Source organism: Rana temporaria, chromosome 1 (genome assembly GCF_905171775.1).
Source record: "Rana temporaria chromosome 1, aRanTem1.1, whole genome shotgun sequence".
Classification (NCBI taxonomy): Eukaryota; Metazoa; Chordata; class Amphibia; order Anura; family Ranidae; genus Rana; species Rana temporaria.
Genome location: NC_053489.1, coordinates 179768849 through 179826233, shown reverse-complemented (window position 1 = coordinate 179826233; position 57385 = coordinate 179768849). Strand labels below are relative to the sequence as shown.

At 44.9% G+C, this 57385-nt stretch overlaps 1 protein-coding gene across 1 annotated transcript; it reads left to right on the top strand.

The window, feature by feature from the left end:
- The first annotated feature begins 908 nt into the window (after positions 1–908).
- Positions 909–55896, top strand: ANAPC5 (anaphase promoting complex subunit 5). The gene is made up of 17 exons (XM_040346856.1): positions 909–1219; positions 7445–7524; positions 7817–7926; positions 8792–9017; positions 12732–12798; positions 14157–14258; positions 14452–14642; positions 15882–15963; positions 18338–18430; positions 21309–21490; positions 27711–27846; positions 30849–30923; positions 33848–33969; positions 35759–35866; positions 46593–46740; positions 48742–48904; positions 54592–55896. Exons 1-17 carry the CDS (start codon positions 1019–1021, stop codon positions 54801–54803), a joined length of 2298 nt encoding a protein of 765 aa, XP_040202790.1. The 5' UTR covers positions 909–1018; the 3' UTR covers positions 54804–55896.
- Positions 55897–57385: the final 1489 nt, after the last annotated feature.

The following is a 57385-nucleotide window of genomic DNA, read 5'->3' as shown; positions in this document are numbered from 1 at the left end:
TTTTCACCTTAATGCATAGGATGCATTAAAGCGGAGGTTCACTCTAAAAAAAAAAAAATCTTGGTCTACCATCCATTCCAGCATACTAGCGTCAGCTACAGTATGCCTTTATTTTTTTGCGCTGTACTTACAGTTTAATCATTTAGTTTAGGCGTTCCTATGAAGAGGGGAACATGATTGACGGCCGGCTATGGCGCGTCACGCGTTCCGAAAATAGACGAAATAAGACTCGGATCTATACGGCGCCTGCGCAGTCAGCTCCTAGTCTGTGCGCAGGCGCCGTATAGCGCCATGAAGAGCCGAGTCCTACTCCGGCTATTTTCGGAACGCGTGACGCGCCATAGCCGGCCATTAATCATGTTCCCCTCTTCATAGGAATGCCTACTCCTCGCGGGAGTCTGAAACAAAACTAAAGGATTAAACTGTAAGTACAGCGCAAAAAAATATAATAAAGGCATATTGTAGCTGACGCTAGTATGCTGGATGGCATGGTACACACCATAGTTGTTTTTTAGGGTGAACCTCTGCTTTAAGGTAAAAAAACATGAACCTTTAGTGTCCCTTCAAGGCTTTCACCAAAAAAAACCTGGAAGTAGTTTGGTTTCTAGCTGCACCAGATTTCTCACCCTCCAGTTTAAGTAACTGAACCCCACCATGTCTTCTTCTGCACTCTATATTGCATTCACTATCCTCTCCTGCACCAGATACACATTGCTGCAACTGCTATACGTAACACGTTCTTTTCCTGTCTGCTCTCCTCAACTGCAGAACAAGCACAGCAAATCACAGCACACTGCATTGCAACACGCTTCCGGGTCTAGAACACGCCCTCATACACTTGCCCCACCCCTCCATGTAACCTATCATGTGACAGCTGAAGCCCAGCCCCTTTTCTGAACGATGCAGTTCCGACTTCCGCCGTGTTCCTATTGGTCGGTGGGATGACGCGGGATGTTGTAAAGCTATACCGCTGTGTAAGATAAGGAGGCGACAGGCTGTGTGTGTCTCTGGCGGAAACATGGCCAGCGTACATGAGAGCCTTTACTTCAACCCCATGATGACCAATGGAGTGGTGCACGCCAATGTGTTCGGTATTAAGGACTGGGTGACGCCGTACAAGATCGCAGTGCTGGTCCTGCTGAGTGAGATGACCAAGAACATGGGGATCAGTGCGCTGGAGAAGAGGAGGCTCAATAAGCACATCCTGCCCCTTCTCCAGGTGAGCACACAGCATCCGATACTTCCTTCCAACCTACATACTATAAAGAACTGCTGTCAGCCATGTCTGTATGTACCTGGGAGGAATAAGTGCCCCCCCCACCGTCGCTGGTGCCAGTGGGAGGAATAAGGGCTGCCTCCACCCCAGTTACTGATGCCAGTGGGAGGAATAAGTACCAATGGTCGCTGGTACCAGTGGGAGGAATAAGTGAAGCCCCCCCCTCGTCGCTGGGCCAGTGGGAGGAATAAGTGCCCTCCCCCTGGTCACTGGTGCCAGTGGGACTAATAAATGCCCCCCCGTCGCTGGTGTCAGTGGGAGGAATAAGTGCCCCCCTCGTCGCTGGTGCCAGTGGGAGGAATAAGTGCCCCCCATCGCTGGTGGGAGGAATAAGTGCCCCTCCCCCATCGCTGGTGCCAGTGGGAGGAATAAGTTCCCCCCCCCCATCGCTGGTGCCAGTGGGAGGAATAAGTGCCCCCCCATCTCTGGTGCCAGTGGGAGGAATAAGTACCAATGGTCGCTGGTGCCAGTGAGAGGAATAAGTGCCCCCCGTCGCTGGGCCAGTGGGAGGAATAAGTGCCCTCCCCCTGGTCACTGGTGCCAGTGGGACTAATAAGTGCCCCCGTCGCTGGTGCCAGTGTGAGGAATAAGTGCCCCCCCCCATCGCTGGTGGGAGGAATAAGTGCCCTTCCCCCATCGCTGGTGCCAGTGGGAGGAATAAGTGCCCCCCCCCCCATCGCTGGTGCCAGTGGGAGGAATAAGTGCCCCCCCATCTCTGGTGCCAGTGGGAGGAATAATTGCCCCCCCCATCGCTGGGGCCAGTGGGAGAAATAAGTGCTCCCCCCCATCGCTGGTGCCAGTGGGAGGAATAAGTTCCCTCCCCCCCTTGGTGCCAGTGGGAGGAATAAGTGCCGCCTCCCCCCCGGTCGCTGGTGCCAGTGGGAGGAATAAGGGCCGCCTCCCCCCCCCCAGTCGCTGGTGCCAGTGGGAGGAATAAGTGCCGCCTCCCCCCCCCTGGTCGCTGGTGCCAGTGGGAGGAATAAGTGCCGCCTGGTCGCTGGTGCCAGTGGGAGGAATAAGTGCCCCCCCCGTCGCTGGTGCCAGTGGGAGGAATAAGTGCCCCCCCCCCCCGTCGCTGGTGCCAGTGGGAGGAATAAGTGCCCCCCCCCCCTAGTTGGTGCCAGTGGGGAGGAATAAGTGCCCCCCCTCGCTGGTGTCAGTGAGAGGAATAAGTGCCCCCTGTCACTGGTGCCAGTGGGAGGAATGAGTGCCCCCCGTCACTGGTGCCAGTGGGAGGAATGAGTGCCCCACCCCCGTCACTGGTGCCAGTGGGAGGAATGAGTGCACCCACCCCCCCTCGCTGGTGCCAGTGGGAGGAATAAGTGCCCGACCCGTCGCTGGTGCCAGTGGGAGGAATAAATGCTCCCCCCCCCCGTTGCTGGTGCCAGTGGGAGGAATAAGTGCCCCACCCATCGCTGGTGCCAGTGGGAGGAATAAGTGCCCCCCCCACCCAGTCGCTGGTGCCAGTGAGAGGAATAGGTGTATGTGCTCCGTCATTGGTTTTAGTGGGGAAAAAATTGTCCTCAATGTTTGTTTCAGGAGGATGACTAGTGCACCATTGTTGGTGTCTGTGGTAGGAATAGTGCTCAATCATTGCTATCAAGTGGAGTAATAATGCCCCTTCATTGAAGAAAATTGCTCCTGGGAGCAATAGTGCCCCATAAAGGGTGTTAAAGGAATAGTGCCGCAAGGACCAATTTAAAGGCATGCAAAGGACTTCATGCTTTCTGCAGCCCACGTTTGTGGATTGCTTTTCTAGACTGCCACCCTGTCTGCCAGTGCAGTCTGGCTCCTTGATGCATTTGTACTTCATATATGTAGCGGTCTCCCCAACCTCCAGAGGCCTAAGCTGAATGCAGCGATCTGTATCTTGTAGCAGCTGCTGTCTGCTATGGCAACGACTTCACTCACAGTAACCCACTTTATATCCTCAAGCTTAGCTCCCAGCTACCTGCTGGACTTCTCAAGCTCCACCCACAGCCACCCGCTGTGGACCTTCTCCATGCTTAATTTACAGCCACCCGCTGGACCTTCTCCAAGCTTTACTTACAGCCACCCGCTGGACCTTCTCCAAGCTTTACTTACAGCTACCCGCTGGACCTTCTCCAAGCTTTACTTACAGCTACCCGCTGGACCTTCTCCAAGCTTTACTTGCAGCTACCCGCTGGACCTTCTCCAAGCTTGACTTGCAGCTACCCGCTGGACCTTCTCCAAGCTTTACTTACAGCCACCCGCTGGACCTTCAACAAGCTTTACTTACAGCCACCCGCTGGACCTTCTCCAAGCTTGACTTGCAGCTACCCGCTGGACCTTCTCCAAGCTTGACTTGCAGCCACCCGCTGGACCTTCTCCAAGCTTTACTTACAGCCACCCGCTGGACCTTCAACAAGCTTTACTTACAGCCACCCGCTGGACCTTCTCCAAGCTTGACTTGCAGCTACCCGCTGGACCTTCTCCAAGCTTGACTTGCAGCCACCCGCTGGACCTTCTCCAAGCTTTACTTACAGCCACCCGCTGGACCTTCTCCAAGCTTTACTTACAGCTAACCGCTTGACCTTCTCCAAGCTTTACTTACAGCTACCCGCTGGACCTTCTCCAAGCTTTACTTACAGCTACTCGCTGGACCTTCTCCAAGCTTTACTTACAGCCACCCGCTGGACCTTCTCCAAGCTTTACTTACAGCCACCCGCTGGACCTTCTCCAAGCTTTACTTACAGCTACCCGCTGGACCTTCTCCAAGCTTGACTTGCAGCTACCCGCTGGACCTTCTCCAAGCTTGACTTGCAGCTACCCGCTGGATCTTCTCCAAGCTTTACTTGCAGCCACCCGCTGGACCTTCAACAAGCTTTACTTACAGCCACCCGCTGGACCTTCTCCAAGCTTGACTTGCAGCTACCCGCTGGACCTTCTCCAAGCTTGACTTGCAGCTACCCGCTGGACCTTCTCCAAGCTTGACTTGCAGCTACCCGCTGGACCTTCTCCAAGCTTTACTTACAGCCACCCGCTGGACCTTCTCCAAGCTTTACTTACAGCCACCCGCTGGACCTTCTCCAAGCTTGACTTGCAGCTACCCGCTGGACCTTCTCCAAGCTTGACTTGCAGCTACCCGCTGGACCTTCTCCAAGCTTGACTTGCAGCCACCCGCTGGACCTTCTCCAAGCTTTACTTACAGCCACCCGCTGGACCTTCTCCAAGCTTTACTTACAGCTACCCGCTTGACCTTCTCCAAGCTTTACTTACAGCTACCCGCTGGACCTTCTCCAAGCTTTACTTACAGATACTCGCTGGACCTTCTCCAAGCTTTAGTTACAGCCACCCGCTGGACCTTCTCCAAGCTTTAGTTACAGCCACCCGCTGGACCTTCTCCAAGCTTTACTTACAGCTACCCGCTGGACCTTCTCCAAGCTTTACTTACAGCTACCCGCTTGACCTTCTCCAAGCTTTACTTACAGCTACCCGCTGGACCTTCTCCAAGCTTTACTTACAGCTACCCGCTTGACCTTCTCCAAGCTTTACTTACAGCTACCCGCTGGACCTTCTCCAAGCTTTACTTACAGATACTCGCTGGACCTTCTCCAAGCTTTAGTTACAGCCACCCGCTGGACCTTCTCCAAGCTTTAGTTACAGCCACCCGCTGGACCTTCTCCAAGCTTTACTTACAGCTACCCGCTGGACCTTCTCCAAGCTTTACTTACAGCTACCCGCTTGACCTTCTCCAAGCTTTACTTACAGCTACCCGCTGGACCTTCTCCAAGCTTTACTTACAGATACTCGCTGGACCTTCTCCAAGCTTTAGTTACAGCCACCCGCTGGACCTTCTCCAAGCTTTAGTTACAGCCACCCGCTGGACCTTCTCCAAGCTTTACTTACAGCTACCCGCTGGACCTTCTCCAAGCTTTACTTACAGCTACCCGCTGTATGTTTGGATACGTTCTCTCCTGAAGCTTTCCCAACACTTCACAGTCCCCGGCTGATGAAGAGTCTGCTCTGGTACTCCTTCAAAACTCCCCTCCGGCAACAAGAGTGGTTGACCCTCTAGAAACTTCTCCTATTCTTCCTGGCAACGATCAGGCTCCCCTCGGGGTGATCCCCTTTACACGTGGCTAGGCTTCAGGCCTACACCTCTGCTGCTGACACACACAGGCTGCAGCCCAGGTGGAAAAGAGCCCCGATCACCCAACTCTCTCTAAATAAATATACTATCCCAGCAGCCTCAGTGGCCAAATAAACTCCTGCTGATTGGCTGTGAAAAGCACATTCACTCATTACCTGAATTCACTGTAATCTATCATTCTAATGCTAAAGGCAACAGTGCCACCCATTGACAGTTCATCTCAAGCTTAGGAGACCATTTGATCAAACTACAAATTAGCCAGGCTAGTTACCACCTAGCACAACTAAAATTTACTAGCAGCCCTGTTTAGGACAAGACTTCCAGTGCAATATTCCAACGCACACATTCCTGTATAGATGGTTGTATTTGTAAATGGGTGCTGAAGCAACCACTGGCTGGAACCGTGTATAGTCAAAGAAAGTAATGTCACCAGGATCCCCAAAAATGGGTCCAAAACCTTAATCAGCAATCACATAATTATAGCAGAATGCGACATTTCGGATGCCTGATGAAGGGGTCCTGTGTGGCTCAGAAACGTCGATTTCTGCTGTAAACATGTGATCGCTGATTCGTTTTGGATACATTTTTGGGGATCCTGGTGTGCTGGTGACATTACTTTTTCTGTTTAGGACAAGGGTGTTACATATACTTAGAGTTTACCAATCCTCGTTCTTTACACCTAGACCAGAACTGCTAGCAGAGAAGGGTGACCGTTTGAAGTGCTCTAATCATCAGCCCAAGGTGTATGAAAAGTGCAGAACCTCTAAAATACTGTGCTCTTCAAGGCACAACAGGTGTGCTGTGTTGTGCAGTTCTTTTATTTGAAATAGAATTTGAATACATGAAAATATAGTTCCCGCTCTAGCTGTTGAAGTGCAGCCCACCACAACACGGATTATTTGCAGCTGTGCACTAAAAAATGTTAACTTGGGTGCAATTAAAGTGGTTGTAAACCTTTAACCTACAGGTAAGCCTAGATTAATTCTTACCTGTAGGTGCAAGAAATATCTTCTAAACCTCCATGGTTTAGGAGATATTTACAAAAGTGGAGGGCGCCAATGTCTATGGCGCATGCGCCGTAGACAACGACACAGGTGCACTTTAGCAATGGCGATCGTGCCGTTCCTAAAGGAGGCCGTGGCGTGACTGGCAGCTCCCGTCATCGTGGCTCTGGCCAATCACAGTAACAAAGCCGCGATACCCGGAATTAACCCCCGCGAGAGATGTTGGCCGCCCGAGCGGTGTACGAGAATGGCTGCAGGGGCTTCGATCTGAGGTGAGTATTACATAATGAGCTAGTATGCTATGCATACTAGCTCACTTTGCCTGGCAGGTGTTTTTTTTTTCCTAAAGTGGCTTTACTTCCTCTTTTTAATGATATAATGCATTGTAATGTGTGTTGTGGTGTAAACAAGCCCTAACACAGAGAGGGAAATATGTCTTTAAATGCCTTGCCCCAGCCTGCCAATCAATTTAAGATGCTTCTGAGATCTTTCAGAGTTCCTTTCCAGGTGCATATGATCTGTAGTTTTTTTCCTTCTGTACTGTATTTGACTCCCTTTGAAGCCGCATCAACCTGCTTTTGCATTAAGAAACAATAGTAAAGTAGCACAAATGGTTAATTTCTACAACCCCATCATAGACAAGAGTCCAAGAGGTATATTTAGTCCATTAGGGTAGAAAACTAGACCCTGATCTTTCCAGAAGCTGAGCAGGTCCAGCATGCCAGGATCGACTTTTGATCTGACAGCATGCTGGCAGACTTTAAATCCTGATTGTTCCAAATTAGGGACCTAAATTGGGAGTCAATACGTTGGAACCAGTACTTTGGAATCCAAACCCGGGCATTATGTAAGACATACAACCGTTGTGGGGCCCAAATCATCTTAGTCAAATTCACTCGTCCCGTGTGACAAGGGTAATTTACACCAGGCAGAGCATTTAATTTTATAAACTTGTCTTTGATCATATATAAATGTTCCCTACTAATTGAAAAATACATTTATATTTAAAAAAACGTTTTCACAAAACGTAAAACCTTTTTCTCTTTGCAGGGTCCTGATATGTCGCTGTCTAAACTGCTGAAAATTATTGAAGACTGCTGTCCAAATATGGCAAGTTCAGTGCAAATCAGGTACACTATTACAAAGCAACACTTCTAACCATTTCTTTGTGGATATAAATGGTATAGAGCAGTGATGGTGAACCGTGGCACCCCAGTTGTTTTAGAACTACATTTCCCATGATGTAGAGTGCATGCGCATCATGGGAAATGTAGTTTCAAAACATCTGGGGTGCCAAGGTTCACCATCACTGGTATAGAGGTTTAAGAGATAGTCTTGACGTGTACATTTTGTTGTGTTGAACAATATGACCGGTATTATAGCATGGTTTCTTAAATGCCTCTATTTACATGTTCCCTACAGGATAAAGCTGATGGCTGAAGGAGAGTTAAAAGACATGGAACAGTTCTTTGATGTACTCTCTGATTCATTCTCAGGAACAGAGCCTGATGTGCACAAAACAAGTGTTGTTGGTAGGTCCAATGGCATGAAAGTGATTGCAAACAAAACTAAATTGGGGGCACGTGTTTTATAAGCAAGCTGGCACAATCATAATCACTTACCACAAAAAGCATACACAACAAGGTACCTGGACACCATCTGTACTGTCATAGTACCCTTCTACCTTTGAAACCTGGTGGTCAGCGTATCTTTAAAGTAGACCTCCAGAACGTGTTTTTGTTTTTTTAATGTTGGGTACCAAAAGTTGACAGTAATGAGGTGTATTTTGCCTCCAGAATCGCTACCTTCAGTTTCACTGATGCTATACCTCCAGCATTGTGACGGAAGAGCTGGAGCTTTCCTACCCAGAAATCGCACTCGCCACCCCTCTATTTACAGAACGTTTTGGAGATTTATTAAAACTGGTGCAGCTGTGGGGAGTAACCAATCCAGCATATTTCAACTTGTTTTAATTAAGCTTTGAAAATAAGCCCCCTTTCAAATCGGCATGATTTGTCATGTCAAATCACAGCCTGTTGCCGGCAATGGCACTGTCCCATTCGGTGCAACGCTGACCGATTTCCAAAAGTAGTTCCTGCACTACTTTTGCCAACTTCAGGGGCGATTTTTAATAGACATCTGTGCATGAACCCGCACAATTTCAAATTGGTCTGCATAGCTGTCATCCCAGAAGGAAGCCTCTTCTAAAGATGATGCACAAGAAAGCCAGAAAACAGTTTGCTGAAGACAAGCAGACTAAGGACATGGATTACTGGAACCATGTTCTGTGGTCTGATGAGATCAAGATAAACTTATTTGGTTACTATTGTGTGTGTATATATAAGTTTGAGTTTCATCTTCAAACCCATTTTGATATATATAATTCCTGCTTTATAGGGCTGTTTCTTCGTCACATGATCTTGGCCTACAACAAACTTTCCTTCAGTCAGGTATACAAGCTTCATACCTCATTGCATCGTTACTACCACAGTGATAAGGCCAAGACTTTACCAAAGCCAGAAAATGAGGAGGCGGAAATGGATCTCTGTAACAGTGATGAAGAGGGTGAAGAAGTAGATGAAGGTGGAAAGATGTCAAAAGAAGACCTTGATTTTGCTATTGGGTAATCCTTTTTAAATATATATATATATATATATAATATATATATATACACACACACACACAGGGGCGGACTGGCAACTCATGGGGCTCCCGGGCAATAGGAAATTATGGGGCCCCCGGGCAATGGGAGATTATGGGGCCCCTAGGCAATAGATTATGGGGCCACACAGTATACACACATACAGTATACATATACAGTATGCACACAGAGAATACACATACACACACTGAAAAGGTACTGGAGAGGTGGGGAAGCTATAATCTTGGGATTTTTTTTAAAAACACAGATTTTTACATACTGTCCCTGGTTTTAATGAAGCTGCCAACCCTGATGGGGCCCCCTAGTGGCATGGGGCCCTCGGGCAGTGCCCGAGTGTGCGAATGGTCAGTCCGCCCCTGTATATATATATCTCATTTGTATTTTCTATATGTATGTGTGCGGTGTCATTTTTCAGTGGGGGGGGGGATATTTTACATTGCATCACATTGTGTGTCTGCCCATTACATGACCAAATCAAGACCCAGCAATCAAAAATAAACAAATAAAAAATAATCGTCAAATGTCCGGCTGTAGAATTAAACACATCAATGTTATAATAGACGCGTTCTTTCCTCAGTACTAGAAAGTAATCTTGTGCGAGTGTATCCATACAAGATCGAAAGTCCCATGATAGAAGAATATAATTGAGGCAGTAAAGGGTCCATGGTACAATTCCAACAAAAATGCCTAATGATGATAATTTACTGACAGGATAGAATTTGAAAGCTAGCGCACTCCTTTGAATGTCCTGAAAACATTAGGAGGGAAGTGGTTCTTTGCAGATTTGTGTATAAACCAAAGCAGACTTGCCTTTCCTATATTGGGATAAACCTTCAGGAAGTGAGCGATCAAATCTTTTACAGGGTGGGCAATTAAACACTACTATTCCGCAATTGCACATCGGGCATAAATAATAATTCTAGTTCGCTTTTGGTCCTAGGCATAGTTATGCTTTTCTCTAATTCACGCAGCGGTCTAATTAAAAAAATAAGACAACAGTAAAGTTAGGCCAATTTTCTTTTTTTTTTATATTGTGAAAGATGATGTTGCGCCAAGTAAATGTCGAGCTTCAAAATTGCGGCCACTCGTGGAATGGCGAAAAACGTTTACCCTAAAATGTTTTACAGATTGCATGTATTAAGTTGAAGGAGGTCTAGTGCTAGAATTAATGCTCTCGCTCTACCGATCGCGGCGGTACCTCACATGTGTGGTTTGAACACCGTTTTCATATGTGGCCACTACTCACGTATGCGTTCGCTTCTGCATGCAAGCTGGGCAGGATGGGGCGCGTCTTAAAGAAGACGGGAGCAGACTCGTTTGCCTCCGGCGCTGGTAAGAAGTGGTACACTTATCTGAAAGTGGACCGCCCGCTGAAAAAGAAGATACCAGGGTTATGGCAGCTAGCTGCTGCCATAACAATATCCCTCTTCAAACAGTCAACGTATATCGATGGCGGGCTGTCCTTAAGTGGTTAAAGTGGTTGTAAACCCAACCATACGACTTTCACATACAGGTATGCCTAGATTAAGGCTTACCTGTAGGTGCAAGAAATATCTCCTTAATCTATACGGTTAAGGAGATATTTAGCCAAAAACGGGCACCGATGTCTATGGCGCATTCGCACCGTAGACAACGGCGCAGGCGCACTAGCGGGCCGGCTCCATGAATGGAAAAATGCCGGGATTATCGCCGCTCCGGCCAGTCACATCGCCGGAGCGGCGATACACAGAAGGGACATCGAGGGTGGCGGAGGGGAACGAGGAGCAGTTCGATCTCAGGTAAGTCATTCATAATGAGCTAGCTCATTATGCCTTTCCCATGCAGGGTTTATAAAATAAAACACCGGGTTTACTTCCTCTTTAAAGTGCCCAACTCCCCAATGCTCACGTGCAAAGGTGAACACACTCCTTTCGGTCCCGTACGCATATGTAAACAGCGATCGCACCCCCTACTTTGTGTGAATGAGCCCTAAGGGTGCTGCTGCCAAATGCAACTAAGGGCTCTTTCACAAGTGCAACAGGCACTGCTGCTCCTGTGAAAAGTGATCTGAGTGTGTGTTGAGAGGTGGTGAGGAGGCAATATGTTGCTTACTCACCACCTGATTTAAAACCATGATTGTCATGCAATTCTTGTGACATGGTAATACAGCAATTAGAGGTTTAAATTGGGTCTGAGGGGTTGACACTGTGCTTTGACTTCTCCCGTGTTGTTCAGGTGGATATCTTCCAACTCTTTAAGGTTTCCTATTCCTGTTCTATAATACTAGTGCTTTACTGATACTCCTTATTTTACTGCAAGTCCTCTAGACATGTTCTTGTCTAAAAGCAATAGAGGCTCTGCAGTATAATAACCTGGACACCCATACATAATTCTTCTGATAGGCAGAACCTTATGATCCTACACTGTCCAGGTGGTCTTCTCCCCCTTTTTTTTTTTTTTTCCAATCCATTATATATCTTATTACACTTACAAAACAAGGGAGACATTTGACTATAAGGTGTTTAATTGCAAAGTTTCTCAAATATATAAACTTCAGGCACAGCATTTTAGGCTTGGAATAAAAAATAAAATATAAATCCATGGCATATAAAGTCATTGCAGTTGAATATCAGGGTTAGAGTAAGAGTTATGTGCAGTAATTTTGTTTAATGTTTTTCTATCATTTTTTATCCATGTTTTCACCAAAGCTTTACATACTTTTTTATCTATGAGTCAAATATAAAAATATGTAAAGCTTTGGTAAAAGTTGTGTGGATTGGCTGAAAAACGGATATCTAGACTAATATGCGCTTTTCAACATAGGCGTGTGTACAATTGCATTGCAACATGGGAGCATTGCATTGGTACACTCCCATCTATTCACTGGTCTTGAGGCAGCCATACATGGATCGCAATGTGACTTGTTTAGCAGTAATGGGCCAAATTTTGATCCACATATGGGCAGTCTGATTGTGCAAAAGTTGATCTACTTGTCGACTTTTGTGCGACCAGCCTGTCGGGTTTTTTCCAAACTATTTGTGCTACCGGCTATAGCCAGCAACACTGATCAGTGTGTTCTGATACCAAAACAACTTCCTGCACTTGAGTGTGGTGCTTAAGAGCTCAATACACTGGCCACTTACCCAGCTTCCAAATATAGTGCCGACCTGCCTTGCTGCCCCTATCAGGCTTGTGTGTATCCTTTCTTGCAACACTACAAAATGACAAATGGAGGCCACACTGGCCTAGTGCATTGCCGTCAAACAGTTTTATTCATAAATAAAACCAATGATATACTCCAACCCATATGAAAAACGAGCATATCTTAACAGATGAGACTGCTTCCAGATCATCACTGCTCCACACATAGCATGGGAAGACCCTTCAGCATCCTGCGTGGCTTGAGGGTAAACCCTTTTTCTTTCTTCATGCTCTTGCCGTGCGCTTGCATGAATATCCACAGAAGTACATGTGCTCAAAAGTGAGAAATTGGCTTGTGTGTATCCTTTGCCTGTGAACATTAAGAAGGTAATACTGGTTGGTAATCTGGCAGGTTTCTGTGTGGTGCTATACATCCCTCTGCTCTATATCTGTGTCTATATAATATTAGCATTGTTTTAACTAAAAAAAAACAAAAAAAAATGTAAATGACTAAATTATTAATGGCTGAGATAATTGTTTCTTTGTACACAACAGAGAAGAAGATCTGGCGTGCAGCGGGCCTTTGTCTCAAAAACAGGCAGAATATTTCCTTTCTCAGCAGGTATGGCGTAAAAGAAATTACATTTAAAAATGAATGCCTGTCAAAATGAGTCTCTGTGTGTGCATGTTTTTTTTATTTTTTTCCTATTGTCTTTAGGTTTCTTCATATCTGAATTCCAGGTATGGCTATTTTTGCAAAGTTACATTGCTCTAGATTGGAACATTGTAGCTAGCCATATGCCATACCTGGCCAATCCCTGCATAAGCTGGAAATCACTGTAGTAGTCACCACTAGAGGTCGCTTGCTTGGTGCAGAAAACACTTTGAATTTTGTCAACTTCTTGAACATTCTCTGATTGAATGAGATGGGAAAAATGAGTCAGTGACTTCATGATCTCCACTTCATCCAATCGGAGAACGCTTCGCATTTATTGAGACAATTCAAAGTGTTCTGTGACTGGCACCTGTGCCAAGAAAGCAAACGTCCAACACTGAGACTCGCAAATCCAGCTGGAGTACACCGATCAAAGCTGGTTGCTCGCTTGGCACCTTGTCCTTTGAGAAAACATCTTGCATTCCTTTGGCAGTATGCAATGTGTTCTGTGACTGGAAGAATGTGAAAGGATGCAATACGTTTTCTCAACGGGCAAAGTGACCAGTGTGTGAACTGCTATGGTAACTGTACTCCAGCTGGAACTGTGGGCCTCAGCATTGGCTGTTTGTAGCTTTACTGTACAAGGTGAATTAGTTACAGAATGTAAGGAATCAGGCAATCTTCTCTCAGAAGCATAAAGTCACCATGTCACAAACAGGTTGCTGATGGTCATAATGTGAATATACCTACATGAATGCTGGGCAGTTCTGATTTGGACATAGCTCAGGCACCCCCCCCCCCCCCCCCACCCCACAATACATTCCCTTATTAAAATAATTTCTGTTCAGTGTGATTACAAACTAAAACAATTTTTCTGATCCCAGCAAATAAATCCCCCCCCCCCCCCCAATATGTTGTTATTGGCATATCACCATGTTGGGCAACCTGACTGGCCAATAGGAACATGTGGTAGATGGGAGAGGCGGAAGCTTATGCACTGCCAGGAAGGGCAGGAGCTTTTTCCAATCAGACCAGCTTGGAATTTAGCAGAGGGGAGGAACTGAAAGCCATTGTGGGTCTGTGCACTTTAGCACAGACCCACAGACACCAGCACTTTATACTCATCAACATCCCTTCTTTTTTGTTGTTGTTGTTGTTTAAAGTGACAGTTTTATTGAGCAGGGCGCTTGGAAAAGTGAATCGCTCAGAAACCTTTTACTGTAGTCTTGAAATAACAAAATTAATTGGTATATGCATGGCCACGCTTCCCAACAATCACTGATCATTCCTTGCAATATCCACTCACCAGTATATTTGTTTTCTAGGCCTCATTTCTGAAGAATGATGAAAGTAAGGCTCTCTCACCAGTCTTGCTACAGAAAGAGCTAAATAACTTGTTGAAGTTCAATCCAGACTTTGCAGAAGCTGTAAGTCCTGTATTTTTTGTGTGTGTTTTGATTATTTAAATGACACGCTAAGTATAGAGTGTTGCTCATGTGAAGCTGTTGGCTCCTGGAGCTACAGGTTATATTTTCAGATGGGAAAATCCACGAAAATATTTTATACTTGAAGCATTTTTCTGTCTTCCAATTTATTTATTTTTTTTATCTTATCTTTCAGCATTATTTAAGCTATTTAAATAGCTTGCGCGTCCAGGATGTATTCAGTTCAACACACAGCTTGCTGCATTACTTTGACCGCTTGATTCTCACTGGTGCAGAGAGTAAAAGTAATGGGGATGAAGGTTATGGGAGGAGCCTGCGGTATGCAGCACTCAACCTGGCTTCCCTTCATTGTCGCTTCGGGCACTAGTATGTATTCTTTATATTTTATTATTTATAAAATATACATTGGTTAGACAGATTTATTTTAAAATCTAGCTTTTGAGCTTATTGCATTCACGGAAAGCCCTTAAATACTTCTAGGAAAAATGATTGGGACCTGTATGGCCTTATGCACATAGACACTTACCAGCCCTTGTGTGCTGAGGCATAAAATGCCTGACACTTGGAGAGTCGCATACAGCCACCAATGCAAGTGAAAGCTGTTGTGATTGGGTATACACTGATACTTCCTACACTAGTGTTTGAATGTTTGAAAGTGTAGAAATTTAAGAAAAAAGCCTTTTTATTTAACTTTTAAATGATTGAACAATGGTTATTGCCAGAATCAATGTTAATGTGTGTGTGTGTGTGTATATATGTATATATATATATATATACACATTAACATTAAAGCGGATGTGCCACTAAAAAAATATATTAAAAGCCAGCAGCTACAAATACTGCAGCTGCTGACTTTTAATATAAGGACACTTACCTGTCCTGGAGTCCAGCGCCGATCGCAGCAGATGACGAGCGATCGCTCGTTACCCTGCTGCTCCCCCCTCCATCCACGGTGAGGGAACCAGGAAGTGAAGCGCTCCGGCTTCACTGCCCGGTTCCCTACGGCGCATGCGCGAGTCGCGCTGCGCCCGCCGATTGGCTCCCGCTGTGTGCTGGGAGCCGAGTGTTCCCAGCATACAACGGGGGACGGACGGGAAGCGGAGAAAAAACCCGTCCTTTGCCCGTATCGTAGGGCCGGAAGTGGGTGCAGATACCTGTCTGTAGACAGGTATCTGCACCCCCCTCCCCCCTGAAAGGTGTCAAATGTGACACCGGAGGGGGGGAGGGTGCCGATCAGCGGGACTCCACTTTAGAGTGGAGATCCGCTTTAACATTGATTCTGGCACTAACCACTGCACAATCATTTAAAAATTAAATTAAAAGGCTTTTTTCTTAATTTTCTACACTTTCAAACATTGTGGGTCAAACGTGTGTGTGTGAGATATATATATATATATATATATATATATATTTATATATAATACTCCTAAAAAAAAAATCATCTTCTGTATACATATCCTACTCTCGGTTAAATTATTCCTGGCAATTCTACTAGCAAAGTGTATCCACAGGCAGACCATTTAATAGGGTCACTATGCAGGGTATAGAATTGTGCTGTGCATATTGTAGTATTTGTCATATTCCTGCTTTTTTCATTTCATTTAGTCATCAAGCAGAGCTTGCTCTCCAGGAAGCTATAAGGATAGCACAAGAATCAAGTGACCATGTCTGCCTGCAGCACTGCCTGGTAATTTTTAAGATTCATATTTTCAATAATGTTGGTGCTTATTTTGTGCTTAAAGTCCACAAGAGGCAGAAGAAGGCAGTCAAATATGCAGACCAGACCTCATGGGGTAATTGGGTGTCTAAACGTTTATTCACATGAAGAGCAAGATATATCACCCAAAAGATGTCTCCCCCCCCCAGAAATACCCGAGTATATCACAATAACACCATTCACATTTTAATGGTAAAAGAAGGTGTGCTACATGTTAAGTGGTCTTTTCAATGGGAAAACAAAATAAATTTTGAGATTTGCCCCCTCCCCTCATGGCCTCTGCATGTGATGTCTACTGTTGGCTTATAGATGTACACCCAATAATGAAAACGTATACTCAAATGGCAACTTAAAATTTGTAACTTTTCATGCAGAAAACCCTAATGTATGCAGCTTCCTTTGGTCATGTGACTAATGGTTTAGCGAGAAAGTAGGTAACCGCTCAAAGAGAACCAGGTGATCTATTTCCTATGATCCGAGTCTAGGGTGCAGGCAGTGCAATCAAAATGCAGGTTGGGATGAAAGAAAAGAAGCTGGGATAGCCGCACTCCAAAAAAACTTCTCCTTTAATTAAAAATCACAAAACGCATGCCACAGCAAAAAACAGCACAACAAAAGAAAAGCTGACGTTTCGCACTATGCCTTAGTGCTTGTTCATAGCTATGAATAAGCACTAAGGCATAGTGCGAAACATCAGCTTTTCTTTTGTTGTGCTGTTTTTTGCTGTGGCATGCTTTTTGTGATTTTTAATTAAAGGAGGAGTTTTTTTGGAGTGCGGCTATCCCAGCTTCTTTTCTTTCATCCCAACCTGACTAATGGTTTAAGCACTTGATCATGTGCCGATAGAAATTTAGAAAATATAGTTGTGTGTGTTTTCTGTTTTTTTATTCTCTATGAGACAGAGTTCATGTAGTACTTTGTCCCATGTTACTAGGCATTCCCTAACCTTAACTATGAGGTCCCATCTACCCCCACTTGCTGCGGATGATCTGACCACAGCTAGGAAGGACACAAACACTTATCTCAACTCTGGGCGCTTTCCCTAGACCAGCTGCAGCAAGAGGAATACAGAGGCTGACACATCTTCCCTCCAAAGCAGCTGGGGAAAGAAGCTAACGGAGTGCAATATGTGCTTCTCTGGCTTCAGTGGAGTGCAGGGGAGACATCAGGGCACCAGCAGACCTCATTAAAGGTAATGGGGTTGATTTTTTAACTAAAGGCAAATATACGGTGCACTGCAAGTGCACTTGCTCCAGAGCTTAATAAATGAGGTAAAGCTTCACAAAGAATACTCCATCACATGCAAGGAAAATAAACATTTTTACTTTACATGATTGGATGATCGAGATCAGCAGAGCTTCCCCTTATTGCACAGCTTCCTCTCAGATCTAGAGCAAATGCATTTGCAGTGCACAACCGTATATATTTGCCTTTAGTACATTAATCTCAGTGCATCACAGTAAACATGCTATCGCATAGGGGTAAGTTTAAAAAAAAAAAAGAAAACGTTTTTTGAGCCACCAGCCTTATGTTCTCACATTTATGTACATTGAGGCCCTGTACACACGAGGAGACATGTCCGATGAAAACGGTCCGCGGACCGTTTTCATCGGACATGTCTCCTGGGAGCTTTTGGTCTGATGTGTGTACACACCATCAGACCAAAATCCCCGCGGACAGAGAACGCAGTGACGTAGAAGACACCGACGTTCTCAAACACGGAAGTGCAATGCTTCCACGCATGCGTCAAATCAATTCGACGCATGCACGGGATTTCGGGACACTGGTTACACGTCATAACCAGCGGACATGTCCGATTAGATGTACTAACCATCGGACATGTCCGACGGACATGTTTCCAGCGGACAAGTTTCTTAGCTTGCTAAGAAACTTTTGTCCGCTGCAAACCTGTCCACTAGGCCCGTACACGCGGTCGGACATGTCCGCGGAAACTGGTCCACGGACCAGTTTCAGCGGACATGTTCGACCGTGTGTACACGACCTAAGACGTGTGTTGAGGGAGTCTATGCATGAAAATAATTACGCTACGCATAGCACTAAACACGCCAGAGTTAGAGCAGTAATTCTTGGGTCATGATTTACTCTAAACTGATGATCTGTAATGTTCACCTGTGGAAAATTTGGGGTACTGAAGTTTGTCATCGTCTCACAGGCACATGTGATTTATAAGGCTTGACATGTTGGGAGTTTTTTTGTTTTTTTACAGACAATCTGCTCTAGATAGATCTATTAAAAAAAATAGTAATCCTCAACTTGTTTCACTGAGGAAGTTAGACTTTATCAAACCTTTAGGAGTGTCTTATGTATGATGTGTTTTCTTCAGATTTGGCTGTATATCCTGAAGATCAGAAAGGGGGAAGACAGCAGTGTCTTATTGGAGCACTCTATAAAGAAAGCGGTTCACTTTGCACTGCCGGTAAGCTGCCTAATGTGGTTGGTGGCCATGTTGGTAAATGCAGGTATAAGTAAATCCATATTGTGAATAATCTTTTACACCCAGCACTATTCAACTATGTTTAAAAGAGAAAATGGGACCTTGTCAAACCATGCTGAACACTGGTCACCACAGTCCCGCTTTTTATTTTCAGGATGGTAACATGACAGGTCCTAATACTCGTACATTTTCTGGCATTGGGCGGTGCTTCAGTTGCAGAGATCAGCACTGACCCTATAAAATAATATTGTCCCGCTGTTGTGTTTTTAAAAATAAGTAGTCAAATATAAGGAAAATAAGGAAAATGAATTTAACAAACACATTTTTTTCAGTGTAACGTGCTTTAACACACTGCAAACGTGTGAAGCCCAACTTCACAATAATTATACTAATAATTTTATGTCCACTATAAAAAAATTAAAATGTCACACCCATCAAAACGTATGTTTTCTTTTTGGGCAAGAGTTCCCAAGAGTTAGAATATCTATTGGGTTGTTATTTCTGTCTGGAATAGTATTGAAGATTTACCTAAAGCATAGTGCATTGTAGTGACATGGCAGCCTATACTAAACTATTAGGCTGCATAATTCCTTGCATGGGCATTACCACTAAGTACTCCTGTGAATGGGCCCTAAGGGAAACAAAACAATAAAATGCTGTGGAACATTCTAAGAGCTGGTTCACACTGGGGCGACCCGTCAGGCGACTCAGCCGCCTGACAAGTCACGTCCTGTTCTATTCAATAGAACCGTTCTAATAGGAGCGACGCAAGTCACTCCGACTTAGAAAAAGGTTCTTGTATGACTTTGGGGGCGACTCGGGGCGACTTGCATTGACTTCTATACAGAAGTAATTTTGAAAGTCGCCTCTGGAGTTGTCTTCACGTCGCCTTGCCGAGTCGCCCCCAAAGTCGTGCCGCCCATGTGTGAACCGGGTCTAACCTTTCTCCATGATAACAAAAAATGTTCTATTGCCGCTTGGTTGGAAAGATGCAGTAAACTTCATGTTCTGGTGATCACACTGAAATTCCTACTATAACAGCAATAAAAACCTGATGGATCATGGAGATTCGTATCTCAATTTTACACATTAGCTGCTTTGCTACATCCAGGCAACTTAGGTTTCCAAAAAAAAATTATTTTGTCATTTAAGCTGGCCAGATTATATCAGGTATTGGGAAGTTGTTGGTTGTATCTCCTTGCTTAAGCTGGCTACACATTGTACAGTTTCCTTGTACAATTTTCCTTTTAGATTTACCAAAACCATATACGGTAATTTGAGGTCAAACCTAAACTATTTTAAATCATATCCAATCAGGAAGGCCCTTGCACTACATAGTTGTAGGTAAATCTAAAGCAAATTGAACAACAAAAAATGGTATAATGTGTAACCATTTTAATCTTTTTGGCTAGTAGAAATCACAAGGTATGAGGTCTCTGCAGATTCCTCTTTCTGCAGCTTCACTGTTTGTTCTTTACATCCCTACTTTGCTTCCACAATGATTGAAGTCTGCAGAGCTTTACCTCACTAAAGCTGGCCATGGACTTTGAATCCATGGCCGGTTCAGTAGGAACCAGCCGAGATTCGAAACCATGTATGGGCAGGCTGAATGTACCCAAGTTGATTGATCAATCAACTTGGGTACAACCAGTCTGCCAGATTTTACTTGAAATTATTGCTATCGGCAATGTACTAATGATCGCTGTGTTCTCCTGGCAGGGACATCTTCTGTGCATGAAGGTAAAAATCATTCTGTGTTCAGCAGCCCTCCCTCATACTTGCCCACCTTGTTCCAGTGATGTGCATGAGAGCCTTGGCTCTCTGGGGACTCTTAATCTGTATTGCCTGAGGCCGCAGTGTTTGGTTCCTGCTGCTGTCAATCACATCCAGTGAGCCAGCTTGGGAGGGAGTGGGGTCGAGCCGCAGCTCTGTGTGTGAATGGACACGCCGAGACGTGACTCAGGGGCAAGCCTGATTGGGTGTTCCCAGAGCATGCTGCTTGCTCTGGGGGCACTTTGCAGGAGGGAGGGGCCAGCTGTGCTGGCAGGGGACTTAAAAGGAGAATCCAGGCTGCTCTGTGCAAAACCATTGCACAGAGCATGTAAGTATAACATGACTGTTACATTTTTAGTTATTTTTTTAACACTTGAATCTTGGGTAGAGGAAGCAAAATATTTTAATTACTGTGTTAATCACGGTATAACGCACTCCCGCGTATACCGCGCACCCCTAAAGTTGCCCCCAATCCTGTGGAAAAAAAGTTTTTTTTGTACTTACAGTTTTGGTGTCTTACGCGGCGTCCATCGGCGGCCTCGTCGGGTCCGGTGTCCTTCTGCGGCTTCGGGTGTCCTCTACGTCGGGTCCGGCGTCCTTCTGCGGCTTCGGGTGTCCTCTTCGTCGGGTCCGGCGTCCTTCTGCGGCTTCGGGTGTCCTCTTCTCCGGGTCCGGCGTCCTCGCGTCCTCCCCGCTCGTTTCCCACGCCGAGTTTTGAATACTGCGCCGACATATACCGAGCGCAGTACACTCGTGTATTGTCGGCAATGCTCGGCTACCCGCGCTGACGTCCTGTACGTCCAGGACGTGAGCGCGGAAGGAGTCGAGACTGCCCGACTATACCCGAGTGTACGGCGCTCGGTATAAGTCGGCGCAGTATTCAAAACTCAGCGCGGTATCGGCGTATACCGCGCACCCACGATTTTGCCCTGATTTTCAGGGCAAAAAAGTGTGCGGTATACGCCGATAAATACGGTATGTGAGCTTTTCCTTTAAATCAGTTTTCTTGAAGGCTCTAAACTTTTTGGTCATTCTCCTATGTGTATATTCTCTGCTCTGAACAAGTACGTATTCTCTGTTTTTGCAGTATTTGGCCTCTCTTGGCATTCAGTCTTTAGTTCAGCAAAGAGCTATAGCTGGCAAGACTGCAGATAAATTGATGGATGCTTTGAAAGATGCTGACCTCCTTCACTGGAAGCACAGTTTATCAGATCTGATTGACATTAGCCTTGCTCAGAAGACTGCGATATGGAGACTGTATGGCCAGAGGTATGACTGCCCTATAGAATATTTATGATACTTGTATGTAAGCAAAGTGGCAAGGCTGAACAGATTAGCAGTTCAAGCATATGGAAAATCAAGCTGTGCCATAACTGAATCTACACACAGTCCTCTGATGACCGTTTGTCTTGTCTGCTATAGTCCTGACATTAGCTGGAATGTAAGTGGATTCAAATTTGGCCAGCATGAAAGCTGAATGTGTGGCCTTCCAGTGCCAGTCACATGGCCATGTTAAAGGAAATCTGTACAGAAATGAAAGCTGATATCCCAGCAAAACAGCCTAAATACATACTGTAGACGAGTATTCCTACTTGCATTTTGGTGTCCTTTTGTATTTCAGACAGATCTGTACAGTAATCCAAAAAAAGGCAACTCCTGCATTTTTGTCTCCATTCTGGCGTTTCTGGTCACTACTGCTCAGTGCTGACACAAGGTCATTTAGCACCCAGGGTAAAGATGCCAAAGTGCCCCCCCCCCCCCCACCCCAATTTCTATCATTTAAGTCACACAATGATAGGTTTCAACTGCCTAGTGCAGGTGATCATGCTATTTAACTCGTGTTTTAGTTGGGTAGGTAGGTAATAATCATAATGGGTTTAAAGTGACTTTATCAGGGTAAAAAAATATTTTGGACTAGCTGTCCTCAAACTTAAAAAAAAAAAAAAAAAAGATGATGCACTATACTCTTTACGGCCTGTAGAATGAGGGGGAATGTCTGAGCCATGCCAGATAGGTGATCATAAAAACTCTTCTGTTGCAATCCAGTTACATTTTTAACCTGACAGGGTTGCTTTAAAATCTCTGGCGGTATTTGAAGTAATAAATCTGCCTCTTGAAATGATAGAAAAATTTGCAACTAGTCTATAAGTAGCTAGATTAAAATACTGCACAGCCGTGACTTTATATAAGTTAAACTTTTTCTGCAAGTGTATGCACTTTCTGATTTCCAATTTCATCCTTGCCCAGACATATGCTACTGCTCAGTTCTACTAGGTATATTGTCAGATGAGATTGCTGTAGCAAACACAGAGTGAAAAGGTCATCTATAAAATCATTACATTTTATTGTATAACAAAAGTTAAAGCTCATACAAAATGTATGTACTGTATCTTAATGATTAAAAACAATTTTATACAGCAGTGTTTGTAAGATTCACTGTATATGTTATGATGGTGGGACTCTGTGCTACGTGAAAGGTTGCTTGTTTACGCCATATTTTGGAGAGAAAGACACATTAATTGCACAGCTGTGTCTTTGGGCATTTTAGTTCTGACCTGACATGGCTCAGAGCCCCACGCCACAGACAGGAAGTCTGGTCCTGGGAGCCAGGTGAACTCCCATCTCTCTGAGAGGAGTCAGAGATGCTGCATGGGTGCAGCTAGAGTATGCATGTCTGCAGGAGGCAGAACAGCAAGGTGCTGACCAGGAGAAAGCTAGGAGTGAGCTTATCTCTAGGAAACTGTGTTTGTTCTGAGGATCAGAACTTAGGCCTAGGCTACAGGCCTGAAAAAGCTGGATGGCAAGAATGAAAGCCAGGAAGCTAAAGTGTTGAGTATATGCAGGATATAGTAATGGTGGAACCCCCTGCGAGGGCTGCTGATGTATTTGTGAACTTTTGTGCTTTTAAATAAAAGTGGGCTACCAGGCCCTTAAAAACTCAGTTCTGGACTGGCGTACTCACTAAAAACGCACCTACCTCTGGAGTCTGATCAATCCAATCTTACAATGTTCATACACCGTTGGATGTTACTTTGCTTTACAAATTTCAATGCTGAAAAATGTCTTCACGTGTCAACACGTTTCACCAGAATTGGCTTCATCAGAACTCATGAAAACAATTCAGCAATCATTTCCGCACCAATATACAGAACAGTCCTCTGGGTGGGCACCGGAGCATCAAGTGGAACCCAATAAGATACGGGATCACCCAAGGTGAGTCATTAGGGCTCATACATATAGGCACCCATGTACATCCAGATAGAAAAAAGTCCAAGGGCATATAGTGGGATCTATATCTCAAAGGAGCCAGCTAGTAGTTCAAAGGATCAAATCCTTTCACAAGCTATTAATGATCAAATTCTGGCGAGATGTCACTAAAGGGTCAAAGGACCAACAGACCAAAAAGTAAGGCAGTAGCGGGTCACCTGGACACCTACAATACCGAATGCATTGCAGATATTACATGGACTCCCCTTGGTTTATCTGGGTATGAATAGCTCTGTCCAACCTGGAATCTAGAAGGTGCCTCACTTTTTAGTTTGTTGGTCCTTTGACCCTTTAGCGATATCTGGCCTGATTTTGGTCTTTAACATCTTATGAATGGATTTGATCCTTCAAACAACTAGCTGGCTCTTTTGAGATATAGATCCCACTATCTGCCTTTGGACTCTTCTGGTACAATAAATGTTATTGCACATGAAAGTAACAAGACAGCTGATTACCCACGCAGGGGTTATACAACAATGAACCGGAAACAAGTCCTGTAGGCACGGGTAATATCTTGTGTAACCAAATATTTTTAGCAGAGAAAAATGTTAACTAACCAACCTCATGGATAGAGTTGTAAGTCCACAGCCCTAAGGCCTAGAGGCATACCATGAGGCAGGAGGGGCAAGCCGGTCACAGATGAAAAGAAGGGGGGTGGAAAGCATGTGAGTAATTCCCAAAGAGGAGGCGGGATTGGAGGAAAGGGGGACCTGCAGGCTTGGGTGGTGGTATCCATTCTAGGATACCCAGACTGGTTAGTTGCAGGGTGGGAAGGGTATACGACCACCAGGAAGCCCACACTTTCAGAAATTTAGCATGAGTCCGCTTCTTTACAGGAGCCCGAAGACTCCATTAGACTTTGGCAGGATCACCAGATGTGGAGTACATCACTGCATTGGCAGCAGCCCCTGAAGCACCTGTCGCTGTATGATGGGTTCAAACCTGCAATATGGGCCGGGACCCAGTACCACCTCTAAAGGACCTTGTAGGCTGCCTTCAGCATAGTCGTGTTGAAAGAAAATTTTATCTCAGGAAGACCAGGCCTTGTTCCATTTTTCTCATTTGATGGAGGTTCCTTGTTCTCGATCCCAATTGGATCTGTCTGAGGTTGAGGAGGGGGGTCATTGGCATTCCGGAGTGAATAGTTTAGAGAGGAAGTGCCTGGGACACCAGGAGAGTGGCAGGTATGTTTGAAGGCATTAACAGGGATAGGAGGAATTGTGTCTCAAAGAGAACACTCAGTGACAGAGTTGAACCTGGCAAACAGATTCAGCAGGCGGTGTCTCGTGAGTTTTCTGAATGGAGATGTGAGACGTGAAAAAGTGTAAGACTTGTGTGAAGCCATGAGGAAGGGGGACATGAGGTTACCCGACTAAGTCCCAGTTTCTTAAACTATGGAGCATAAGGGGGCTAAGAGAAGAGGGGGGCCGAGCCTGTGGGGAGCCACAGAAGTCTGCCCTTGAACTTTTGTTAAATGGGGTGCCTATATGTATGAGCCCTAATGACTTTGTATATTGGTGCTTCTAATGCTGAGATTATTGCTGTATTGTTTTCATGAGTCCTGATGAAGCTAGTTCTGGTGAAACACGTTGACACATGAAGACTTATTTTTCAGCTTTGAAATTTGTAAAGCATATCAACATCTATTTGTGTATGGACATATACAGTGAATCTTACAAGCACTGCTTTATAATTGGTTTTTAATCAGTAAGATTATCATACATTTTGTATGAGCTTTTTTAACTTTTTATTATACAACAAATGATGATTTTATAGATAACTTTTTTTTACTCGTGTTTGGTCTATATAGTCCGAATCGCCCCCCCTTTTTTTTTTCTTATTCTGTACAATACGGATGATGGCAATGAGTGTTGCAATGTCTGCTGTAGCAAATTTACACACATACAGAAAACTGCTCAGACATGGTCATTCTAGCAGCACTTCAGCATTGATACACTGGGGGTTTTACCAGTGCTACTGCCCAGCTAGTCGGCCACAAAGGGAGAATGGCTTGTATGAAAGCAGCATCTTTCAACAAGGGTGCCTTCTGAAAACTTTAGTGGTGCCAAAATGCCTAAAAATTTCCATAAAATAGTATACAAGCCAGCGGGTGGATGAAGCCTGCCTTTTCATTACAGAGCCACGGGTTTTCATTGTGCACCATTACAACCTTCAAGCCACCAGCATCCTAACAACCGATGATGTCATCAGTTGATAAGGTGGGCATCAGGCTCCTGCACAGCATCCTTGTTTGCCCCTCTTTGTCTGGGGCCATGTTAGCTGAGCGAGGCAAAAAAAATGAGAAAAGAAACCTTTACATACTAGTACAGTACTAGTGTGTGAAGGTGTGTTTGCTTTAGATTTATTTTTTAACTCCCACCATTGCCAAAGCATTTTCTACTCCTGTTGGCCACAGTGTGTCCCCCCTGATATTTGAAGGGCAGTAAAATGGCCCTTTGTTTCGAACGTTTCGAGACCCCTGCTTTAGAAGAATAAGTCACCTCTAATGTTGGGTGTCCTCCATGTGTAGATGTTTCTGCGTTATGTAAACGTATTAGTTTTTAGTCCTTTTACATTTTAGCTCACTCACTGCAGTGGATAATCTACAACCTGCATTTGTCTTGGGATCCATTAGAGTTTCAGCTCAGCGCTTCGATTAACTACCGTATTTATCGGCGTATAACTCGCACTTTTCCCCCTGAAAATAGGGGGAAAATCACGGGGGCGCGCTATACGCCGATAGCATACCTCGGAGGGGAAGGAGGGGGACGAGCGCACACGGAAATCACTGAGCCGTCATCTCCTCTCGGCTGTTACGTCACACACGCACAGTCCCGCCTCCGCCACCAGCATTGGACCAGTGTTCTGTCTGTCACAGGAGATGGTCCAATGCCGATGGCGGAGGCGGGACTGTGCGTGTGTGATGTGAGAGCCGAGATAATGGCTCAGTGATTTCCGGCGGGTGCTCTTCCCCTCCGAGGTAAGCTACCGCGCTGCCCGCGTTTAAGGGTAGGTTCAATCCTTTTACCTTTACTTAACTAAGCTGTACCAAAACAACTTGTAACATGAGACCGATGAAACACATTCTGCTGTAGGTTCCTCCACAACCTACTCTGCCTGCATATCTGCCTCAATTGACTCACAAACAAGGTCATCCTTTGCTCTGCCATGCATTTTGGACTGCCTTGCATGGAACCTATTCATTGGATAATCTATACTCAGTCTCTTGTATTCTGCTAGACCAGGCTTGATTGCAAAATAAATGATAGTATTCGTTTTTCCAGAAAATTCCCTCTTAAAATTGGGGTGCGCGTTATACACCGATAAATACGGTATTTAGATCCCATTTGACTGACTTGCACTAGTTGCTGAAGGGTTATTTATTAATTTTTTTTTTTTTTTACTTCACCTATCCGCATAAATACCATCCAACCCTTACATCCCATATATATACAGCCGGGGAGCACCGATTTTTCAAAGCCGGGCACCCCTTCCATAGACTCCCATGTTAAACGGTAATTTCTCCGGTGATTTTGGGGACCTGGTACTGGCCAGTCGTAGGTCCCCTGGACCTGGAACTTGGCACACATGTAGCCCCATTTCTCCTCTACAAGTGTGCAACGTTTTTTTTGTCTGGGGGACCTACCGCTGGGAAGCACCGATTTTATTATTTATTTATTTTTTCTTCAAAGCCAGGCACCCCTTCCATAGACTCCCATTTTAAATGTCAGTCTAGTAATGGACACAGTGAGGCATGCAGATGGACACCCTAGGCTTATACTCGAGTCAATAAGTTTTCCCATTTTTTTTTTGTAGTAAAATAAAATTAGGTGCCTTGGCTTATTCGGGTCGGCTTATACTCGAGTGTATATATAGAATATAATTTTTTTTTATTTTTTTTTGAATAGTCAAAACATATTTTTTGGACCACTATGTAAACTCCAGAATAGGGGACTAAATTGTGGAATTCATTTACTGAATTTCAGTCAGACTTTGTCCATTACATCCACATTCTTCCCTTTTATCCTCTTGGTTGCTAGTTGCCTGGCTGTATCTGACTTCAATACTTATTGACCTGGTGTAAGCATGGAGAAGGTAAAGTCAAACCACTTGATCTGCATACTTAATCAAGGCAAGTGATCCATGGTATAGAACTATTGGATAGCAATGGCAGGCAGAGTACAATAAGCCTTGAAGGTGATATTATCTCTCTGTGTTACAGCACCATGGCATTGCAGCAGGCACAGATGCTCCTTACTATGAACAGCCTGGATGCTGTTAATGTGACTGTCCAGCAGAACAATACTGAGCCCTTTGCTGTAGTTTTGTGTCATCTTGCAGAACTCCATGCTGAGCAGGTGAGTTTCATACTTGAACCTATCATCTTTCTTTGACTCTTGGGGTCTCCGTAAAATTTGGACTTCTGAAGCCAATCGAAAAGTACATGTATTTATTATACACGCATGCAGGGAGAGCAACACAACACAAGATAAAAGCATGCTCTGATCAGCTGAGGGCTTCTAATACAATTTCATATTTCTTAAGACAGAGCTCGACAAAACCCAGGCGCCAGGTCGCAATGGCGACTGGAAATTGCATCCTGGCACCTGGATTACACTGCAGCAGTTGCGCGGACTAGCGTAGGGCTAGCCAATTAATTGAGGCCGTGGCTTTTGCGGCCTGCTGGAGCGGGATACACGTTCCATCTTCGAACTGGTGCCCTCTGGTGGACAGTGCTGTGATGAGCGGCTTGCTCTCACTGCCCGCCCATACTGCCTTCCCTCAGTGCTAATCCCCACCCCGCCGAGTTCGATCACATGACCGCTGCTGTGGTCAGCTGGTTTCGGGCATCCTATGCGGCTTTGTGTGGAGATGCCAGAAGTGTATAGCGGTTGTAGATGAAGGGACAACAGGGATAGGATGGTGCTGGAGGATGGAGAGCATGAAGCGTGCAGCCATCACCCTCTCCCCATGCAAAGGTATCTACACACTGACGGCTTCTTATACGGAGGGCTCATTAAAGCAGTGTGTTATATTAGATCACCATAGATCTCTATACAACATGCCAGCAGCGGGATGTCCTCCTTCCAGCCTGGATCTTGATGGAAGGTCTCCCTACAATCACTAAGTAAACATTAGAAGTATAATTTAGCTTTTGCAAAACATATCTGTGCCTATATTTACATAAAAATGTATATGTATTATTATTTTATATTGTGTTCCAGCAATCGGCATTGGAAACTGACGGCTATTACTAGCAACACCATACACCACCCCCCCAATCTACATCATTATTATTATACAGGGTTTATATAGCACCAGCACTTTGCAATGTAGACGGGGGACAGTACAATTTCAATACAGGAGGGCTGTGCTCATGGAGCTTACAATCTAAAAGAAGTGGGAGGTGATAGAAAAGGTAATAGCTGTGGCGGGGGGGGGGGAGGGTGGCTGATGGAGGTGGTTCAGGTACAGTTTTTAGGTGGAGGTAGGGTAGGCTTCCCTGAATAAGTGAGTTTTTAGGGATCGCCTAAAGGCAGGCTGGGTAGGGAGTTCAGAGGATGGGAGAGGCTCTGGAGAAGTCCTGGAGGTAAGCATGGAAGGTGGTAATAAAGGAGCTAGAGAGCAAGAGGTCTTGGGAGGAGTGGAGATCTACATCTTGTGATAAGGCTGCGCTGATGGGCACTGATGAGGTGGCACTGATATGGGCACTGAGGTGGAACGGACAGGCAGCACTGACAGGCGGCACTAATGGGCACTGACAGGTGACACTGATGAGGCTGCGCTGATAAGCATTGATAGGCTGCACTGACTAGGTGGCACTTATGGGCACCGATAGGATACATCAGCGCAGCCTCATCAATATCGCCTATCAGTGCCGCCTATCAGTACCTATCGTTGCTATCTAATCAGTGCAGCCTATCAGTGCCCATCAGAGCAGCCTCATCAGTGCCACCTTATTTTTTTTTACTTTTTGGTCTTTTTTCGCTTGGCACCAGACCCGAGCAATTCTTATTGCCTGACGCACCGGACATGCAGTTCTGGGCGCTGAACAGCCGATTTAAAAACTGTCTCCTAACTTTTTTAGCTGGCTCCTAGATTCTCTAAGCAAATTTGTCAAGCCCTGTCTTAAGATGGGTGGGACCTGGCTATCTAACTGCTTTGAAGTTTCATCCTTGTTTGACTTCTTTGAATAAATGAATGATAATTTATAGGGACTTGTTAAGCTTGGTGTGTGTGTGTGTGTGTATACAATCAGCAGATTGCATGAAAAAACCCCATGCAAATGAGGCGTGACCCCATGCAAATGATGGGCCGAGCGCCAGACAGGTACGTATCACGAACTGTGACGTGGACGCATGCACAGCACACCCCCCTGGGCCTGCTCATAACCACGCCGACACAACTGCCTAAGCTACGCCGGATCCCTGCGTACGCCGTGAACATAACGTATGCCCAGCCAGACACACGTCCAACGCACAATACGCCGGCTTGTGTTCCCTGGTGCAGACCTGAGCATGTCTGTTGCTGGGTTGCATCTCCTTTATGGGGAATAACTTTACGCCGGACGTACAACTTGCGCGCATCTCGCGTAGCAAGCTACGTCGGCGCGGTGTAGCCTGTTTTTAGGTGCATATTAGTTTGTGGGTCTGGCGCACTTATGTCTGCGTAACTTGTTATACATCGGCGTAAGTGCTTTGTGAATCTGGGTTATTAAGTTCACACTGCTGCAAATTCTATTGCGAATTTGAGCTGTTGCGATCGCAGTTAAAGCCCACCCCACTAAAGTAGTGAGTGCTTTTTGCGCCTTTTGTCATTAGGCACGTGTGTCTCTTATCTGTAAGGCTGCAACATGGTTTTCTATTTGTATGTTCTCCAAGTTTTTCTAGGTTAATGTATTGGTCTCTGCATATTCTAGTTTTGGCGAAAAAGCTCTGCAAACAATGATTAACTTTTGGACATCCCTTGGTTACTTAAGGCCATAAACCCGTGTCCCTCATTGGTTGATTGAGAAAAGGATTTTACAGCGATGTTCATTCTATTTTCTCTGAATCCATTGGGGGGCTCGGCACCCCCTCCCTCCCTTTTTTTGGACGCTTGCTACAACTAGGTATGAAATGGGAGGACTTATAACCTCTAGGGTGCTGGCCCTCAATTTTGATGTGCCTAGTGTCCGTTCTCCTATAGGATTGGTTGGTTGCTTATTACCATAAAGCTCTGTCCCTCAATGGAATCAAAGAAAATGTTTAAAGTTCTATATTTTGCACTTGGTGAAAAAACATAACCAAACACTTTTGGCATATTTCACAGACAAGTTCAATGCTAATGTATAACTAAGTATAGTTGCTTACATTTACAGGGCTGTTTTTCTGCTGCTTCTGAAATCTTGAAACATTTAAAGGAGAGATTTCCCCCTGGCTGCCAGCATGCAAAGGTAAGCACAGTGATTGTTTATTTTAGTCTGTTCATCACTGTTAGCTGATTATTGGAGAAACTTCAATTGACTGATCTAAAATAAAATGTTGTATATCTAAAAATATCTGTACCTTCGAAAACTGCATTTAAGTTGTATGTACAGTCGTGGCCGAAATTGTTGGCACCCCCAGAAATTTTTCCAGCAAATCAAGTATTTCTCACAGAAAAGTATTGCAATAACACGTTTTGCTATACACATGTTTATTCCCTTTGTGTGTATAACAAAAAAAGGAGCAAAAAAAGCAAATTGGACATAATGTCACACAAAACTCCAAAAATGGGCTGGTCAAAATTCTTGGCACCCTTAACTTAATATTTGGTTGCACACCCTTTGGAAAAAATAACTGAAATCAGTCGCTTCCTATAACCATCAATGAGCTTCTTACACCTCTCACCTGGAATTTTGGACCACTCTTCCTTTGAAAACTGCTCCAGGTCTCTCTTATTGGAAGGGCGCCTTTTCCCAACAGCAATTTTAAGATCTCTCCACAGGTGTTCAATGGCATTTAGATCTGGACTCATTGCTGGCCACTTTAGAACTCTCCAGCTCTTTGTTGCCATTAATTTCTGGGTGCTCTTTGACGTATATTTGTGGTCATTGTCCTGCTGGAAGACCCAAGATCTCGGACGCAAACCCAGCTTTCTGACACTGGGCTCTACAGTGCGACTCAAAAAGCTTTAGTAATCCTCAGATTTCATAATGCCTTGCACACATTCAAGGCACCCAGTGCCAGAGGCAGCAAAACAACCCCAAAACATCATTGAACCTCCACCATATTTCACTGTAGGTACTGTGTTTTTTTCTTTGTAGGCCTCATTCCATTTTCGGTAAACAGTAGATTGATGTGCTTTACCAAAAAGCTCTATCTTGGTCTCATTTGTCAACAAGACGTTTTCCCAGAAGGATTTTGGCTTACTCAAGTACATTTTGGCAAACTGTAGTCTTGCTTTTTTATGTCTCTGTGTCAGCAGTGAGGTCCTCCTGGGTGTCCTGCCATAGCGTTTTGTTTCATTTAAATGTCGACGGATAGTTGTCGCTGATACTGATGCTCCCTGAGCCTGCAGGACAGCTTGAATTTCTTTGGAACTTGTCCTGCATTGCAACCTTTCATCAATTTTTCTCTTTCATCCACGCCCAGAGAGATCAGCTACAGTGCCATGGGTTGCAAACTTCTTGATAATGTTGCGCACTGTGGACAAAGGCAAATCTAGATCTCTGGGGATGGACTTGTAACCTTGAGATTATTGATATTTTTCCACAATTTTGGTTCTCAAGTCCTCAGACAGGTCTCTTCTCCTCTTTCTGTTGTCCATGCTTAGTGTGGCACACGCAATGCAAAGACTAAGTGAACTTCTCTCCTTTTTATTTGCTTTCAGGTGTGATTTTTATATTGCCCACACCTGTTACTTGCCCCAGGTGAGTTTAAAGGAGCATCACATGCTTGAAACAATCTTATTTATCCACAATTTTGAAAGGGTGCCCAGAATTTTGACCAGCCCATTTTTGGAGTTTTGTGTGACATTATGTCCAATTTGCTTTTTTTTTCCTCCCTTTTTTTGTTTTGTTCTAATACACACAACAGGAATAATCATATGTATAGCAAAACATGTGTTACTGCAATACTTTTCTGTGAGAAATACTTGATTTTCTGGAAAAATTCTGGGGTGCCAACAATTTCAGCCATGACTGTAAATGCAAAACTTTAATAGTTTAGAGAGAGAGACCCCTTAGTACTTGTGTGCCTCTGAGGCAGGAATATGAAGAAAAAATTCTCCAATGGGACAGAGGAATCACAACACAAATTGACATTTTTTATTTATTTTTAAACCTTTACTATGGCTAGAATTCTATAAGCTCACCTTTTTTGTATTATGTAACACCCCAGGCCCTTGTTGTCGCAGCGAGCCGGAGGTTCTTTCCCCACACCCCTGTCACATTTTCATATTCAGCGTTCTGTGAATGGTAGAACTACAAGTACCTACAGCCTTTGTGGCTGTTGGCTTGTTGTTCTCAATGAGCTACCTGGACGCTGATGAGTGCTCTTGGCAGTTCATTGATGTCATTGTGTAACTTCCTGCCCATACGAGGTACGAGCAGACAGCTTGCATTGCACCTACAATCTGCTGATTGTGGCTCCAAGTAAACAAATAAATACACTTCTCTTTTTTACAAAGGTAAACTTATCCCTTTTAAACTTGAATCTTTTAACATAAAAATGAATATATTGTAACTGCATGGATTATATCTTGTCTAATAAAATGCAAATCATATGACTGTTGGATGCACATTTTGTTTGACACCTCTGCTCTCCTTATCCAAATTGCCATTAGCTGATGTACTTTCTTTTTTCTCTTCAATTTCTTTAACTCTTTTATGACCACCCAGTACATGTGTGCGACGGCAAAAGGTGGGCTTTAACACACACGCTGCACGTATACCTTAATGGGCAACCAAAGTTCATGTGCTCAGCACATAAAGAGCTCTTGGCCTGGAGTTTCAGTAGCTGACGGGAATTGGACTCCCTAAATATTTACCCGAGTCCAATTGCACTGCTGTATGCGTTGTTGGTTTCTGGTCTACTCCTCTCGGGACACAGAGGCAGCAGCGGAAACCATTGGCTCCTGCTGTTGTCAGTCAATTCCTGTGAGAAAGGGGTGGGGCTGAGCCGCATTCTGTGTTTATGGACGCACATAGCATGGCATGGGAGTGGGCCACTGGTGTGCCCCCATATCAAGCAGACCCTGCTCTGTGCAGTCTGATTGCACAGAGCAGGTAGGTATAACATGTATGTTTTTAGAAGAAAAAAATTGTTTACAACAACTTTAAGCCCATTGTACTTATTTGATTGCCAACTATATTGTGTTTAACTTGTTCTCTTCCAGCTTTGGATGTTGTTTGATCAGAAAATCCAGTTTAATCGAGCTATGAATGATGGGAAGTATCACCTGACCGAATCGCTTGTGACAGGAATTACTGCTCTTGACAGTGTGGAAGGATTATACAGGTTTGAGGGGCAGCTTGTCTATCCTATTCTAGCTATGCAAATTTTGGTCAGATAAAATGAATAGTGCTGTCCCCTCCATTACTATTACTTACCGTATTTATCTTCCTATAGCGCGCACCGGCGCGCTATAGGAGGTAAATTTCAGGAAAAAAAAGAAAATACTTAGTTTGAATGCCCCTCGTCGGTGTCTTGTCCGGTCCAGCGTCTGTCTGAGTCCTTGGTGGTGTCCTCTCCGCTTCTCCCGCGCTGTTTTTGAGCCGATCCCCGCTTCCCGTGATGTGTTTGAACGCTGCCGCCGACATATACCGAGCGCAGTACACTCGGGCACGCTCGGCTCCTCTCGCATAAAGGCTAGGAGGCGGCACAGGGCATGACCGCGAGCGGAACCGAGCCTGGCCGAGTACCCGAGTGTACTGCGCTCGATATATGTCGGCGGCGGCGTTCAAACACAGCGCGGGTATCGGCGTATATTGCGCACCCACGATTTACACCCTGATTTTAAGGGGGAAAAAGTGCGTGGTATACGCTGATAAATACGGTAACCACTTGCCAACCGCTGCACGCCTATTTACATCAACAGAATGGCACGGCAGGCAGATGGTGTACAGGTACGTCCATTTAAATCTGCCGCCCAGCGGGGGCATGCCTTGCGAGTGCGGCCGCGGGTCCCGGGAACTCTATGTTCCCGGGAGTCCCGCGATTGCTGTCAGCAAGAGCAGAACAGGGAAATGCCCGTGATCGGGAATGGTCATCAGTGACGTGTAGCCACACCCCTAACATAAGAATCACTTAATAGGGAACACTTAACCCCTGCAGCGCCACCTGGTGGTTAACCCCTTCACGGCCAGTGTCATTTTTACAGTAATCAGTGCATTTTTATAGCACTGATTGCTGTAAAAATGACAATGGTCCCAAAATGGTGTCAAAAGTGTCTGATGTGTCCGCCATAATGTTGCAGTCACGATAAAAATCGCTGATTGCCGACATAACTAGTAAAAAAAAAAAAAAAAAGTATTAATAAAAATGCCATAAAACGGTCCCCTATTTTGTAGACGCTCTAACTTTTGCGCAAACCAATCAATAAACGATTTTTTTTTTTTTTTTTAAACCAAAAATATGTAGAAGAATACGTATCGGCCTAAACTGTGGAAATGTTTTTATATATATATATATATATATATATATATATATATATATATATATATATATATATATATATATATATATATATATATATATATATATATATATATATTATATATATATATAATATATATATAATTTTTTTTTTTTTTTTTGGGGGGGATATTTATTATAGCAAAAATTAAAAAAAATATATATTTTTTTTTTCAAAATTGTCGCTCCTTTTTTTTGTAAAAAATAAAAATTGCAGAGGTGATCAAATACCACCAAAAAAAAGCTCTATTTGTGGGGAAAAAAATATGTAAATTTTGTTTGGGAGCCACGTTGCACGGCCGCACAATTGTCAGTTAAAGCAACGCAGTGCCGAATCGCAAAAAGTGGCTTGGTTTTTAACCACCAAAATGGTCTAGGGGCTAAAGCGGTTAAGCGTTCACTTCTAATGAGGCTCCCCATAGACCATACTGTAAATGTGATATAGTACATAGGACTGTTGGGTATCATCTTTTTAGATGACTTTTTTACCTTTTCTTGTTCACATATCCGGCTTGTGATTTATCTAATAGTTGTGAGCCCCAGGCACATAATCTTTCCTGGTATGTAAGAAAACCTTTCTGTGGACCAAATTATTATTTTTTTCTATTTACAGAAAAGCAGTTGTTCTCAAAGCTCAAAACCAAACAGCAGAAGCTCATAAAATTCTGCAGGTGCTTTTAACTTACTGCCAGAAAGTAAAGAACATAGAGATGGTTATAAGGTAAGTAGGAGCTGCAGAGTCACTGTGAATTTAATCATGGGGAGTGCCTTTCAGCACATTTTGCTATTTGAATGTCATCCTGTGCAGCAAAATTACTCATCTTTTTCATTTTTAAAGCTCCTGGTGTAATTTCAAAGAGCTGCTAAACAATATCCTTGTTCTCCCCAAAAAATATATACATGAAATTTGTTATGGTTTTCTGCCTCCCTGTAACATACGCTAAGGCCTCGTACACACGACCGAACATGTCTGCTGAAACTGGTCCGCGGACCAGTTTCCGCGGACATGTTCAGTCGTCTGTACGGCCGACCGGACAATTTTCCGGCGGATCGGACAGGTTTCCAGCGGACAAATGTTTCTTAGCATGCTAAGAAACATGTCCGCTGGAAGCCTGTCTGTCCGGACATGTTCGGTGGTCTGTACGACTCACCGGGACATGTCCGCTCGGCCGAAAGCCCTCGCATGCGTCGAAGTGATTCGACGCATTTGTGGAAGCATTGACCTTCCAGGGTCGCGCACGTCACCGCGTCATTGGCGCGGCCATGTCACTGCGTTCGCTGTCCGCGGGAAATTTGGTCTGATGGTGTGTACAGCCATCAGACCAAAATCCGCCAGCGGACATGTCCGATGAAAGCGGTCTGCGGACCGTTTTCATCGGACATGTCCCGTCGTGTGTACGAGGCCTAAGAGGTCCCCAACTTCTCCTTTTCCCCCTTTTTTTTGCTTCCGTTCTTTTGGAAAGCGCAGTGTATGCTAGTTGCTGTCCTGTCCACAGCTCTATGCCCACTATAAATCCCATTGTTTCTAGTTCACCACAGGAGAGAGGGTGGCTAAAGTACTACACAAAGTGTGCCATATAGAATGATCATAGCCACCCTTTAACAGGAAGTCTGTTCACAGCAGCAAAAGAAAAGGAATTTGTAGATTGAGGCGGCTGAGAGCAGTAGATTTTTCTTTCTCGTACATCACGGGACACAGATCGGCATATTTACTATGTGGGTTATATGGAGTACCTTCAGGTGATGGACACTGGCAATCTCAAACAGGAAGTGCCCCTCCCTATATAACCCCCTCCCATAGGAGGAGTACCTCAGTTTTTTCGCCAGTGTCTTAGGTGTTGGTCACGGAATAGCTTGCCTCCATATCCTTAGGATTTTGGCAGGCTAACCGGATCTGTCCAGAGTGCCTCAGTGCCGAAGTGGACAGTACCCGGGCCCCAAAATCCATGGGGTTTTGCCTATAATGCCCTCTCCGGAGGGCTGGACCCTGGGCCCAGGACTTGGAGCTTTTTTTTCAAAGCCAAAAGTATCCTGTTTGCCGGGGTGCTATATAGGTCCAGGACAGCGGTTCCTTCTAGGACCCCAGTGCCTGATGGTCTACTACACTACCCACGGAGATGGGAGAAGATTGGACTGTGTTTGCTTGCAAACGTCCTGCGGCATGGAGCAGGTAAGTGGGGAGCCTGCGGAACTTGGTTCGACAGCGGGCTCCCCAGGGGTGATCAAAAAGGGGGGGTAGCCTGAGTATGCTTTGCATAGGCACCTTGGTCACTATGTCTGTGTGTAGACAGGATGGTCTGATTTCCCCCCCCCCATCTCTGGTCCCCCTGTCCAAGTGAATCTTTGCTGGCTACCTGCTGCCCTGCTGGTCAGATAGGGTCATCTTTTTGAATCCTATTCTGGGCAAAAAACTGAGTCCTTAGGTCTCTGTTATGTGCCTACCTGTCCGGGGGTTCGAATTTGCCGCCCTGCAGCCGTCGGCACGATCCTCTCTCCCTGCCTCTGTAGCGCCTGGCGCGCGTCTCCATGTGTCTCTCTCCTTCCTGACAGGCGCGCGCGCGAGCGCGGGCACGCCAAAATAGACGGTTTCGCGCCGTTCGGGAGGAGGGGGCGGGGAGAGCGCAGGAAGAGGCGTACCTTCGCGTCTGTTAAGAACAGACAGGCTGCATTCATGGCTCAGTCTGAGCTGATGCTGGAGGAGAGGGGACGCAGAGCGGCACTCCGGTGACCCCCGGTGGCAGGAAAGGGGTAGTACATCCTAGGCTTGGCCTATTTTCTTTCTATCAAGCCAAAAATTCCCCTTTGCAGCAGGTTGGAGGCCGGAAAAGAGATCTGGTGGGGCCGTATGTTATAAAAAAAAAAAAAAAAGAATATATATATACATTTTTTTTTTAAAGGAACATAATATCATATTAAAAAAAAAAAAAAAAAAAAGAGATTTTTTCCTTTATTTTTTGAATAAACATACTCGGCCTCACCAGGGGTTTTTGGACACTAGTAATCCTGCTGTTCCCTAAACCTCTTAACTATTCCTAGCTGCAAACAGTCAGTTGTTGCATGCAGGGGTACCTCGGTATTGTACTATGGCTCCCAAGGGCTCAGGATCAAAAGGGACAAAAAATGCCAAAAAACAAAAGGGCTCCCCCTCGGATTCTGAGGACACGAGTCAGGCTATGCCAGTACTCTCCCCACCTAGTAGCCAAGTTGTGGCCGCCTTGGTTGAGCCAATAGGGGGGTCTGGTGCGGCGGCTGGCCCAGATCCACCCAACCCTGTGTTTGTCACAGAGGAAATGCTAGCTGCCTCTTTGGGAGGGCTAGAGGAAAGATTGGCGGCTATGTTCGCTAAGTCTTTACCAGGCAAGAAACGGACTAGATCCCCTTCGCCTAAATTTGTATCCTCAGATGCTGAAATTCTCTCGCCGGGGGAATTAGAGTTTCAGGAGGACCTACTGGACGAGAATCCAGAGGGTTCAGAAATTGAGGAATCTACTGTTGAAGAACCATTCTCAGCCTCCCAAGCGGAGAGTCTGTGGGTCCAGTCTTTGACAGACATGGTTCACTCAGCATTTAAGTTGCCTTTACCGGAGCTCCGGGGTCCGGTAGTTTCCTCTTTGGGCTCCTTAAAGGCGCCCTTGAACAACGCAGTTTTTCCGGTCCATCCTCTATTGGAGGAATTAATTTTCCAGGATTGGGTACGACCAGACAGAATTTTTCTGCCGCCTAAAAAATTTTCTGTTATCTACCCGCTGGAAGAGAAGTTTGCCAAGAGATGGGCGCTCCCAGCTGTGGATGCTGCCATCTCGTGTGTGAATAAATCACTAACTTGCCCGGTAGAAAACATTCAAATGTTTAAAGACCCGGTTGATAAACGTTTGGAAACTCTTTTAAAAGCTTCCTTTGCTACGGCAGGGGCAGTGGTACAGCCAGCAGTTGCTGCTATCGGAGTCTGTCAAGCTTTAAAGGACCAGACTAAACAGATGCTTAAGGACATCCCTGCCCAGCAGGCAGAGGAGCTATCTGATATACCCAGAGCTCTATGCTTTGCGGTGGATGCTATAAAGGACTCTATTCAGCAGGCGTCTCGTTTATCACTATTTTTAGTGTATATGAGAAGACTCTTATGGTTAAAAAACTGGGCGGCCGAGCCCCCGTGCAAAAAGCTTCTGGCAGGTTTTCCCTTCCATGGAGGGCGACTCTTCGGAAAAGATCTGGATAAATACATTCAGACTATTTCGAGTGGTAAGAGTACGCTTTTACCAGTCAAAAAGAAGTTTCGGGGGCCTACGTTTAAAAGGCAGCTTTCTCCGGCTCCGGGGCCCTCAAATTCCAGGCAGTACCGACGGCCTCCTGTACGATCAAACTTTAACAGCAAATCGCAGGGACAGGCCTCTGGCGGCAAGAAGCCTTGGTATCGCAAACCAGCTAAGCCAGCCCCTAAGTCTGCCTTATGAAGGGGCGCCCCCACCCATGAGGGTGGGGGGAAGGCTTCACCTCTTTGCAGAGGTCTGGGAAGCCAACATCCCAGACGAATGGGTCCGGTCTACTGTGGCCGCAGGTTACAGACTAGAGTTTCTAAAAATCCCTCCTCCTCATTACCAGGAGTCAAGAGTACCAGGCGACCCTGTGAAAAAAGCCGCATTGATAGCGGCATTGAATCATCTGCTATGCCAGAAGGTCATAGTAGAAGTACCAGTCCGGGAACAGGGATTGGGGTTCTACTCCAACCTGTTTATCATCCCAAAGCCCAACGGCGATGTCAGGCCAATTTTGGACTTAAAGGGAGTAAATGCGTACCTAAGGGTCCGCTCATTCCGGATGGAAACTATTCGGTCAGCTGTCGCCGTGCTCCAGAAGGACGACTTTATGGCGTCCATAGACATAAAAGATGCTTACCTTCATGTGCCAATTTTTCAGCCACATCAAGTATTTCTACGCTTCTCGGTGGCTCAACGTCATTTCCAATTTATGGCGCTTCCTTTCGGGTTGGCTACGGCCCCCCGGGTATTCACGAAGGTCCTAGCTCCAATCCTAGCCAATCTAAGGACCCAAGGGGTCACGGTCCTGGCTTACCTGGACGACCTCTTGGTCGTAGACCACTCGTCTCCTGGCCTGGAGCGAGCAGTGGCCCTCACAGTTCAGTACCTCGAAAGGTTCGGCTGGGTCCTAAATCGAGACAAGTCAGCATTCCTGCCCACAAGGCAGCTGGAATACCTCGGTATGAGATTGGATACAGAACAACAGAAGGTGTTTCTGCCCTTATTAAAGGTCAAGGCCATCAAGAAGCTAATACAAATAGTTCTAAGCAAGAGAAGGCCAACTGTTCGCCTATGTATGCGGCTACTAGGCAAGATGGTGGCCACATTCGAGGCGGTTCCATACGCTCAAAGCCACACTCGCATCCTGCAGGCAGCCATCCTGTCAGTATGGAGCAAGAGGCCTCAAGCCTTAGATATTCCTTTGCCACTCTCACCAAGGGTGCGACAAGGTCTATCTTGGTGGTTAAACCCTCAGAATCTCCTGAAGGGAAAGACTTTCAGTCCTGTGACCTGGAAGATAGTAACCACAGACGCCAGCCTGATGGGCTGGGGAGCAATTTTGGATGGTTGCACTCGCCAGGGCACTTGGGCAGCGGCAGAGAAGCAGTTGCCCATCAATATCTTGGAGCTCAGAGCTGCTCGACTGGCCCTCAGGGCTTGGACGTCCAAACTACAGGGGTTCCCGGTGAGAATACAATCGGACAATGCCACGGCGGTGGCGTATATAAATCACCAAGGGGGAACCAAGAGTCTAGCCGCTCAGAGAGAAGTGAGCTTAATTCTCTTGTGGGCAGAAGCCCATGTGCCCTACATATCGGCTATATTCATTCCCGGAGTGGACAACCTACAGGCGGACTTCTTAAGTCGCCAGACTCTATGGCCGGGGGAGTGGTCTCTGCATCCACAAGTTTTTCAGACACTCTGCCAGAAATGGGGAGTGCCGGACGTGGATATCATGGCATCGAGACTGAACAAGAAGCTAGACAGGTTCATGTCCCGCACAAGGGATCCCAGGGCCTGCGGAACCGATGCGTTAGTTTGCCCTTGGCATCAGTTCAAACTCCTTTATGCATTTCCCCCGCTCCAGTTACATAGTTACATAGTTACATAGTTAGTCAGGTTGAAAAAAGACACAAGTCCATCCAGTTCAACCACAAAAAACAAAATAAAAAAACACAGTAAAATCCTATACACCCAACTCCATACCCACAGTTGATCCAGAGGAAGGCAAAAAACCCCAGCGGAGCAGTTACTACCCCGCCTGCTGCGCAGGATCAGGGTGGAGCACATACCAGTTATCCTGGTAGCTCCAGCATGGCCCAGAAGGGCATGGTATTCACTAATCCTGAAGATGGTAGTGGGAGACCCTTGGACTCTTCCTCTACGGCCAGACCTGCTATCGCAAGGTCCGATCCTCCACCCTGCCTTACGGCATCTAAATTTTGACGGCCTGGAAGCTGAATCCCTGATTCTCAGGGGTAGAGGTTGGTCTCAGAAAGTAATCTCTACCCTAATCAGAGCCAGGAAACCGGTCTCTAGGGTGATTTATTACAGGGTCTGGAAGGCCTATGTAGGCTGGTGTGAGTCCAAGCGATGGCTTTCTCGCAAATTTACCATCGATAGAGTATTAAGTTTCTCCAGCGAGGAGTGGATAAAGGACTGGCATTAAGCACAATCAAGGAACAGATTTCAGCTTTGTCAGTGTGGTTTCAGCGGCTGCTGGCCACCCACTCCCAGGTTAAGACCTTCATTCAGGGGGTCTTACGTATTAATCCTCCAGTTAAATCCCCGCTTTGTCCGTGGGATTTAAATCTTGTCCTGTCAAGTTTACAGAAACAACCTTTTGAGCCGTTGGCTGAAATTCCTTTGGTTTTTTCTGACAAGGAAGTTAGTATTTTGGTCGCCATAGTTTCCGCCAGAAGAGTTTCGGAACTGGCAGCCTTATCCTGTAAGGAACCATATCTTAGTTTTCATAAGGACAAGGTCGTTCTCCGCCCTCATCCTTCCTTCCTACCAAAGGTTATATCCAGTTTTCATCTAAACCAGGATTTGGTATTACCATCCTTCTTCCCTAAACCTACTTCCAGAAAGGAAGGGTTGCTGCATGCCTTGGATATTGTCAGGGCCATGAGGGCCTATATTAAAGCTACAGAGAAGATCCGGAAAACAGACGTGTTGTTCATTTTACCGGATGGGCCCAAGAAGGGGCAGGCAGCTGCAAAATCCACCATCTCGAGGTGGATTAAACAGTTAATCACTCAGGCCTACGGCTTGAAAGGGTTGCCTCCTCCGGTATCATTAAAGGCTCATTCTACTAGGGCCATGGGCGCTTCCTGGGCAGCACACCACCAGATCTCTATGGCTCAAGCTTGCAAGGCGGGCAACCTGGTCTTCTGTCCACACGTTTACAAGGTTCTACCAGTTGGACGTAAGAAGGAATACAGATACAGCCTTTGGGCAGGCAGTGCTGCAGGCTGCGATTTAAGACCCTTAGAATCGGGGGCACCCTTGAGTTAAAATTTAAATTTAAGTTTAATTTTTCTCGACTAAGTTGGATTTATTATTATTTGAGAGTATCTCTGAATTAAATCCTTGTGTCTTGGGAAGATTTCTCCCTCCCCTCAGTAAAGCATTGCTTTGGGACATCCCACATAGTAATGAATATGCCGCTCTGTGTCCCGTGATGTACGAGAAAGAAAAAGGGATTTTTAATACAGCTTACCTGTAAAATCCTTTTCTTGGAGTACATCACGGGACACAGAGCTCCCACCCCTCTTATGGGGACCATTTTTGGGAGGCATACTGCTTGCTACAAAACTGAGGTACTCCTCCTATGGGAGGGGGTTATATAGGGAGGGGCACTTCCTGTTTGAGATTGCCAGTGTCCATCACCTGAAGGTACTCCATATAACCCACATAGTAATGAATATGCCGCTCTGTGTCCCGTGATGTACTCCAAGAAAAAGATTTTACAGGTAAGCTGTATTAAAAATCCCTTTTTTATTTATTTTTTGGAGTTAAGAATACATACTTGAATAGAATATTTTATATATAGAATCTCACAAAAGTGAGGACAGCCCTCTAATTTTTGTAAATATTTTATAATATCTTTTCATGGGACAACACTAAAGAAGTGACACTCACACTTTGTGAGTGTATATCTTGTAAAACAGTGTAAACTTGCTGTCCCCTCAAAATAACTTGACACACTTTTGTTGCCAGCGGTTCAGCCATTAATGTCTAAACCGCTGGCAACAAAAGTGAGTACACCCTTAAGTGAAAATGTCCAAATTGGGCCCAATTAGCCATTTTCCATCCCCGATGTGACTCGTTAGTGTTACAAGGTCCCAGGTGTCAATGGGGAGCAGGTGTGTTACATTTGGTGTTATCACTCTCACTCTCTCATACTGGTCATTGGAACTTCAATATGGCACCTCAAGGCAAAGAACTCTGAGGATCTGAAAAACATTTTTTTTGCTCTACTTAAAGATGGCATAGGCTATAAGAAAATTTCCAAAACCCTGAAACTGAGCTGCAGCACGATGGCCAAGACCATACAGCGTTTTAACAGGACAGGTACCACTCAGAACAGGCCTTGCCATGGTCGACCAAAGAAGTTGAGTGCACATGCTCAGCGTCATATCCAGAGGTTGTCTTTGTGAAATGGACATACGAGTGCTGCCAGCATTTCTGCAGAGGTTGAAGGGGGTGGGTGGGGTTATACGCCGCACACTGCATCAAATTGGTCTGCATGACTGTCATCCCAGAAGGAAGCTTCTTCTAAAGATGATGCACAAGAAAGCCCACAAACAGTTTGCTGATGACAAGCAGATTAAGGACATGGATTACTCGAACCATGTCCTGTGGTCTGATGAGACCAAGATAAACTTATTTGGTTCAGATGGTGTCAAGTGTGTGTGGCGGCAACCAGATGAGGAGTACAGGAGACAAGTGTGTCTTGCCTATAGTCAGGCATGGTGGTGGGAGTGTCATGGTCTGGGGCTGCATAAGGCAGTGCTGGAAAATAATGGTGGCCACACAAAATATTGACACTTTGGGCCCAATTTGGACATTTTCACTTAGGGGTGTACTCACTTTTGTTGCCAGCAGTTTAGACATTAATGGCTGTGTGATGAATTATTTTGAGAGGACAGCAAATTTACACTGTTATACAAGCTGTACACTCACTACTGTACATTGTAGCAAAGTGTCATTTCTTCAGTGTTGTCACATGAAAAGATATAATAAAATATTCACAAAAATGTGAGGGGTGTATATACAGTTACATTTATACCAGAGTTTTAAAGAAGCCATTATCTTTTTTTTTTTTTCCTCATATAAAGTTGTTCTAGATCAGGAGTAGGCAACCTTTGAGAAGTGGCGATCTACCTAAGCAACATGGAAGAGATTAAAATTCACCTGAGTGCAACGTCCGCTTCTCTCCTTTTTTTTCTCTCTTTAAGATATTAAATAGCAAGGCCCCAATAAAATTAATGGCATAAAGAAAACGTATAAAAAAATAAAATAAACGACACTCTGAAGTATATATTTGTCTATTTTCAGCTTGCCCCAGTCCAGTCATAAGATTTTCCCTGTGTCAGCCAGTGGCAGCTGCAGAGGAGACAGCGCTTGATATCGGCTGGTAAAACCTGGAGCGGTGATATCACCCATAGGGTTCCATGTTCCAGCTGTAATTGATGCTCCTTCCTCTCCCGTACATATGCCACTGGCTCACACAGGTGAGATAATGTGACCAGATTGGAGTGACCTGAAAATAGGTTAAAGATAGATGTTAGGAGGGGAATGGGCATTTTTAGGGCGAGTTAGGTTTAAGCTGGAATTCTGCTTTAAAAAAAAAAAAAAAGCACTTTAAGACTGGCTTTTGTACATTTAGTTTGCTGGTTTAAAAGTGGTATACCACAGCTACATGCTGCCTTGTTTTTTGTAAAAGCAATCCTAGCGGCTAATTAGCCACTGTATTGCTTTTATAGGTGGCGGAAGGGGGTCCCTCACCCTCTTGCCACTCTCCAGTGCCTCTGTACACTGATGGTCAGTGGCAGTGTTATTTCAAACTACTCTCTCTATTGGTGGACAGTGGCAGTAATTTAACCTCTTTGTGCTGCATTAGTGGCACCAGCATCTGTGTTAATTACCACTTTATGCTGAATTAGCGGCCGGTGGCAATGTTTAATTACCCCTTCATGCTGCAGAATAAAGGGGTTAATTAATACTGACACCGGTGCCACTAATGCAGCATGAACGGGTTAATGTGCTGCTACTGGTCACTGATGCATTAGTTACCAGTCGCAGGGAATTAACCCCTTTGTGCTGCATTAGTGGCACCGGTGTCAGTGTTAAACACTGCCACTGGCTGCTAATGCAAAATAAATGGGTAAGGAACACTGACACATGCCACATTTAACCCCGTCACTACCTCCCCCCCCCCCTCCTCACTGTAAAAAAACTTGTTGGAATGAAATAAAAGACTGGACGACTGCACTCTGTACCAGAAGAATTTTTAAACCGTCTTCAATAAAGGTGTCAAAGACATCAGAGGCACAGGATCGATGAAAAGCTGACATGTTGCACACCACTATGGGATGCTAAGGCTGCATTCACACCGTATATACGCCTGAAGCGCGACGTTCGTGCCGCTGGAGGGGCGAATTTCCATTGATGTCTATGAGATGGTTCACATCTCACGCCGAAACGCCGTACGCCTGCCGCCTGAAAACAAGTCCCGGACCCTTTTTTCAGGCGGCTTTCGGCGTTCGGCATAGACATCATTGTAAAAAGATTTGTGTAAAAAAAAAAAAAAAAGTTTAGAAATCGCGGCAAAATACGCCGCGTTACAGTATGAATGCAGCCTTAGTCTGACTATGTTGTTTTTCCCTGTGTTTGTTTTTTTATTTTTTTATAATAAAATGTTTCTATTTGCAAAAACGGCAAAAAAAAATTGCAAATGGAATTTTTTTTTATTATATTTTAATTATTTTTCTATTTGCAAAAATGCCAATAGCCCTATTTTGGACTGCTGAAATTTCGATGCATCACGACTCTTAGCTGTAGACAACAGCTTACACCTCATAGCTCAATGCACTGCTTTATTCTCTTAGCCCATTGATGTCCAAAATAATGAATAAATGTCTGGAGACATACATAATGCATGTGCAAACCATCCTTAATATCACATTCTTTGCTTCTTCAAATTGATAAGCCTACGGCCTACAGGATCCCAAGAGCGAGGTGATCCGCTATTACATACAATTGTTATAAGTGAGTCTGCTGCATTCTCTTGAAATTTGTGAGCCATTTTGTTTTCCTTGTGAGTGTTCTACACTTTTTTAAGACTGTGACCTGTATTATTGCGCAATGGCAGAAAGGATGACGTTCTTTGTTTTGTTTTTTCAGGGTCCTTCTGTCCCTAGCAGAGCTGTACTGGAGATCTTTCTGTCACCCAGTGGCACTGCCTTTGCTGCTACAAGCTCTCGCTCTCTCCAGGGAGTACCGCCTCCAGTATCTATCATCCGAGACGGTGCTGAATTTGGCTTTCTCACAAGTAAGGCCGACAAACTTACTGTATTTTCAAATAATCCTAAAACGTGCAGATCAAATATTTTTAGACCCTTAGATTCACACGTTTAGTGTATTCTAAAGATACCGAAAGCCAAGTTGTTGCATATACTTTATGCCTTGAGCTGTGCACAGAGAGATCCCACTGAGAATAAGAGAATTTGAGAGCTCTGCACAGCATGAAGCCTGATGGGTTCTAAAGCGCAGAAGCAGATTAATGCTGCTTGCACCAAATTTTTCACCTGGAAAAACTCGATTTGTGAAAAAAAGACAGGTTGGAAGCCGTTCTTGGCTTTCTCCCTAGACAAACACATGGGGCCCAGTTGTCAAAGGAAATGCTTAGAATGTGCCATATATGGCTTTCCTCTGCAAGAACTGCACCTGGCTGAAACAGAGGCTTGAGAAACCTTCACCGAAGTCCAGTCCTTTCATTCAGCCAAACCACATTAAAGCAGAGTTTCACCCAAAAATGGAACTTCCGCTTTAAGGGAAGGTGATCCCCTGACATGCCACATTTGGCATGTAATTTTTTGGGTGGGGGGGCACCCTCTTTTTAGAAGGTTTCAGCTCCCACTTCCTCCCGAGGCACCATGGCGCCGGAAGGAAGTTCACCTCTCCCCCCCCCCCCCCCCCTCCCTCTCGGCAATCATCTGGGACAGGTCCCAGGCCCAGATGATTGCCCAGCCAGTCACAGTGCGCAGCATGGCTCACGCATGCACAGCCAGGCGCCCACAGTAATGATGCTGGCGTGGCAGAGAGGAGGGAGAGACGAGCGTGGCTTCGTTCCCCCGCATCGCTGGACCCTGGGACAGGTAAGTGTGCGATTAATTAAGTCAGCAGCTGCAGTATTTGTAGCTGCTGACTTTTTTAATATATATATATATTAGGGCTGTTACTGATCAAAATTTTTCTGTTCGATTAATCGTTTTTTTTTTAATCGATTTAATCGACTAATTTCGATTAATTATAATGCACATACAGATCCAACTACTTTTAGCTGATCTCCTTGCAGGCCGATTCCCAGTGCAGCTACCAACCACTGGGAAAATGGATAGCAGGATACACAAAACACACAAAGGCAGCGCTCGATGGGAATAGTATTAAAACTTTTATAGTTTTCAAGTAGGTAACCAAATAAATATTTCACTAGAGATAAAATCGGTATAGCTACATAAACTGTAAAAATGGTGCGAGTAATACCAAACGGTACCAAAAGCAGTCATAAAAACATGTAGCTAAGTATGATACTGGTAAAATAATGTGTACAACGATACCACTGCTGAATCCAGATGAGGAGAGGTTAACATCAGTCCGTCGGAATGTAGATGTCCCATGAAGGTAACTATCACAACTCCCAGTGGATGGTTGTAAAATCCCAGGTTGATAGAGGGAAGTGATAGAGGGAAGTGTAACAGCCCTTGCGTGTGGCAGATAGTAAGGTCCCGCCGGCAGGCAGATATGAAGGCACAGCAAAGGAGCCCTTCAGATGGACACAGCAAGCCCCGCCGGATCTCCGACAGAACTCCCTGAAGGCCCGGAAGCCGGCGGAGAGGTGAGTACCAATCAAAAGAATTTTAATCGATCAAAAAAATTAAAGATTAATCGATTAATTAAAAGTTAATTTGCACAGCCCTAATATATATATATATATATATATATATATATATATATATATATATATATATATATATTATTTTTTTTATTTTTTTAAGTCAGAACTCCGCTTTAAGCTGTCAGTTTATCTGTAAATGTACCCTTAGTTATTTGGCAAATGTGCATCAAAATGCTTATGTGGAAATAGTCTTTTTTTTTTCAATAAAGGTGTTCCGCAGAATCTGAACTTATGTACAGTATGAAACCATTTGACCTTAAAATGTGTGCAGTATGTGATTTTAAAATAAAAATCTGTTCAAATGGTTTGTAGCTAGATAATTTTCCTGTGCATTAAATACAACAAGTTTGATATTGTTTTTTCTTCTCTTTTAAGCTAATGCTTGGAATCCCAGAGCAAGCCCTGAACATTCTGCACATGGCAATAGAGCCTATTCTGGCTCACGGAGCAGTACTAGATAAGGGACGGGCTATGTTCCTTGTTGCAAAGTGTCAAGTGGCATCAGCCGCATCATACAGTCCTCAGAAGAAAACAGAAGGTAATCATTCTTCGACTTTTGTCATGTAAGAAAAGGTAGTAAAGGCAATATTTGCATTTTTTTTTTTGCTTCAGCAGCACTCGGTCTCAGCCTCGCTATCACTGCACCCAGGGCTGCTGTTAGAAATCATGGGGCCCCGTACAGCCTACCTGACTGGGCGTGGGGCCTGAGCCTGACCACTGCTCCCCCCCCAGCCCACAGGCAGCAAGCAGAGAAAAGTGAGGCAGCGTGGACTGTGTGCCTTGGAGATATTAGGGATGAGGCAAAACTGCACTAACAGTGGGAGGGCGGGTATCGGGTGTATGTGTCTTATCATTTTCATAATGCAGGTGTCAAGGATATGTAATGTATAGAGTGCAAGGGTAAGGACTATAACTTACACAGTGTAGTTTCAGGAGTATGTACTGTACAGTTTGCAGGAGTCAGGGGTATGTACATAGTGCAGGGGTCAGCAGTCGGTAATGCAGGGGTCTGGGATATGTAATATACATAATGCAGTGGGTAATGGCAAAGGCAGAAAATAGGGGGTATACAAAAATATCCTGTCCACCAATAAATTAATTCCCAGCTGTGCAGCTATTTAGAAAAAGAACGTCTCTGGCCCCCTGTGTTCAGTGGGTGTCGGGACACTAAGCGAGCTATTGCTTTACTTTTGGGTATAGACGGATTAATCTGCCGCAGCACTCCCAGCCATCCGCGGTGTTGAAGCCCGGCCTCTTCATATTGAAGAGGCCGGGCTTCAACTCTGTCGTGCGCTGTGGCGGAATAATCTGCCTATTCCCAAAAGTGAAGAAATGGCCAGCTTTCTTTCCCCTGACACCCACTGAACACAGGGGCACAGAGACGTTTGTTTTCTAAATGGGGGGATTACTTTGTTGGTGGACAGGATTTGGTCCCTGCCCGCTTTACCGACTGCCTGATCAGCCTCCTTTCAAGTCCCTGCAGCTAAGCCCAGACTCTTCTGAGCGGGGGTCATTGTTTGAACACCAGCTACCAGATTCCACTCTCAGAAAAAACATTTGCATAGAGTAGCAGGGTCCACATCTCAGTTTGTGACAAGCTGCTAAATACACAGTTGAAATCTATATTTGAGAGACATTTTGCCAAACAAAGGACTTCTGTCCATATGGTACTGAGATTTACACAGCTCTGCCCCACAGCCTAGCCCTGTCTAGCAGGGGAAAGGACCTAATCTTTCCCTGCTACAGTTTCACTTTCATTTACAGGTCTCCTCTTTATCCCAAATACCTGATTTTTTTTTCCCTTGTCCATGGACCATACAAATCCTTTTTGTAGCTGCTGTGATGTGACCACAGGATATAGACTTCTTCTGGCTGTCAGAGCCAGGAAGAGGGCACGCTGAGTCACTTCAGTCAGTGCAATGCTGTCAGTCACAATGCCTGGCAAAACTCATGGACCTCACCCGGGCCAGCCAAGCAGTTTTCAGTGGTGACAACACTGGGAAATCTCTACCTGTGTGTTGGTACAGTGCTCAACAAGGTAACCACTCTGCAGAGACTGCATTTCACGAAAATCAGCATTGTCACCTTGTTAAAGGAAGTCCCAGACACTAGCAGGTATACCAGATTGTTTTAACGAGCTAGAAAATGCAAACACTTAAGGGCTCTTTCACACGGAGCGGATCCATATTGATCCGCCCTGTGTGTGTCCGTCGGCTCAGCAGGGATCATCCGTATATCCCTGCTGATCTGTCGGCGGACAGGGCGGTCCCCGCACACTGTGCAGAGACCGCCCTGTCTTTCCTCCGCTCTCCCCTATGGGGAATCGGATGAATACGGTCCGTGTGTCCGTATTCATCCGATCCACCAGACGGAACTTGTAAAAAACGGACCGTTTGTCCGCCCGTGTGAAAGGGTCCTAAGTGAGAGAAGAAAGGACATCATCTAGGTATGGATACCAGTCACGTGACTATCAGGAAGCATTAACCGTGGTGGAGTTCTGAGGATCCTATAGCATTTCCAAAACAAGGAACATTTTGTTTTGAAAAGTAAAGGAGCTTTTAAGGCTTTGTACAATTATATATATATATATATATATATATATAACGGTCTTGCATTTTATTTAATAACCTGTTCAAAAAGTAGATGGTGGAATAATAAACCACCATATTCCAATTACAAGCAATATAGTACATAACATTAAAAATAATAAAGATGAATATGACAGATTGGCACCAATCATACAGTTCTCATGTCTCCATTCTGTCATATATGCATCCTGTATTGTTTTTAATGCTATATACTATATTGCTTGTAATTGGAATATGGTGGTTTAACCTTATTCCACCATCTGCTTTTTAATGGGTTGTTATTTGAAAATGTGGAGCTATTTTTTTAACCACTTAAGCCCCGGACCAATATGCTGCCTAAAGACCCAAGGGGTTTTTACAGTTCGGAACTGCGTCGTTTTAACAGACAATTGCGCGGTCGTGCGACGTTGCTCCCAAACAAAATTGGTGTCCTTTTTTCCCCACAAATAGAGCTTTCTTTTGGTGGTATTTGACCACCTCTGCGGTTTTTATTTTTTGCGCTATAAACAAAAATAGAGCGACAATTTTGAAAAAAATGCAATATTTTTTACTTTTTGCTATAATAAATATCCCCCAAAAACATATATAAATTTATTTTTTTTCCTCAGTTTAGGCCGATACGTATTCTTCTACCTATTTTTGGTAAAAAAAAAATCGCAATAATCGTTTGGTTTGCGCAAAATTTATAGCGTTTACAAAATAGGGGATAGTTTTATTGCATTTTTATTTTTTTTATTTTTTTTACTACTAATGGCGGCGATCAGCGATTTTTTTCGTAACTGCGACATTATGGCGAGCACTTCGGACAATTTTGACACATTTTTGGGACCATTGTCATTTTCACAGCAAAAAATGCATTTAAATTGCATTCTTTATTGTGAAAATGACAGTTGCAGTTTGGGAGTTAAACACAGGGGGCGCTGTAACATTTAGGGTTCACTTTGTGTGTGTTTACAACTGTAGGGGGGTGTGGCTGTAGGACTGACGTCATCGATCGAGTCTCCCTTATATAAGGGATCACTCGATCGATGCGCCGCCACAGTGAAGCACGGGGAAGCCGTGTTTACATACGGCTCTCCCCGTTCTTCAGCTCCAGGGAGCGATCGCAACGGAGCGGCTATAAACAAATAGCCGCGCCGTCGTCCCGGATCGCTCCCCGAGGCTTACCGACCGCCGCATGTACGGGGGGGGGGGGTCCCGATCGACCCCCGACCCACGTCAAGCAGAGGACGTACAGATACGTGCATGTGCCTGTCCGTGCCATTCTGCTGACGTATATTTACATGAGGCGGTCCTTAAGTGGTTAAGCACAAAGCCTTAAAAGTTTTTTTTGGGGGGGGGGTATTTTTTTCTTGTTGGTGTACATTGGCAAAACGTTAAGCATGTTTTTAGAAGTATCTGCTTAAAAAGCATTTATTTTGCGTTCACTGACCTACTGGCCATCCTAAGGCAGGCCATAGACTCCCTTTTCTTCGATGTTGGAATGTTCTGTGAATAGAAAAACTACAAGGCTTTGCGGCTGTTGGCTTGTAGTTTTCAATGAACTACCATGGCGCTGTGGAGTGCCGTGGCAGTTAATTCTTTCTTCCTGTCAGATTGTATATGCTTGCCGTACGGGGGAAGCAGATACACTGGCAGATCTGCTGTAGAGCTGCCTGGCACCAGCCAGCTACTGATCGCTGGTGCAATGCTTTTACAGGCTCCAATATAAAAATACACTTTTATTTTATTTTTTTAAGTGTTTAGGTTTGACCTCCATATTATATGGATTTGGTAAATCTCTAAAGAGAGATTTTATAATGTATGGCCAGCCTTAGATTGTATTCTGTCGGGCGGGTACAGCCATACATAGATCAAAATTCGGCTGGTCCCTGCTGAATTGGCCGCAGTTCGACTCCTCTTGTGTGCTGGGCCTTTGTGAAAACCATATTTATTTACCCCTATTTTTTATTTTTAAGTCCTTTTCTTTTAGTCCTTTTGGTCTAAGACAATTTCACAATACTGTACTTGTGATACAACAGCATTTCATAGGTTGCTCCAGTATCGTTTTCCTATGGCTTGCTTCCATATTTTAGTGTATGTTCACTGCAGAAACTGGGAAAATTGTTTCTAATGGGTAAACTGCGAGTTAAAAACGACATGTTATACTTTGCCCTGTCAATTTAAATTTTAAAGGTAAATTAAATATGAGGAGACTGGCTTTTCTTTAGCAGCCCACACAAAATGATTGAATTTTTTTCCCAAGAGAACACTAAATCATTAAATCATTAGAACACTTAATCATTAAAGTTAATCTTGTGAGGAGGTAAAGCTTTCATGCGGCTAGTTCATAATGTAAAAGCACAAAAAACACAACTGTAGCCTTGTTGGCAAATAAAGACTGCTTTTTCTCCCTTATGCAGTCCAGCTTTAACCTTTTGTTAGAGGGAGAAATCATTTTTCCCATTGCACTCTATGGAACATACCAAGTATTGCTAGATGTTTCTTTCTAGCCGGATTGGTGTACAGTTAAAACCATCTTGCACAATCCGTGTAGTTGCAAAACAACTGCACAGACACATAAGACAACATATATATTACAGTTGTCATCTTCCTAAACGGCCACAACCGGAGTAAAAAAAGCCTGTCCCCTGCCAGCACACTGAAGAGAAAGATCCTTGTTAAGAAGCAGTCGTCTCCTGAGGTCTAACACCCCCCTGTGATTAATATCCAGCAGGAAGCATGAACTTTGCGGATTGCTAAACTATAAATCTGACTAAGAGGGGCTTGTTTGACTTCTGTAGGAAGACCCCTGCTTCCACATAGTGAGGATTCGTCTTTGCACATGCTGTCTTGGAGTACTGGCTTTTCTACTCGGGCTGAGGCTGCTTTTTGAAGAAAGAGTTAAAAAGGTTGTAAACCCTCATGTTTTTTCACCTTAATGCATCCTTTAAGGTAAAAAAAACTTCTGGCAGTCACCGGCCCCCCAGCCCCCCCATTTTACTTGCCTGAGCCGTGGATTTCACTCGGCAGTGATGCGCTGTCCCTCTCTCCACAGGGTCCCGGCTCTTAATTGGATAGATTGATAGCAGCGCAGCCATTGTCTCCCACTGCTGTCAATCAAATCCAATTATGTGGGCACCGGGGGGCGGGGCCGAGCTATACCTTCGTTGGCTATGGATGCCGAATGAATGACTCTGGAGTGCACCTGCAAAGTAACCCCCCGGAGAGCGCTTCTCCTAGGGGGTCATCTGATGTGAGGAGGAGCCGCCGAGGGACCCCAGAAGTCACGGATCAGGGCCACTCTGTGCAAAACGAGCTGCACAGTGGAGACAAGTATAGCATCTTTGTTATTTAAAAAACAAAGCTTTACAATCACTTTAATAATGAACCTGGAATGTTTTTTGCTAGTTAAAAGTTCAGTTGGGTTTAATGGGGGATCATATCTGGAAGAGCAGAAATTGCCTCTTGCGATGGGTTCCTCACGTTTTCACAGGCACAACAGCATATTTATTTGAATGGGCTGCTGTACCTGCGGATAATGCAGGAAAAACATCCCTGCACTATTTATACTCTGTCTTGTGTGAACCTAGCTGTAATTGTTTCTGCAAATGTTTTGTGTTTTTAATCTTTATTTTTTTGTCACCATTTTGCACAGCCCTGGAATCTGCAATTTTAAATTTGAATGAAGCTAAAACTTACTTTGGAATGGTTGACTGCAAGGAACAGATTCGGGACATTCTATACTTGCAAGCCAGACTGTACAACGGCTTAGGAAGAATCCAAGAGAGGAATAAATGCTCCATGCTTTTCCGACAGATACATCAGGAACTTCCATCTCATGGAGTTTCATTGCTACTTCGCCTGTAGAAGGTTTCCTTGCTAGCTCGAAGATGTTCAGAGCTTTGCCATGCACCCGATGTCACATTGCTTGTATGTCATAGGTGTCCAAGAGTATATCGAAGAGTCCCTCACAGAAAGTAAAACAGACTGGTAAGCCTACCATTTGGTAAAATGATCCTCAACGCATTCGAGGTTAAAAATGGTTGGCTTTCTTTTTTTTTTTCATGGTCCCAGTTATTTTTAATGTTCTATTTTATATTATGTACTCTTCTAGCCAGCCAGCAGATAGCGCTCTAGTCTCCTTTTCACTCACTGTCATCGTATCCTTTTCAGCTATGCTGATAGAAGCCCCCCCCTCGTTTACAGACCTCAGTAATAAACCAGAGTACTGAGTTATCCCCTATAAGCTGAGCCTGAGGTTTTGGGTAAAATAAGCCTCAAAGTATACACTGCTCTGCTGTCTCTTCAGCTAAACAATAGTGCTTGAGAAGCTTTGTATTATCTTTCCTTTCACACACTGGAAATTATAAGTTATGTCTCCTAAACACACACATATTACACACTGATTTTTAACCCTTTCTGCAGCACTTCACTGATCAAAAAAAAAAAGGGAAACCAAGAGAAGCAGAGGCGCTGACTCAACTCTGTAGTAATGTTTGGAGACTACTTGTACATGATTTATTTTCTGTTTCCATTATGTTGTTCACCTCCAATACAGTCCTAAGTTCAGACCTTTTTGACCAACTGATATGCATTTTTACCACCCATCTAAATGCTGCAATGGCAATGCTTTGCTTTGTGGTGCCACAAAAAATATACAGCATGTTGTGTTTGGCAGGCTTTTCTGCTACCCATCTATTTTAATAGAAAATACCACTTTGGCTGGAAGAAAAAGCACATTCAAGGCAGTATCCTCTTCTAAATGCCCAGCAGCCTCTGCTCTACTGTCCTCTGAAAAGTGAGCCATGTGTGAAAATGTACTTCTGACTGCTTTTAGGTACCACCCTTAATTCCACCCTGGTCACAAATGGTTTGTAGCATAGTGTATTGTAAATATCAGTGTGTATCTGTATGCATATTCTGTTGAACACTGTTTTGTAATTAAATTATTTTTGCATTACTGTTGTATTCATATGTTTTCTTTGTTACATAAAGTGTCACATCACAAATCTGTAGTGTTTGGTTTTCAGTTTTAAGACTGCAAATTCCCTTAAGTTACCCTGCAATTCAGGGAGGAAGAAAGATTGGGTTAGATAAAACATTAGTATAATAAGATAGGACAAAGTTGGGTTAGTACAAATAGGAATTGGTATGACTGTGCCACCTGTTGCTTCTGAGTATATTCTGAATGACATTATGCATGAGTGTATAAATGATTTACAGATGTCAGCAGAGCAACCAGTGGTTACAGTGTGCAAATAGAGCAGGGGTGTTCAACCTGTGGCCCTCGGAGCCCACTGAATTTGGCCCTTGGAGCATCTGATTTGGCCCCTCGACTTGAAACTGAATGCAAGAGTTCTAGTGCGCTTTCAGAAAGTGCACCACACCTGCAAGATATAGAAGTCTATGGCAAAGCGCAGGTGCACTGAGCTGCACCTGCGGTGTGGGTAAATCGCAGTGCATTAGTGTGAAAACGGCCTTATAGGAGGTTTAGGGCAGTAAGGGCTCATTTATGTTGGGGGGAGGAGGGGTTAAACCCCAAGGTTGAGATGTGTTTTTACCCCCCAAAACACACCCACCCAAGCAAGGGTTGCAATGGTGACCCTGCCCCGTGCTCCAGGGGGCCCATGTGGCCTCCCTGTCACATTGTTGTACCTTTTTGGACAAGAGGGGTGGCATAAACAGGAACCAATCCTTGGAGCGTTGGCCACCGCAAGAAGGCGGGCCTACAGGGAGAGTGCAGCTGCAAGCATGTGTGTCCTCTCCCGCTCGCTCTGCTTTTTCCCCACTCGGTTCCGCAGCCGCTGCATAAGAAGGCAGAATGGCTCCTTCCCCCACTCGCCCCCACCCCAATTTCTGTTAAAGCACGGGAGAAGAAGAGAGAGGGTGGCTCTGTGGAGAGGAGGATTCATGGGACATATAGTCCGAGACCATGCAGCCCATAGGATTTAATGGACAAAAAACTACAGCCCCAGCATACCCTGTGATGAGGAGAGGTTGGAGCCAGGGAAAAAGGAGGTGAGGTGAGTGTGAGAAGAGAGCGGAAGGGAGGCTGAGGGAGCTCACAGGGAGGCTGAGACCAAGCCACACAAATCCCCTTTGCTGTGCCACAGTTGGGACCCAAGACCGAGGGAGAGAGCCATACTATCTATCAGCATCTGATAGAGGTGAGGTGACAGGATTATGTGGGTGGAACTCGACCTGAGCGAGAGCCACGTGTTTCCCGAGACTACCGTGAGAGTGCTGACAGACTGAGACGAGAGGAGAGCCATAAACGGTGACAGCCACTTGGTTCGCCATGGTTCAGCCCAGGGACCTAGCTTGGCAATGCAGTGGAGACGACACACACCGCTTCAGGGATCGCAATACTCATCTAGGTGTTTGCTCGGCTGCTGTCTGGTCACCTTGCCAGTTTAGCTACCAGCCATCCTGATCGGCCGACATGAAAG

Bases quoted from the DNA above. Each gene is read 5' to 3' on its own strand.
- ANAPC5 (XM_040346856.1), top strand. From the start codon at position 1,019: ATGGCCAGCGTACATGAGAGCCTTTACTTCAACCCCATGATGACCAAT. The intron at 15,964-18,337 runs GTAATTTTTAAG...TGTTTTCTTCAG, and splicing joins TCTGCCTGCAGCACTGCCTG to ATTTGGCTGTATATCCTGAA. The intron at 30,924-33,847 runs GTAAGCACAGTG...GTTCTCTTCCAG, and splicing joins CTGGCTGCCAGCATGCAAAG to CTTTGGATGTTGTTTGATCA.